Source organism: Dermacentor variabilis, chromosome 8 (genome assembly GCF_050947875.1).
Source record: "Dermacentor variabilis isolate Ectoservices chromosome 8, ASM5094787v1, whole genome shotgun sequence".
Lineage (NCBI taxonomy): Eukaryota > Metazoa > Arthropoda > Arachnida > Ixodida > Ixodidae > Dermacentor > Dermacentor variabilis.
Genome location: NC_134575.1, coordinates 166,209,255 through 166,281,343, shown reverse-complemented (window position 1 = coordinate 166,281,343; position 72,089 = coordinate 166,209,255). Strand labels below are relative to the sequence as shown.

The window sequence follows — 72,089 nt, the reverse complement described above, 5'->3', positions numbered from 1 at the left end:
TTGGGGGCAGCCATCTTTTATTCCTTTCGGAACAGGGCAGCGTGCGGCTATTCAGAAAAATATTCAGTTTTGTTCGGCATATTACTGACACTTTAATGCGCACACCTCACTTTGACGCGGTGAGTTTCGTGGTTTTGTGACGTCGCGCGACAGGCAGGTGAAGTGGGTGCAGCCGGAAAACTTTTGATCAAAGCCGGGGGCTAATGGCGAAATGCGTCGAAGCAGAAATAACTATTTTTCTTCTTTCGGTCAAATCATGCATAATCAGTGTGTACACGTCTTATCCGACGGGGAATTATGGCGGTTTTCATGAGGTCGCGTGACAGACAGGTAAAGTGGGGTTAGTCCAAAAATGTTTTTGTCCAATTGCGGAGGGCTGATATCAGAATTGGGATAGAAACGTTTGGAATGTTTTTACGTTATAGCGCCCCTGCTATTTCAGCGATTGTGACAATGTTATGAGAAGCAACAGAAAAGCCTTAGTTGAGAAAAGGAGTGAGAGCGTTCAGGCTACACTGTGACTTACTATCTGCATGATAACCCTGAATATCCGTCGGCAAGACCTGGAGGCAGGTAGTTTTGAGAAGAAAACATAGTGACCCTCTAACTGAGCACTTAATTTTATTAGGGACAGTGTTGCAATATGTTTAAAGGGATACAATCAGGATGAAAAACATAGGTTGAGCTGTATCAATGAGCTACATTTCTGCAATTCCACAAAGTCGCTCTCAACGTTACAGCAGATAATTAGGCACGAGCGGACGCCATCCGAATCTAAGGCGTATTAGTGCGAGGACGGCGTAGCTACCTTGCTTCTTGTGCTTTTAGAGCGCGCTTCTGAAAGGCCCGTTCCTGCGGCGAGCGTCGGGGGGGGGGGGATCTAACCTAGCGAACGAGCGCACCAGCGAAAGATGAAAGAGCGAAAGCGTAGCGGCAGATGGAAGACGCGAGCCTCGAACGGCGCAGACCGATGAAAGCGGCCCCTTCAGTGACGTGCGCGCGGGAAAATGGTTTCATGCGCACCCACCTCACCGCTCGATGCGCTCTCATATCTGCTCTCAGTCGGTCCGCTCCTTTCGTACTATCGTTTACTCGCGTCAGCTCTCGCTCGCGCTTGCTTGGCTTGGCCTCGTTCACGCTTGTTTCAATTGGCATGGTTTGCAATTGTTTTGTAACCTGATGATACGTACGACGCGAACGGTGTAGTAATTTGTGTAAGCTAAGCGGAACGAACGATTACAGTGGAGTCATGTATAAAAGCCATGAGCTTGACCCGCAGATTGATTTGGAGGATTGCCGACTGTGCTACATGTCCCTCGCTAATCTTTTGTCTCAAGATATCGCGGCATGAAAACACATATACAGCTGCGCTAAAATTTTGCCTTAAGGGTAAGCTTTTGGTCGGGCCCAACACCAACGCGGTCTAATCGAATACGTGCAAAACAAAAAATCGTTTATCGGAGATAACGCCTGGACCGATTTTAAAGAAATTTCTTTTGTTTGACAGAAAAAGTTAAATTCTAGTGACTGTTGGAAGAGGAATTTCGATTTACGGGCGCAATTTGGTTACAAGAATTTTCAAAAATTGGGAAGACTGAAACAAACAGAATCACGAAGTTTACAAATAAATAGGTCTCCATCAAGAAGAGATATCGCGGTTCAGCGAATTTATTTATTTATTTTTATCTATACAATACTGCAGGCCTCATTGAGGCCCAGGCAGGAGGGGCATACAAAATACAGAATAATTGCATTTGCAGACGTAAGAACAAAAGGACCAAATTAGTGTGCACAATAGCAATGGAGTCCACTAGCTGCGAGAACCAAATGGGTAAAAAGAACACTCGGTCTTGTAACCAAACAATTCCCAAAACAAAGTGAAGAGTAAATGTACAAATGAACCGTCAGTACAATTTTAAGCAATGAGAAGGGAAAAAAAATGAAATCAGTAGTTCAAACGGTCAATGTAATCAGTACTGTTTAGTAGCGACTGAGGTAAATTATTCCAATCGGTTATAGTGCGTGGGAAAAAAGAATATTTAAAAATGTTAGTTCTGGCATTATAGGCATCCAATAGATCATTGAGAGCGGACAAATTTGGTGTATCACTTTGTATCTTACAAGAATTTGTGACTTTGAGCACAAGGGTTCTGCGAAAGCTGTATTTTCATATTACAAGATTTCTTAGGATTCAATGTAACATCGAGTTTCTCCGCTTTAGAGGTACTATTAGATGCAATTCACAGAATTGTGGTATACTTTCTCGTTGTTGAGTTACAGAGTTCTTAATTTTACAGTTGTGTTTGCCAAATTTAAACAATAAATTTGTGAACTAAATCAAAAATTCGAAACCAACAGTCACTACATTTTAAGTTTTTCTTTTAAATGCAAGAAAACATGCCAAATTGGCTGCAGTGGTTGCCGAGGAAAACTAATAATCCTCTTACATGTATTTATGTAGGAGCACCCGAGGTCAAGCTCGGGTGTTCGGGCGTCAGCACTAGTGACAAAAAATCGGAGGACGCTTAAGCTTCGCCTTCAAGAGTGGAACGCGATAGCGTTATCGCTCCCCGTTCGCACCGCCCACTCATTCGCTCCCCATGCTCTTGAGTCACACAAAGACATAGTTTTCATATGCAACACTTCTAAGTCCACAGCACCACTTTCTTCTAATTATTTGTTCCAAGAGCACCACGCAGACGCATGACTACTCGCCAGCAGCATGGCGCACATCGCAAGGGACGCTTTCCCACCAGACGCGCTACGGCGCAGCGATCACGTCAGAGGCGTCCCGCATCGGACGATTCACCTAGGAATCGCGTTGTGACCGGAAAGAGGAGCCGCGTCACCTAAACACGAGCGTTCGAATGACGCACGCTGGAAGTTGGAAGGGGGGAGAGCGAGGAAAACTTATTAAACGCAAGGGTATTGGGGCATCCTGGCACCGGTACCCGCACGGCCCCAATGCCCTCAAACGAGACGAAGGGGAGATGGATGGATGTTATGGAAACCCTTTGGAACGGGGCGGTGGGTTGCACCACCAAGCTCTTGCTACTACACTGCCTAATGTCCTATCTAGGTTAAGCAATGAAAAAAGAAAAAAAAACACTATGAACTGCCGCGCCCAAATTGTATGATCCCATGTTGCGAACTGCGCTTTTGTACGTATCCGTCCTTTGTCGTTTCCCTACTTTTCTTCCACCAAACCTCCAATCGCCTCTTACTAATGTCTCTTGCGGACATGTTTACTTTACCACTGCTCCCGCTGAACCCAAGGGCTTCAAGGAGGCCAGTGGTGCCTAAATCGACAGCTGGGTAGACGTCTTCACATTGTATTAAAACATGCACCGTCGTTTCCCTAGCTTTACTGCAGCAAGCACATGCTTCTTCTTCCTTCTTATATCTCGCTTTATAGGAGCGCGTTCTAAGGCATCCCGATCTCGCTTCGAAAAGTATTGAGCTTCCCTTCGAGTTCTCATAAATGGTTGCTTTTCTCATTCGTTTTTTTCCTCTTAAGTAGTTACTCATGGCAGGTTTCTTTTCCATTGCCGCCACCCATGAAAAAATTTCTGCCTCTCTGACTTTCCGCTTGACCTTTTCTCTTGCTGTGTTTGCCCACCCTACAGGCTGCATACCTGCTGGTAAGCTTCTCCTCCACTGTGAATCAATGTTTTTCCTGTACAGATACCTGAACACTCTCCCAGCCCATTCACTTTCTTCCATATTCCTCAGCCGTTCTTCATACTCAATTTTACTGCTAGCTTCCCTCAGTTCAAAACTAGTCCAGCCCATATCACTCTGCACAGTTTCATTTGCAGACTTCGCTTGGGCGCCAGTGCGAGGCGTCCCACTGACCTTTGCTTCCCATCGAGTCCTGATTCTACCCCTGATTTCAAGCAAACAACCGCATTTCCAAAAGTAATTCCTGGAACCATTACACATTTCCACATACCTCGGAGGACCTCGTACCTATTGTATCCCCATAGCGCTCTGTGCTTCATTATGGCTGCATTTCTCTTTCCTATTACTATTATGGCTTTTTTCCTGTGTTTGCATATATCCATTGCCTTCGTTTATCCATATACCAAGGTATTTATAGTCTGTTACCCGAGGTATTTCTTGGCCCTGTATCTCCACTGTATGTTCCCTGTTTTCATTGAATACCATAACACCTGATTTCCTAACACTAAATTTCAAACCTTTAATTACTGCCTTCCGTCGACAGATATTAGCCAGACGTTGAAAATCACTTTGCTTGTTAGCTAGCAACACAATGTCATCCGCATAAAAGAAACCTGGGAGTTGCTGCTCTACTATTGTACCCGCCTGTTTGTATGAGAGATTAAACCCGATATTACATCCTTCAGCACCCTCTCCATCCTCATCATGTACATAATAAACAACAACGGGGATAAAGGGCACCCCTGCCTCAGTCCCTTAATGATATGAACTTTCTCCTCGCTCCTCATTCCTTCCCATTAAACACAACCGGTATTTTCTAGGTAAATCTCTCTCAAAAGCTGTAGACAATCGTTACCTAAGCCTTCCCCTTCCAGAATATCCCAGAAAATGTTGCGGTCTACGTTGTCGTAGGCTCCTGTAATGTCTAAAAAGGCCACATACAATGGTCTGCTTTCTGCTTTTGATATTTTAATACACTGAGTAAGAACAAACAAGTTATCATCTAATCGCCTACCTATTCTGAAGCCATTCTGAAGCTCTCCCAAAATGTCATTCTCTGCCCATGCATGAAACTTTAATTTGATTGCCTGCATTGCTAGCCTGTATATTACCGATGAAGCGGGCGAGTGGCGTGCCACCTGTCGGGGCAGCGCCGCACATTGGCACAGGGACACTGAGGGCCGGTCACACACTCTGCTTCTCCGTCTTCTCGCAGCTCTTTGTCCTTGAAATCGTCGTTGGATATGTCATAAAAACATGTATAAGCGCGCAATGTCTCCAAAAAGGCCATCATTGCGAAGCCACTTCTTTCTCGTCGTGTGGCCAGCGGTATGGGAAGGCTTGACGATAGCGCCCTTATTTGCCTCAGATATTTTACGGCTTGGCTGTCGCTGTTCTATCTCAGACGCCATACATTTAATTCTTTGCTTCTGGCGCGACAAGTGCGCGGCTCACTTTCGAGTGGTGATCGTTCGCCGGCTGCCGCTAAAAATGGGGCTGGCACCCATTCGTGCACTTGCCGCGCATTGTTGCCGCTTTTCGTGAATCTTGTCGGTGGTTACAGCATCGCTCGCAGCGCACGGCCTCTCACGCGCGTTTCTCTCTCTAGTGTAGAAGTACATGTAGGGAGCATCGTAATTGTCGGTGAATCTTTTGTGTGTTTATTCTGTAAAAGAATGATGTGCACTTTATAGCATCCCAAACGGAGCCAAAGACTCAACTTTACATTGGAATTATTATGTCTTTCCCGAATAGTAGCACAAATAGAGTTTTGAAAGTGCAACTTATGAGTGCAAACTCATTTGAGTGTTTTTCTTGAGTGTTCCTCTAGCGAAATGTGCAGCGTACCTTGTGATATTTGCAGGGATTCAATGCAAGTGCACTAGGCAGTGGCAAATCTTGGAGTCTTATGTGCTAAACTCTTTAAAATAAACCTTCGCATTGTTTGCTTTTGTAAAAGCTGGCTACCATTTGTGCTACTTTTGATTTTCTTATTGACCGCATAATTTCGACCATGAAAAGCAAGAGCAGCTGTGCAATTCAAATGCGAAATTTGTTTTGTTTCTAAAGAAGTGTCTCGAATTATGAAATTTTGGTAATCTTGGATGTGCTTTTCTTTCTGTTCGAGTATGTTAGTTGTCGGTGTATGTTAAGACTAATTCGCAATTGAAGACTTTCTTTATTGAGTAACTAGTTTCCTGCATTGCTACTTTTTGAAATTGAGTAATAAATAATCTACTAAGGTATTTTCTGGATTCTGCTCAGAACCGCGACTTAAATACATTAGCTGTGTAAGTCCCGAATGTCCGCCTAATGCTTAAATGATAAATATCTGCGGAGCTCGTGCTGTGCTCTTCCGTACAATCTTGCCCGTCTTTTTCACTGATGCCTTGCGTGCACGCAGACGCAGTCGTCGCAGATGATGAGTCCGTATCTGCCGGCTCTGACGAATGCAGAGCTGCACAGTGTCCTCACCAGCGGGTTTTCAAACATCAGTGGGAGTTCGCTCGCCGCCTTCGTCGGCTTCGGGGTGCGCGCTTTGTCGTTTTTCTAAATCATCAAGCGCTAGTACAGAGGTGATCGTGTGTCTGTGTATGAAGAAAATAACACTCAAGTGAAAATGTCAGCTAAGAAATAGCCCTCCACTAAGCTGACATTTAACAATAAAAAATAATAAACGTACAAGATGGCTCAAAAATAACGCCGAGGAATTTGTCTGCGCAGTCTATCTCTCAGAATCGCCATCGAGATGCAAAATTTAGCCCAGAATGCGTCGCGCGTAAAGCGGTGCTTTTTGTGTACGTGTTACTTGGACGAACGTTTGTAGGCTTTTGTCCTTTACACAACAATACCAATGCAATCCGCTTATATTTATAAATATATGTGATAATAGTATGTTATGTTTACTTTGCGAGCGATTTTGGCATGCAGCCCCCACACCGAACCGAAAGAATTTTCACGTGAAAACTATAACGCACATCCGCAGACAACATGTATTAATGCGTCCGAACTGAGCAAAACTAAACCACTACAAACAGCTCTGAAATGTACCACAAATTTGTCAGTAGAACTTTTTGAATACCCTCGTAAACAACGTAACAATTTCAAGTAAGATGCAACTTTAGATATTGAGTTTATTGCCTTGAGACGTTCTAGCAGATGCCGTTTATGGAACAATATGGGGAAAACAGGGGAAATACGGGAGATGGAAATTCAAGACGATGAGCAAAACAAGCACAAGGTGAAAGCAGGAGCCACCGTTTTGACAAGTTGGCTTGTCTTTTTCAAGGTGACGTATGCATTCCTCGTCACGGTATATATAGGTGGGGTTCTTCTAAAGGGGAGAGGGTGTAAATCGAGAGGATGCAGAAACGAGGGAATGTGTGTTAGCGTGTCAAATTGAGATTAAGGGAATGCTGTGCACAAGGCCAAGGCCAGAGTCACCCCCCCCCCCCACCTCCCTCGGTCTGTCAAGGCACGCGTGTTAGCCTGCGTGTCAACGGCGTCTGACACGCCGCCTGAAATAAAAAGGAAAGGATAGGAAAAAACTGAAAAAAAATGGGGGGAAACGCCAAGAAATCAAACTAAGTGTTCTTGCCTATAGCTTGAAATTTAACATAGCGAATAGATTCTAAAGCCCCTTTGAAACGCTTATGCTTATTGGTTGCAATGTCTTGAACTTATGGATAAGGTATGATTCTCTGTATTTTCTTTCTCGTTCAGAACGGAAATTTGGCTGTAAGATGTGCAGTTTACCTTCATCAAAGTTATGACCTGGTTGGTTGAAATGCTCGGCGACGGCTTTGGGAAGCTTTTTAGCTGCGTCCACGCGGTGTCCGTTTAATTTGAGTTTCAATGATTATCCTGTTTCACCGATATATTGTTTTTTACAGAAGGAACATTCGACCATATAAATCACATCAAAACTTCTACATGTGACGCTAGATTTGACTTCATGTGTATAACTATTTGCGGGGCTTTTAATTTTAATGTCACTTTGAAGGTGCCTGCATGTCTTGCACCTGGGGCGACAACATGCTTTTATTACCGGGGAATGCTGTTGGCTGACTTTTGCGTGCATTAACATGTATTTAAAGTTCCTGTTTCGGCGATAGGTAACATTAGGTACATCCGGGAACGCTTTTCTCAGACGCTCGTTACTTGATAATATTGGGCGGTATTTTCTCAGGATGCTGTTTATGTTTGGAAGTGCATTATAATATTTTGTTATAAAGGCCAGCGATCTGTCAGATTCTAGTGTGGGCTGTTTCTTCGCCACTTCCGACTGTCTCTCCAATTTTGACGCGGCATCATAAGCTTTATCGAGAGCAACTTGGGGATAGTTCCTTTCTGCTAGCGTTGTTTTAAGGTCATTTAGGTGGTGGATATAGTCGTGATCTTCGCTGCAGATTCTTCTTATTCGTTTCGCTTGTGCGACAAAAATTCCTTGCTTGCAATATCGCGGGTGATGACTTTTGTAGTCTAAATATTGCTGCTTATCTGTAGACTTCCGGTAAAGTGTCGTTCTCAGTTTTCCGTTATATATGTAGACCGTCGTGTCCAGGAGGTTGATCTGACTGGGAGAGTGGTGAGCAGTAAGTTTAATACTCGGGTGAAAGCGATTGAAATGGCTAAATAAGTCAGTTAAGGCGCTTGTGCTATGTTCCCGTATTATAAATATGTCGTCCATGTAAGGAAGATAGGTGCGGGGTTTTAGAGGGTAGGATTTCAACAGGTCCGCTTCAAGCTGTCCCACGAAAATGTTCGCATACGTGGGAGTGAATGGTGTACCCATGATAGTGCCGAAAGTTTGCAGGTAGTGCTACCTTGCTGCCTGCTACCCTGATACCTTGCAGGTAGTATTACCTGCAAACTAGATATATAACGGAAAACTGAGAACTACACTTTACCGGAAGCCTACAGATAGCCAGCAATATTTAGACTACAACAGTCATCACCCGCGACATTGCGAGCAAGGAATTTTTGTCGGAAAAGCGAAACGAACAGGAAGAATCTGCAGCGAAGTTCACGATTATATCCACCACCTAAATGACCTTAGAACAACGCTAGCAGAAACGTACTATCCCCAAGTTGCTCTCGATAGAGTTTATGATGCCGCGTAAAAATTGGACAGACAGTCGGAACTGGCGAAGAAACAGTCCACACTCGAATCTGACAGACCGCTGGCCTTTGTAACAAAATATTCTAATGCACTCCCAAACATAAACAACATCCTGAGAAAATACCACCCAATATTATCAAATAAAGAGCGTCTGAGAAAAGCGTTCCGGGATGTACCTAAGGTTACCTATCGCCGAAACAGGAACATTAAAGACAAGTTAGTGCACGCAAAAGTCAGCCAACAGCATTCCCCCGTAATAAAAGCATGTTGTCGCCCCAGGTGCAAGACCTGCAGGCAGCTTCAAAGTGACATTAAAATTAAAAACACCGCAAATAGTTGTACACATGAAGTCAAATCTAGCTTCACTTGTACAAGTTCTGATGTGATTTATATGGTCGAATGTTCCTTCTCTGAAAAACAATATATCGGTGAAACAGGACAATCAATGAACGTCAAATTAAACGGACACCGCGCGGACACAGCTAAACAGCTTCCCAAAGCCGTCGCCGAGCATTTCAACCAACCAGGTCATAACTTTGATGAACTTAAACTCTGCATCTTACAGTCAAATTTCCGTTCTGAACGAGAAAGAAAATACTGAGAATCATACCTTATCCATAAGTTCAAGACATTGCAACCAGTAAGCATAAGCGTTTCACAGGGGCTTTAGACTCTATTCGCTATGTTAAATTTCAAGCTATAGGCAAGAACACTTAGTTTGATTTCTTGGCGTTTCCCCCCCATTTTTTTTCAGTTTTTTCCTATCCTTTCCTTTTTATTTCAGGCGGTGTGTCAGACGCCGTTGACACGCAGGCTAACACGCGTGCCTTGACAGACCGGAATGGGGGGGGGGGGAGGGAGGGGGGGTGTTCCTGGCTTTGGCCTTGTGCACAGCATTCCCTTACTCTCAATTTGACACGCTAACACACCTTCCCTCGTTGCCGCACCCTCTCGCATTACACCCTCTCCCTTTGAGAAGAACCCCACATATATATACCGTGGCGAGGAATGCATACTTCGCCTTGAAGAAGATAATTCTACTTGTCGAAACGTTGGCTCCTGTGTTCCCCTTGTTCTCGTTTTGGAACAGCAATATGTGTTTTTGGTGGAGAGTTATGAATTTGGGAACTTCGAGCTCTCATTTTTGTCAAATTTCTCTATTTCGGACAATAAATAAAAATCCTTTTATGTCTTGCACTACTTCTCTGCTTGCTTCTCTGTTTTGCATGCTACAAACTTCATTCGAATCGGTCAACTGGTACTCCATCTCTTGAAATGCTTCACTGTGCAGCTGAGCGCCGACTTCCTGCTGACCGCATGCCTGATGAGTGTGCCTTCATCGCTACTGTGTTCCAAGCTGTTCTATCCGGAGAAAGAACAGCCGCTGCCTTACACCAGCCTTGACATGCTTGCCTGGTAGGTCACCGCTAAGCTCACCCGCGCATTCAGCCACTGAGGTGCACGCGTCTCCACGCGCACCTTTCAATTGCGCTGCTAAGTTTATTCATTATTTGAGGCGGTATAGTATGGTTAATGATTTCTGGGGAATTGTTGTACATTTTCTTTTGCATGAATGAATTCAGTAAACGGTAGTTTGTACAGGGTTTTGCTACGCAACTCCTATAGAACCTCTAAATTCTACGTCCGGGAACCGTTGCATCAAAATAGGACAGCGTACTGGGTATAAACCGCTTGTGTCGAAAACATTCCTCATGCCAAGCGTGTAGCCATTATACGTTTCCCCAGCGGGAGACGGTTTTCTATAGATGATGATAGGCACAGTAACTACACTGGAAGCGATGCTATTGGAAGGTTGAATTCTATTTAGAAAATGTGCGGATGAATAAGTGCAAAACAGATCATTTTACAAGTTTGAGCGACGACTAAAAGGAACAGCTTCTCATTCTTCCACAACGTCATCTTGTAGTAAGAGCGCAGCTTGCACTTAAAATTCGGTAATTCGCAACCTCACCTATACATAATGACCCCTGATTATTTATTTATTTATTAATTTATTTACAGAGCACGTACATCGCCATAAACGCATTACGTAGGGGGAACAACATATAACCAGTAATACAGAAAAGCTTTTGGACAGATACACTCACAAACAGAAGCATTACAATAGCTGTTAGGGAAAGGCATACAAGTAACGTGAAACACGCAGGTTCCAAGATATATAACGCATGCATTTGCTTTACAAGAGCGCCGTCACAGCATTGAATAGAATAGTTAGTTATTTGACACATTTACTATATCATTTGATAAACTGTTCCATTGTCTAATTGATTTGGGGAAAAAAGAGTAGTAAAAAGTGTTTGTTCTGCAGTTATAGGCTGAGATCTTTTTGTTGTTATCACATCGGGTCGATATATAATCTGGTTCCAGCAGATAGTTATAGCGATTAATACCTGTCTGATTATTATATATTCGGTGCAATAGTTTAAGCCTTAACTTCTGCCTACGCATATGTAGTAGATCCCATCCTAAAGTGGCCTTCATTTCGGAAACGCTAGAGTACGGGCTGTAATTATTGCAAACAAACCTTACTGCTTGGTTCTGTAGTTTTTCCAGTCTATTAATGAGGTAATCTTGATAGGGATCCCATATTACACAAGCATGATCAAGTATTGTTCTAACATGTAAAAAGTATGAAGTTTGTTTAACTTCGCGTGTTGCCTGTTTAAAATTTCTGCGAATAAATTTTACATCCTACTAGCTTTTTCTATGACAGTGTCAATCTGTTTATGCCAAGTGAGTGATTCGGTAAAATAGGGCCCTATAACGTAAAACTATTCCGATATGTTTCTATTCCAATCTCCTGACGTCAAATTTGCGTAACCACCAACGCAAGCACCGGGCGGTCACCCGCAGGGTTGTCTGAACAGACCAATGAAACGCTCTCCTCTTTCATAGGAGGTCACTTTTGTTTGTTTGAAAAACGAATAACATTGCCTACACTGAGCGGCTTGTCGTATCCATTTGGCTGACAAGAGGCGAGGAGAACGCTCAAGAGGAGAGGGATTCGATGGGGCCGAGCCACTGCACTGAAAGTCGATAACCGGATGAAGAAGGTGGTGCCGGCGTCTACGATTGGTCGGCTTTCTCTTACTTAGCTTGCGGTGGCTGGTCGAAAATCGCGGCGGCATGCAACGGAAAATCAAGAATTACGCTAAAACGGACCCTAAGCAAAGAAGAGTTGGCAGAATGAGGGGTAAACGTGCCGAAAGTGCTCGAAAATGTTACACGGCCACACGAGAACCTTTATTATACGCAAATACACCCATGCTCTCCGGCAGGTGCGAGAAGCCAGCGTGTGAGCGATCGGCGGCAGCCATCTTCTATTCCTTTCAGAACGGGGCCAGCCTGCGGCTATTCCGAAGAAAATTCAGTTTTGTCCGGCATATTAATGGATCTTTATCGTGTACACGTCACGTTGACGCGGTAAGTTCTTGCGGTTTTGTGACGTCGTGTGACAGGCAGGTTAAGTGGGTGCAGCCCAAAAACTTTTTACCAATAGCCGAGGGCTAATGGCGAAAATGGGTCGAATCAGAAATAACTGTTTTTCTTTTTTCTGTCAAATCATGCATAATCAGCGTGTACACGTCATATCAAATGGGGAGCTATAGCGGTTTTCGTGACGCCGCGTGACAGACAGGTGAAGTGAGGGTGGTCGAAAAAAGTTTTTGACCAATCGTGGAGGGGCTGATAGCAGAATTGGGATAGAAAAGTTTGGAATAGTTTTACGTTATAGCGGCCATAGACTCCTAAATACTGTATGTCGATAATCGTACCATTGATGTTATATCGGTGCTGAAATTTGGATAATTTTCTGGAAAAACTTACGCTACTGCACTTTCTTATGTTTAAATTCATGTTCCATTTTTTACACCAGATCGCTACCTTATCTAAATCTGTTTGCAATGTATCTATGTCATCTTCAGTGGTAATTTCTCTGTAAATCACACAGTCATCAGCAAATAGTTTTATGGGTGATGTAATTAGTTCGACAAAGTCACTTATGTAGATTAAACATAACAAGGGGCCCAGTAAGCTTCCGTGGGGAACGCCCGAAGAAACAGTTAGGAGACTGCCAAGAAATGCATTAAAAGGAAAGATAACAAAAAAGCAAGTCGCCCATCGCACGGTCCATTTTGGAGATGAAATCTCATCACAGCCCACAATCGTATGGAAAATATACTTAGTGATTTATTAACGGTGGTTTCACGTCCCCAAACACCATATGGGCTATGACAGGCAACATAGCGGAGAGGTCTGGATTATTGATACCGCATGGGGTTAGTTAACGTGGATCTCAATCTAAGTACACAATGGTGGAGGCGCTGGGCATTAGACAAGACGGAACTCCGCAGCGGCCTTGTCCTCGGCCGTCTTGCCGTTCTAACAGACGACCACGCCGCTGGGTGTAGCACGGCATCAGCACCCGGCTCACCCACGCCGTCAGCAAATGCGACCCCGCAACCGTCAGTCCTCTTGACCCATTCGCTCGATCTCGGCACCTTCTTTGGTAACGGCACCGACAAAGTCGACATCGAAGAATGGCTTGGCATATACGAACGCACACAACCGATGGGACCCGACATTGATGCTCGTAAATCTTCTTTTCTACCTCCAGTGACCAGCACGCACCTGGTATGACACATGAAGAAGAGTTGACCAGCTGGGACGTATGCAAGCAAAAGCTTCGCGACCTCAACGGCAAGCTCGCTGGTCGCAAGTGCGCCGCAGCGAGATATCTATCCTGTCGGGCTCAGACGGCTACCGAGTCTTACGTTGCGTACATCCTTGATGTCCTAGCTCTTTGCCGTCGCGTCGACGCCAGTATGCCCGAGGCTGACAAAGGGAGGGACATTCTGAAAGGCACCTGCGATGATGCGTTTACCTTGCTCGTCTTCAAGGAATTCTCAACGGTAGACGAAATTACCCGTGAGTGCAGACGTTTCGAAGATGCAAAGAGCCGTCGCATGACTGGACAGTTCGTGCGGCTTCTCAACACCGCCGCTAAGTCGTCGTGTGAAGACGCTCACTCGGCCCTTCAATCGTCCACCACAGATAGCGTTGTCCGATCTTCATTCGCGCACCCTTCTGACGATAGGCAATCGACGATCTCCCTCATCCACGCCGTTGTCCACGAAAAAGTGGCCAACCCAGGAATTCAACGCGTGTGCTCTATGACACGCCCTCCGGTTAGATCTGGCCCTCTTCATCAACCTCCACCGACGTTTTGAAGCTATCGAAATCCAGCGCAATGGTGAACCCTGGACGAGAAACCCATATGCTTCCATTATAACGTCGTGGGGCACAATTCTCGCTATTGCAGTTAGCGTCGGCCCTTCTTTTCCCGCTCCACGTTCTACTACCGCCACAATGACAACCAGCGCCAGCCAAATGACCCGACATACCATGAGCGCGGCCCTTCTGCGTCCATAAGACGCTCGATCCGTGGCCGTCGCCGCACAATCGTCGGTCCCACTGGACCCTGCCACGTCATTTTTCATCGCCTCACCCTTCTGAACGCTCATCCCCGGAAAGCTGATGGATGCAGCACCGGGAGGTGATGCTGCATTCAACTTTCGACCTTCAAATCCTCTCCTTACCTTGCCGACAGATCTGACTTACTTTGCCGAGATCTGATGGTGACTATGTCGTCACTCCCTGTGTCACCGCCTTGCTTTAGAAAGGCTTATCTTTTCCTCACACCATAGTGACCGTATCGGCTAACAAAACTTACCTTCCGCTCCTGAATTTCAGATTCTGCCCTCAAGTACTACCCAAAGGGATCTCTCTCGCCTCTCTGTTGCCACCGTACGAGTACGGCCTTTCTTTCCTCTCGCCTCTTTCGTCTTCCTCCATCTCTCCCGCCGCCTGCAATTCTCATTCCGCCACGATCGCCTCCAGCGCATGACAACATTACCAAGACGATAGCCCCGGACCTTACTCCCACTCAAATGAACTATCTTCGTGATGTGCTCACATCTTATTCTGACATTTTTTACCATGACGGTTGGCCTTTGGGACAAACCTCCCTAGTTCAGCATGGCATACAAACCGGCGATGCACCGCCAACTCACTGACGGCCCTATCGCGTGTAGCACGCTGAGCGCCGTGTAATACAAATGGAGGTTGATAAGGTGCTTAACAAGGGCATTATCGAACCATCGTCGATGCCGTGTGCTTCTCCTGTTGTCTTGGTAAAAAGAATGACAACACCTCGCCTTTCTGCGTAGGTTACCACCATCTAAACAGGATAACAAAGAAGGAGGTCTATCCACTGCCCCACATAGACGGTGCATTGGATTGCCTACACGGTGCGACGTATTTTTCAAGGATATACCTGCGCTCTCGTTACTAGCAGATTGCCGTATGGCATGGACCGGCAAACGAGCGCATTTGTTACGCCACATGGCCTTTAGTAGTTTTGCAACGCTTCGTCCAAAGTTTGTGCAATGGCTTGTGCAACGCTCCAGCCACCTTCGAGCACATGATAGAGACGCTCTTGCACAGCATTAAGTGGTCTATATGCCTTTGCTGCTATACGCAATGCCTCATGACCTCGAGCGTACTGGAATCTTTGAAGAACGTCAACATAATTCTAATCCATAAGAAAGGGGACGCAGAAGACTTGGAAAATTATAGACCGATCAGATGACTGTCCGTTGCCTACAAAGTATTTACTCAGGTAATCGCAAATAGAATCAGGAACATTTTAGACTTCTTTCAACGAAAGGACCAGGCACTATTTCGTAGACTGCTCAACAACAGACCATATTCACACTATCGATCAGGTGATAGAGAAATGTGCGGAATATAACCAACCCTTATATATAGCTTTCATTGATTACCAGACAGCGGTTGATTCAGTAGAAACCTCAGCAGTCATGCAGGCATTAAGGAATCAGGGCGTAAAGGAGCTATATGTAAAAATACTGAAAGATATCTATAGCGGCTCCACAGCCAATGTATTCCTCCATAAAGAGAGCAACAAAATCCCAATAAAGAAGGGCGTTAGGCAGGGAGATACGATCTCTCCAATGCTATTCACCGCGTGTTTACAGGAGGTATCCATAGACCTGGATTGGGAAAAATTGGGGATAAGAGTTAATGGAGAATGCCTTAGCAACTTGCGATTCGCTGATGATATTGCCTTGCTTAGTAACTCAGGGGACCGATTGCAATGCGTGCTCACTGGCCTGGAGAGGCAAAGCAGAAGGGTGGGTCTAAAAATTAACCTGCAGAAAACTACAATATGTTTACCAGAATCGGAAGAGAACAGCAGTTTACGATAGGTAGCGTGGCACTGGAAATGTTAACGGAATACACCTACTTAGGGCAGGTAGTGAGCGCGGATCCGGATCATGAGACTGAAATAATCAAAAGAATAAGAATGGGTTGGGGTGCGTTTGGCAGGCATTCTCAGATCATGAGCAGCAGGTTGCCATTATCCCGCAAGCGAAAAGTGTATAACAGCTGTGTCTTACCAGTACTCACCTACGACGCAGAAACCTCGAGGCTTACGAAAAAGATTCTACTTAAACTGAGGACGACGCAACGAGCTATGGAAAGTATGATGGGTGTAACGTTAAGGGATAGGAAAAGGGCAGATTGTCTGAGGGAACAAACGTGTGTTAATGACATCTTAGTTGAAATCAAGAAAAAGAAATGGGCATGGGCAGGCCATGTAATAAGAAGGAAGATAACCGATGGTTATTAAGGTGTACGGACTGGATTCCAAGAGAAGGGAAGCGTAGCAGGGGCGGCAGAAAGTTAGGTGGGCGGATGAGATGAAGAAGATTGCAGGTGACAACATGGCCACAATTAGCTCATGACCGGGGTAGTTAGAGAAGTATGGGAGGGGACTTTTCCCTGAAATGAGCGTAGCCAGGCTGATGATGATGACCTGGACGACGTCGACGTGTTCTCGCCGAACTTCGCAACACGCCTCGAACGCCTTTCCTCTATTTTTTTCCGGCTTTCATGCTGCTGGGCTTCCAAATAAATTCTTCGTAGTGCCACTTTCGTCGCCATCAAATTACTATCTTGGGTCATCTCGTCAACTTATCAGGCGTCCGCTCCGATCCGGTTAATGTTCGTGGGGTTTCAGATTTTCCTGTGCCGACCTGTGCCTAAGACGGGCGCAGTTCTTTAGTCTTGTGCTCTAATTTCCATCGATTTGTCAGAAATTTCGCGTACATTGCTCAGCCTGTGACTGAACATCTGAAGAAAGGCGCCCCCTTTTTCTGGGGTCGTGACCAACCAGCTGCCTTCCAAGGCCATATCACCCTGCTTACTACTCCACCAAATCTTGCCCACTTCGACCCATTTGCCCCAACTGAGGTACGTAAAAGTGGTAGTGGCTATGGAATTGGCGCGGCTATAGCTCAGTGTCAACGTGGGCGTGACAAAGTCATTGCGTACGCAAGTCGCCTGCTTTCACACGCTGAACGCCGTTACTCCATTATAGAGCGCGAGTGCCCCTCACTAGTCCAGGCAGTGAGCGAATTCCGGCTGTACTTCTACGGTCGACCTTTCAGTGTTACCACGGACCAATGACACCCTCTATTGCCTCTCGACGCTAAAGGTTGCAAGGGTCGTCTAAGTCGCTGGGCTTTACATAGTAGTGTAGAAGTGCAATAGGGTACGCCAGGAAGCCGATTCTTTGTCTCGGCACCCCGTTGATGCTCCAGACTCCAGTGATGCAACCGATGGAATATTCACGCTATCCACCTTCCGCCAGATCGGCGATGAGCAAGCACGCGACACATTCTTGCGCGACATCATCAGGCGCCTCCGTTCTTACCTGTCAGACCCCTCGTTTAGCTTGTTCCTCGTTTTGGACCGCATCTAATACCGCCGAAATATGCGCGCAGAAGGACGTGAACTGCTGATAGTCGTTCCTTCACATCTCCGCACAACTGTACTCCCGCAACTTCATAATGTCCCCACCGCTGGCCACCTGGGTGTTTCCAGGATCTACGACCGTGTCCGGCGTCTGGACTTTGCCATGCCGTGCGACCCTGCTTGCGAACCATGGCAACGTCGTAAGAAGCCTGCTTTGCTTCCAGCTGGAACCCTTCAGCCAATCGATATACCCGCCGAGCCGTTTTATTATGCTGGCCTCAACCTGTTGGGCCCTTTCCCTATATCCAGAGCTCGAAATAAGTACATCGCCGTTGCAACGGATTGTTCAGCCGGCTATGTCGTCAGACGAGCCATCTAGACCAGTTGTGCTACCGACGTCACGGAGTGCCTGCTCCAAGACGTTATCATAACCACGCCTCTCCAGCTTTTCACAGACCGGGGCCGCTACTTTTTATCTCGGGTTATTGTTAGATCTATGTCGCTTTTGTGCCACAAAACACAAGTTCACGACAGCATACGACCCTCAAACGAGCAGCCTCACTGAACGCCTGAACCGAACACTTTCAGATATGCTCTCTATGTATGGCTCCTCAGATCATGGCGACTGGGACACTGCGCTTCAATTTGTGTCGTTCGGCTGCAACTCGTGACGTCAGGACACCGCTATCTAATCTCACTTCTATCTCCTCTTTGGTCTCCACCCGACATTGCTTTTCGACATTGCCTTCGACACAGGGACGACAAGTCTCTTTATGACAGCAGTCTCCGTGGTGTCCAGTTCTCTGCCAGCGATCTCGTCCTCCTTTGGACTCCTTCACGGCGTGTGGGCCTATCAGAAAAAAATGTTCTCCCGGTATTCTGGCCCTTACTGGGTCATCCGAAAGCCCAGTGTTCTGACTTATGAAGAAGGTCCAGCCGATGCTTCCCATTCGTCCACGTCAACTGATATCGTCCATGTGGGACGTCTCAAGCCATATCACGAAGCCGCTCTTTAGAAGACGCCGGGTCGGCGCTTTCGCTGCCGGGGGTTATGTCATGGTGCCACGAGAGGGACAAAGACGACGATCACCAACCCGACGAAAGAGGTGACGTAGTGTGGCTAACCTAAGGTTCCGCCCTACTGGTTGTACCGGCCGTATCTTCTGCAGAGTAAACACGGTGCCACTTAGCCTTATATCTCCGCCCGTTTCAATATCTATCGTTCACGTGATTTTTACAGCTCCACCCTGTCAGCTGGTTATTTGATCTCCCATGGCCGAACGGTCTAAGTAATCTTGGCAACCTATTGCTGACGGGCACCGCTTTGGGCACTCAGCCGCATGTTGAGCCATGTGACAATTTTAAGAATCCAATCCCCTGCTCCGTCCTTCATACCCTAGTGAGCTGTATCGGTACATTTAACACTTGAAACTCGCAATGCCCCAGTGAATTCTGGGAATATTGGCGATGTAAGTCAGTTTCGCTTAGCCATTCAGGACAGCTACTGGTAGCTTCTGCTTTCTTCACCACATCACTCTGGCATTGCCAAAGACACTGAAAATTCCGTGGGAGCACGTAGCTGCTGCTATGACAAGTGACACCGTCGCCTCAGAAGAACGACGGTGGGCAAAGCCGAACATCTTGCAGGAGCCTTTGTTAAAAGCTGTCGTTAACATTTGACAGTTCCTTTTGGTAAGATTAAGGACGGTAGTTACAATGCAAGAATTTCATTATAGATACATTTTATTCCTTTTTATGTCACTTATTGTCACGCCTGGTCAATGTTGTCGATAATTTGGCGGGGGCACCGCTTTGACAATACAAGAAGAGCGAAAACAGAGTAACCAAAATGGTCTGATTATAGAATATTTCGGCCTAGGTGCTCATTGCGGCGAGGTAATAACGCTGCGACGATTTCCAAGTAAGTATAGTCTGAAACATATACGTGAATTCTCCGCAAGAATATAAGGTGCTCAAGAAAGAAAGACACGAGCAATGTGGGGACGAAATGAGAAAGCAACAACAATAACCATAATATAGGCATGTTGCAACGCCTAAAACTGACAGCCTACACTTGGTTACCTATGGATTAAAGAAGAAATAAACATACATTGGCTGAGTTTATTCGTGAGGCTTCACTATTCTGAGCAACATGGCAGTGTGTTTATAAATGACCTGTCGTGGACAGTTGGCAGTGGCTAAGCTGAATTTCTGTAAATCATCGTACAGCGCCGCAGGCGCTTTTACTTATCTACCAATAAATATAATATAAATAAATATCTATATAGATATTTATTTATATAATATATAAATGAATATCTGCCATTTTTCAATATTAACATTGTTTTTCATTTCTTTGTGAAAAATGGAAAAGGATTGTCGTACTCGGGGAAATCCCTCGCGTTCCCGCTCTAGTGATATGGGAAAATTTGGTGAGATGGCGATGTTTGGCACGTTGGCATACATTGGTGTCTTCATGCAACGTCCAACGACTATATCATGCCATCAAGCCATCAAGTCTCTGGTCCATCAGTCTCACGAAACATGTGCTCAAACTCAAGAGTGCCGATCTAATCAGCAAGCTCTCAGCCCTGCTTTACAAAATCGATCTGGTTACTGACAAATGCTGAAATCCACCTTTGGTAACAAGCAATTTTCACACAGAAAGTAGAGACAAAATGAAATATATGTTGCGTAATCCGGCTTCCTAACGCCGTTTTGATTGCGATGGCTTGATGAGTGGTAACGTCACCGTGCACGGAGAGGCATATTACTAAGGTGCCGAGAAAGCTTTACAGAAAGTTAGATCACACGCGGATTTATTTTGACACGGTTTTATGGAGGGTGAAGTAGACGCTATGGGCTTGCACAACATTGTAGCTGTCCCCTGTCTCGCGGGGTAGACTCTAACCTCCCGATTGGAGCAAAATTTGACGCCGCCCGTTCAACGAAGGGTTTCCTCGTTCAGCCAGGAAGCGTCGATGCTGGAAGCGTGCGTGGTGGGCTGCCGCCGAGCTGTGCGCGTGGTGGGCAACATTGTGGCCCTGTCCATCTCTTTCCTGGGCTGCATCAAGACATGCGAGAGTCTTCTTGCCTCGCTCAGCGAGAGCGCCGGTCTGGGTGACGTCACTCTCGAGGTACACCAGTATGTCTTTGCCTAAGTTGTCATCGACGAACTAGGCGATCTTGCATACATGTTGTTGAATGCTTTGACGTTCCTCCATTAAGTGCTATAATTGTACGATTAATATTGTCTGGCTTATTATCGTAACAGTTTACCTTCGCCATGTGATATCACATGGTGAAGGTGATATCACATCTGTGATATCACAGGGGGTATTGCCACAGTACTGCGGCACCATGTCCGCAGCATATTTGCCCATTCTCTAATCACGACCCGGGTGGCCGTTTCTCGCAAAAGACTGCTATGATTGATCGCTAAGACAAGTAGTTTGATGAGTAGACCTACAGTATTCTCATCTCCACAAATGCTTCAAAATCTCACAATGAACCAATGGCAATATCTCGTATTCACTAAGACTGTATTTTTATCATGTTGTTTGCCTCGTTAGCAGGAAGTGAGTGCTGCTGTGTTTTTCTGTTCGTCATCCAAATAATAATAATAATAATAATAATAATAATAATAATAATAATAATAATAATAATAATAATAATAATAATAATAATAATAATAATAATAATAATAATAATAATAATAATAATAATAATAATAATAATAATAAGAATAATAATAATAATAATAATAATAATAATATAATAATAATAATAATCTTTATTCAGTATAGTTAAAACAGTATACAAAACGGAAGCGCCGAAGCCACAAGAGGGCTTGTACGGCGACAACCGGCAGCCGCGGCTATCTACGCGCCACACCAGAACTCCATCAGAAGCTGGTTGTGCATTTGGCACAACCATCACACATTATCAAAGATGCACTGATAACATCAGTACATATTAAAGGTTCTCTAACGTTTGAACAGCAACTCTGAGTGTTTTGCGGGTGGACACAGAAAATACATCGTCCGGTAGTTCATTGAATATAGCAGGAACATAATAGCGTCTTGTTGCTTTACCGTAGTGAGTGCGCACTCTCGGTTTAAGATAACGAGGAACATGTCTCAACGGCACCGGTTTCGTATTTATGTGCCTGTATACACTGCTCGAAAAATATTTAAGTACTACGATTTGTTTAAAAAAGATTCTCAAAAAAAAGGCAAACCGGCTGTTCTAAAGACACTGCTGGGCAAATTCTCCTTTCGCATAACACTCCTCTACTTAATTTTCATATTTAATTTTCGTCGGTGCACTGACTCTGCATTGTTGCTTCTCTACTAGAGAGGAATCGGTCATGAATTTCTGAAAATTTCATGGCCGAACATTTATTATTATTATTATTATTATTATTATTACTATTATTATTATTATTACTATTATTATTATATCGCATTGCGCGTGTGCGCCACACCAGACCCTATTAATATAAACAAATGCTGCACGTTTGTAAAACGTTAACGGAAAAGCCTGATTGGTACACATTTGGAAAGCACTTGGTACACATTTTGTGACGCTTACGATACGAATATGAAGAATTCTGGCAACTGTTCATCGGAGAGCTAGACAGAAGTCACGGAAATCGCCGCACCTACTGGTGGAGGGGCTAGTGCAGTCAGTGCCTTCGCAGAGAGTGGGGCAGTATGGGAACGCTGGCATAATGAGCGACGTCGGAGCTATATGTGGAAGAAGACGATGAACACGTGAGCAGGGATACGAGCGCGTCTCTGTGACCACGTGATGTGTGCAATCAGGCACGCACTAGGCCCACCCATAGTTATCCAGAACCGTGGAGCATCCGTGGCTTCAGGGAAGCCGCAGTGGCGTTGTTCGCACGCGCCGTAGTTGACATAGGCCGTTTCAAACAAGCGTTTGTTGCCATGATGTCACGCATGGACGATGTGACGATAGAAGCTTTGGAGCAGCCTATCACAACTGAAGAGGTGAGGAGCGTGATAGAAAGCATGAGCTTAGAAAAATCGCCTGGTCCAAATGGCCCTGGTGCGACGTTATATAAAACGTTCACGGACAGTCTCTCCAAATCTGACGCATATTTACAACGAAGCTTGCGAGCTTAAGTCGCTAACCCCATCTTTTGCTATGGCGCATACGGTTCTTATCTCTACATTTGATGATACAGCAAAATTACGAAATGCAACTGCCTGCTGGCTCATAAGCTTGACCAACAGTTATTATAAAATATCTATGAAAGTGTTAGATAAAAGACAACAACCTGTAATCTCGGAAATTGTAGGGTCGCATAAGAAATGCGTAATTAAAGGGCACTTCATTAACAGGAACACTCATTTAGCGCGTTATATCCTAGAGTGTTGTGATGTTACGGGCACTGGAGTAACTATGCTACAACTGGATTTCTAGAAGGCATTTGACAGGGTTCCCCGTGACGCTCGTTTGCGTGTATTAGGCCACGTAAATGTAGGCCGCGCTATTAGAGAGGGCACCGCGGTGGCGCACAGATCCAGCACGACGCAGTTAATAGCTAATAAAGTGGTTGGCGAGCGCGTTCCAATGCAACAATCTCTGTGTCAGGGGTGCCCAATATCAGCGTTACTGTTTTGTTTGTATGTTGAATCTTTTTGTCTACGTGTTATTGCAAGCGAGCATATACGTGGTTTTAAATTGCAATAGGTAGAAGAGCGGTTGCTGGCCTAAGCCGATGGCATTGCCACTATCTGTACGGATTATGAGTGTTCTGCATGTTGTTAAAATTGTGAAAAGACTTTCAAGTGGAAGCTTCGTCAACTGAAGGCAGTCTGTCGTGTTTGGCACGGCATCTGGCAGTCCACTCTAGACACTCTTGTGAATTTAAGTTTCGTGAGCACTCCGGTTATGTATTTGGGACTGCCCTTAGAAAATTATCAGGGTAGCGAACCTTATTGGCACAGCGAAATGGGCCACTTACGCGAGAAATCGAGTAAGTGGAATGCTTGGATTGTCCCAGTCTTTGCAAGAACGACAGTACAACCTATTAGCAGTGTGTTCAACAGACCTGATTCGTTCATCATTGGTTCATCATTCATGTTTTATTACAACTAATACTCTAAAATCAAGTTGTAGTACGTGATGTAAGTGATACACTTTTCAAGAATCAATGTGCAAAACCTCCAACGAATAATTCCTGTGTTTGCTTGGGCCTCCTCATAGGAACGAACAAGCAAAACCGAATTGTTTAGGCAAGTTGGCGATGGCAGGTTGTCGTTAGGCCATTTGTATCTACGCCAAATAGTTAATTGGTTTATGTTCTTGAGAGACGTAAAGATTGTATCTTCGAAAAGTGTGCCAGACGCAGTTGGGTAAGGCCGTATTAAATATTGTGGTCCCAACATATCATGTGCATGGTTACATTCGTAGTTATTGAGAAGAGGTTATGTCTACTCGATTTTCGCGCGTGTGTTTTTCTCTAATCTCTTTAGGCGATGTCAGTCGAAAAATGCTATATAGAGATCTGTGTGATGTGGTGTAACCTATGCCGCTATACAGATAATCGTACAGTGCCACAAGAGAAAAGGAGGTGCTTAAGCTTGTTAGAAAGGTGATGGTACCACCAGTTTCTTTTGCTACGTCCACACCGAAAACTGACGACCTTCAGGATATGGATGGCGGAAAGGGGACTTTTTGTGCCTTGGGGCGTATAGTGCCAAATATGTAAACCTGAAAAAATAATTGACCATGTGTTTTTAGAATTTTCCAACGCTGTGTTCCGGTGGGATATTCTACAGGGGACCCCTGAGAAGGATTTCCCGCTGCACCATCAAGGTAGCCGGTTTCGGGCTATCAACATGGAAGATGGAGTATCTTATGATGTGACCATGCTCATTGTTGTAGTGCACAGTGTGGCGAAATGTCGTATGGCACTCCGAAATGAATACTTTCGAGCGAAGCAGTGCGCCAATATTTCAAAGAAAGAATTCACAAATATGTTGAAGAACAGATATCACAACTTCCTGAGCCATACTGGTTGCCTCATGTAGAGTTGCTCTTGAATATGAAATTTATTGAGACTAACATTCTCCAAAACAGGCAAGCATATTTAGCATCGCTAATTTCATGTATTTCTGTTCTGTGATACTCGTGACAGGAAATAAAAGAAATACCAGCCGTGGCTTCCGGGTAGCGTGCTCGTCTCGCACTTCGGAGGCCTTGGTTCGATTTGCACCCGGACCGAAAAGCACGAAATTCTCTTTTCAAAGCCACCAATTTACATTGCTTACCAGAACCTACCTGAGCGCTGTGACGTCAATCCCAGCATTTGTTCCCGTGATTTTACTTCTTGCGGAGTCGACCATATCTGTCACGGTGCAATTTGGCTAATGTCACCGCCGAGGGCACGGCCAACATAGAGGCCTAAGGCTATCGCCTTAAAGAAGTGCTCGAGCATGCTCGAGCAGTGCTCGAGCACGCATGGAAAATTCATTCTTAAACAGATTTTCTTTCGAGTTCACCGAAGAGAGCGTACAGTGCTAGAATAGAGGAAGCATTTCTACATCATCGCTAATCTGTAATAGAAAAAGTCGGAGTTTTGCCCAAACAGCGAAGCATAGATTACGCTACAAAAAAAAATAGATAGCTGTACGAAGTCAGGATACAAGTTTCATCGCTCCTATGAAGTCACAAACATTCGCTTGTTAACTGAATTAACAAGCATGAGAAACACGCGCGCCGAAGCAGACATGAACACACTTAACTCAATGAGTGAAGACATCCGCTTTCAAAACGTTGGCGTGAGGAAGAGGGGCTGCAGCAGCGAGCCTCCCACCCCCCTCGAACTGGCCTTCGTGCAGCCTCTCGCTGCAACTTGAACTGAGCGGTGGTAACACAGCGAACACGACACTATCAGCCCTCGGCGCACGTAGACTCTCTACTGATCGCACATCCCTATCGAGAGAGGGTCCGCGCGGCTACTCTCACTGACATCATACGCAGCCACAGCCAAAGTACCACTCCTCCCACCCCGGTGCCTTGCGCGAGGTGCAAGATACCGCACATCCTCCCCGCCTTCCTGCCTGGCGCGCGCAAGAGGAAGCCACCACCGTCGGCTCACCACCGCGTGCTTTCGATTGCACCTAAAGCATACGGCGCGCAGCCTTGCTGTTATCGCGCTAAGAATTTACAGAGAAAATCACCGCGACGCCATCGCCGATTGCAACAACGATGGCAGAAATGCGTCTGGAGTGTCCATATTGTTACGCGAAGGAGGGATGAAACGAGGTGAGTATTAGGTTCGAGGCGTGCTGCATGTACAACGTCAGTGGAATGTGGGGCGGATGCACTAACGTTGACTGAGGCAATTTCATATTTAACTGGAATCACAGCAATTAGCACTCTGTATGGGTCTATGTATCGAGACAGGAGTTTTATTTGGGACACTTCAGGCACGTTTATTTTTGCCATTGACCAAGCCTTCGCCATAGGGTTCCGGATAAAGTCCAACGGTGATAGCACCGTCGCCGTGCATCGTATGCTGTATGTGTTAGTGAAAGCACGCGAGGGAAGCCAACAATCGCCACTGAAGCTGGCGCGTACGAAGGAGAAAGCGAAGAGCAAACTCGCCGTCTTCCGTTGCGCGAAAGGCCGGGGCGGCATGGCAGGGAGAGAGGGAGGGGAGCGGCGTTTTGCTCGCGCAACAACGGCGCATTTTACGACGGGGCGGAAGGGGGACTGGCTATGATGACTCAATCTCGCGCGCCATGTGCGAAGGAAAGGGGGAGGTAGCGTAGAGTAAGAGGGAGGCGGCTTCGACTCCGCCAACAAGTGCGCACTTTGCAGCGCCGCGCGCGGTACCGCCCGCTGTGTTCTGAAGGGACCCGCAAATGACTCGTACTTTTCTGCACGCTGTCTTCTGCGCGCTCTTACGTAGAAGCGAAAGACCGCACGAAGGTGACTTCGCTCACTGCTGCTGCCGCGTTTCTTCATACCAGCGTACAGCGCTTTGTAGCCAATGTTCACGCTCATCGAGTGTAATGTGCTCATGTTTGGTTGTGTGCGCTGACACCATGCTTATTATTTCAGTTTGTGCAGCTGTGACATGGAGAAGAAACGGAGCGAACATCTAATGAAAAAGTCATGATGTAGACATCTGGTACAGCGCGACTTGATATAATGCCATCGAAATAATAAGCAGAACACATGCGAAATGTCATAGTTAAGAAAAAGTTGTTTCACTCGAAAGGTGAAGCATCGATTGCAATAGCGAATAAGTAGGTGGCTATACGAAGTAAGGAAAGTAGCTGCATTGGCCGTATAAATTCGAGAACATCCGCTTACTAAATAAATTAACTTGCATGGTGTCACGTGCGCACAGGTAAACATCAACACATCTCACGCGATGAGCGCGGGTGCTGGCTGTGAAAACGCTGGCGAGAGGAAGAGCGACATGAGCAGCCGCACCATGCACAGCCACCGTGGAACCCTCCCCCGAATCCCGTTGCCATGCGTGTGGTGGCAGACGGCGCGCGAGATCACGCCATCATCCATGGCTTACCCTCGCACACTTTCACTCGCCCCTATAGCATACAGCACGTAGCCACGGTGTTACCGCACTTGGGCTTTATAGGGAACCTGATGGCGATGGCGAGAATGTGCCTGGAGTGTCCAAATTATTGCTGTAGAAATAAAAGATCAGATGTATGTTAGAGGTAAGGGACATGTTCGTTACAGCGCACAGCTTTCTCTATAAACACGTGCATTTTTTTAGCTGCGTAACGCCAGTTGTGCACAGCAAAATACTAACGTACTTTACACCTGACGAGACAAATTAATTGTCAAGCAAAACTCTTACTTCGAGCGCAAGTGTGTGCCTCTTGTTATAATGCCGACAACGGGAAGAATTTTATAATTTTTTTTATAATATATAATTGATATTACTCAGTACGCTCATCGCTGGTGAAACTTTCTGAAAAATAACTGGGATACCTTTTACAGAGCTGACGAAATATGCAGCGTCATTGCCGGAGGGAATGTTATTCGGTCGCTATCACATTTTTCCTCTTAGGTCGGTATAAAATTGACTGCGTCTTTTCCGGGTTTATGGTTAGGCGATGCATATCGGCCGAAGTCTAAACTTTTGAGAACCTCATTTATTCTTCACTCCAGTTTACCATCTGCCATTCCTGAAAAGAATGTTGTGGTAGCATCGGCGTACGCGACCAACTGTGGATAGTCGGTGAGGTGTACTATGTTATTCACCTATACACAAAAAAAGAATGGCCTTAATGTGCTCTCATGGGGGCCTACCTTATCTGGCTGCATCATTTCGCAGTGCCAATATTATTGTACTATATTTTGTGTATTAGATATTACTCGAGGAGGGCATGTATTTCTGGACCTTTGGAAGAATACTGGCGTGATTATTAAGGCCCAGTTATGTCGAAAATATTATAAGCACACGTATTACAATTTCTTTGTTATCGAACGTTTCTATAATGATTTCGTCTTGTTTAGATAGTGCGCTTTCCGTAGTACGATGTTTTCCGAAGCCGTGCTGGAAATATTGTAGAAGGTGTACCCAAGGCACTGGGCACGGTGCTGTTGAAAGAAGACGACCACGAGAAGTGGTCGCTTGCCCGCTTTGCCACAGCACTGACTGACTTGTTTTGGCCTACCGCTGCAAACCTACGACTGGTACTGCCAGGCGGACATCCCCGTTGTGTTTGGTGGAGTTGCTGGGTATCAGACCCTGTACCCTCACACAATATAGCAGGCGTGTTTGCCTAGCAGCACTAGTCGTGTTATGTTTATTAGGGTAGGATCGAATCCAAAAATATTTTGATAATATAAGAAGGTGGTTATTTAAAATGTTCTTGCCGCCATTCTTATGTATTGGCACAGTTTTGGTTCTTGCTTTTGCAAGAAGAATGTCACGTGCTGCCCAGTCTCCAAACTAGACCATTACCGGCACATTTGCATTAGCCAAATGTTGAACGTAGCGGTAAGCTTGTATTTCGCTTTCGTACAGAGACACACTTAGTGCCAGTTCAAACTTCTTTAATATTTCCTAAGTAGCCTCAGCCGATACCTTCGGGACACCTTTACATTTAATACGCTCGTATTTAATACTCCACTGTAGTGCTCAATTAGCATACGTCTGACTTAGTGCTTTTTCACTTCAATCCTGAGGGAACCACGCTCCTCTCGCTAAGCTTTAATTGCTGTCTTGAAGAAGAAGAACAAAACTTTATTAGTAGAAAGAACTTCGTTGCCCCTAAAACGGGGTAACGCCGTGTGGTCAGGCCCCTATTCCAAGGCACCGCTGGCCCTCACCATCCTTTCTGCCCTCCGGACGAGCCTGAGCTGATCCCCGAGGGCGGAGCTGGATAGCAATGCCTCCCACCTTGCTCTCGTGTTATTATCTTCTTGTTCTTCTGTGTGAGCTGTGCCCTCCCATGTGATGTGGTAGAGCGTTGGTGTGCTCCCACACCACGGGCATATGTCCTTGTATGCTGTTGGGTAGTATATGTGCAATTTATGTAGGTTTATGTATGTGTCCGTTTGGAGCCTGCGTAACGTCGCTGAGTCCACGGCTGAAAGGTTCCTATGCGGGGCTGGGTAGAGCCTTCTGAATTCCCTGTCGTGTTGCAAGATCGCTTTATAATTTGGATCGATGGGTGTCGGGTCCTCTACGATGTTGCCATGGGCAGCTCGGCAATTAGTGAAACCTCGAGCCGCCTCATCTGCATGGAGGTTCCCAGTAACACCCTCGTGTCCCGGGGCCCATGTTATCGTTAGGGTATACCTGATGTCAAGGTCTCTGTTGATTTCGGTAAGTATCCGGCGTGCCTTCGCGCCGATTTGTCCCCTCTGATAGTTCCTACATGCGGCCTGAGAATCCGTGACTATTGTTAGTGGAGCATTGCGCTCTATGCCTTCTCTTATAGCTAAGGCGATGGCTATCTGTTCGGCTTCTAAAATGGTTGCTCGGGAAACCGAAGCACAGGCCGCGATTTTCCCTTTACGGTTTACGACAACTGCCACCATGTTCTTTGCGTTGGCCTGATATGGTGAAGCATCCGTGAATCGTGCAGTGTCTAAGTATTTTGTAGTTTTGTCTATGTATTCTGCTCTAGCTTTTCTCCTTCCTGCGTGTAATGTCGGATCCATGTTTTGTGGTATTGGTGATACCCCATATAAAGCTCTAATCTGGCAGGTTAGACCTTTGGCGTGTTGATATATTTGTATGAATTCTCCAAGGCCGATTCTTTGAAGAAGAGCTCTGCCGACTGTCGTTTGCGCCAATCGACTCCTCTGCGCTATGAGTTGGGCTTCAGCCAGCTCATCAAATGTATTGTGGAGGCCGAGGGCTAGAAGTTTCTCATTTGAAGTGTTGCGTGGCAACCTCAGGTCTGTCTTATATGCCATCCTTATTATTTTATCAGCCTTTTCTTCTTCCTCCCTGTTCATGGTATAGTAAGGTAGGGAGTACATTAGTCTGCTAATGACCAGGCTTTTCACAAGTCTGAGGGTGTCTTGTTCCCCCATTTCTGTCCGATTATGAGCCACACGGGCTATAATCCGGTTAATTTGTTGCGTTGTTTTTCTGATCGTGTTTAAAGTGTGTAAACATCTGACATTAGACTGCAGCCACATCCCCAACACTCTTACTATTGACCTCTCAGGAATAATTTTCCCTTCCAGCCTGATCTCGAGTTTGAGTCTCGGGTCAGTTCGTTGTTTTTTGGTTTTTGTGAGGCGAATGAGTTCTGACTTCTCCGCAGAGCACTGCAGTCCTCTTTGTTGCGTATAGTTTTCTATTATATTGGCTGCCCGTTGGAGCTTTTCCTCCTTCTCTCCCAAGTTGCCCTTGGTTATCCATATCGTTATATCATCCGCGTACAGGGAATGACGGACGTCGGGGATTTCTTGGAGTTTTTTAGCTAGTCCAATCGTGGCTATGTTGAAGAGTGTAGGCGAAATCACCGCACCCTGTGGCGTTCCTTTGTTAGGAGGATGGATGACTTCAGATTGATCGTTTCCTACTTTGATAACAGCTGTTCTCTGGTTGAGGAAGCTTCGGATGTATTGGTACGTCCTTTAACCGCAGCTGGTCTCTGCAAGTCCATCCAGTATCCCTTTGTGACTTACGTTGTCGAAGGCCCCTTTTATGTCGACAGCCATGTCAATGTGTTCTCCTGCCTTGGGGACGTTCGTCAATACTTCCTCTTTTAAAAGCAGGAGTATGTCCTGTGTTGACAGATGTGGTCTGAAGCCAAACATGGTGTCAGGCATTAAGTTGTTTTCTTCAAGATGACGTTGGAGTGTAGTGTTTACTAATCTTTCGAACACCTTTCCTAGACATGATGTAAGAGAGATGGGCCTAAGGTTGTCTAAAGTAAATTTCTTCCCTGGTTTCGGAATCATGATTATCACAGCGTGTTTCCATTGCTGTGGTATCGTTCCTTTGACCCAATGGTCATTTATAAAGTTCGTAAGGGCTGTTATGGCTTCATCATTCATGTTTCTAATCATGGTATTTGATATTTGGTCCGCCCCTGCCGCTGTGTTCCGTTTTGTACTGGCGATCGCTGCTCTAACTTCTGCCACCGTGAAGAGTTCATCCATTTCTGGGTTTGGGTGTCCGGTGTAATCAGCTTGGTATGGGCGTATCGGGGCTTTGTTACCGAAGCATTTTCTATGGACTGCCTGAAGGAGTTCTTCTTTTGTGCCTGGGTACGAGTGTAGCAATCTCTCCAAGTTCTTTTGTCCTTCGCGTCTGGTTTTGAGCGGGTCAGTCATTCCTCTGAGGATGTTCCACGTTTTTGCCGTCCCTAGGGTTCCATTAAGTGATCCGCAGAAGCGTTCCCAGTTGGCCGTTGTGAGTTGATTAGCGTATTCCTCGGCGTTCTGGGTTATTTGTTTGATTTTCATTCTGTGTTTGCGGTTGCATTTCTGTCGCTTCCATCTTTTGCTATCTTGAGTTCGTCATTTTTTTTGCTCTCTGAAACACAGACGTTCACACGTCCTCATAATTGTGAATAATATAGCTCACGTTTCAGGCTTTCGCGCATGTCTTGCTCGAATTCTCGGTCTAGTTTGTCAAGAAGCTGAACAAGCTCCTCAGGCATTATGTACCCAAGGAAAAAAGGAAATATAAAGTATAAGAAGACGTAGTAGTCGCAGCAGCTCAGCAGCGGTTTAAAAGTTCAAGGAAAAGAAGATTCCATTGCTATCGCCAACTGGCACAATGTGCAAGGTGAAAGTTGCAGCAAGGGGCGTTTGCGCCACCTCATCTGCCAAAATGAGGACGTGGTGCTAGTTGCTGAATTTATAGCTGTGAGTACTTGTTACGTTAAATAGAGTGGCCAATGGGATACGTCTTCCTGTTACGTTGTTTTGACACGATGCACACGTACATACGTAGATGCGTAGGTGAATTCAACTCAGTAAGATATAGCACGATCTTTGCTGTCAAGTAAAAATTGTTGATATTTGCTAGATCGTTCAGCAGAGATCAGTTGATCTTGATGTAGCAGGTCCGGATAAGGGACTTCTGCCAAACGTGCGAGGTGAAAGTTGTACCGACCGTCGCTCCTGCTACCACAGCTAGCAAAACTATGTTGCTGTCAAACCATGGGGAGATTTATCATTTTGTTTGCATCGCATTGCTCAGCCCTCAAAATCATTTTCCTCTTCTGAGCAGACAGCCATCGGCTACATGATGACACCTTTGTCGCTGGCCATTGGTGTCTCCTCAGTGGACAGCGTCATCTTCGGCAGAATCGTCGGCGTCAAGATCGTCTCGAACGAGGTCGTCGCCTACATCACTCTCATTAAGCACATCGAAACGCTGCAGGTTGGTGCGACAAATGGTGCGCTTAACGTAGCGCAGGCTCTCGTGCGGGCCAGCAGGTATTGCGTCTGCCATACATGAATGTATTTTTAAATATCCTATGGTAACTAGAAAGTGAGCGAAGCTACCGCTTTTCGAAACCGGATTATGCTTGTTTTCTTTTTTTATTTCACAATACTGCGGGCCCTCGTCGGTCTCATGCAGGAGTGGTTACAAAATGGAATACAGTACAAAAGAGAGAAAAAAGTGAAACTACTGTATCCAAAGCAAAAGCCTTAGCACGCACAGAAATGAACATACCCAATAAACACATACACTCTGCTTAAATGATCGGTTCGTGAAGCAGGAAAAACAACGTTTACCATAGGTATGCATCGATAGGAGGCTGCATCTGAGGCACAGGTCACTGCAGTTACTTATAGCCATTCAAATTCCAAATTCTCAATACCGTCAATAAATGCGTTAGCAGATGGACAGTTTACAGCACTAGAGGGTAGTATGGTTCCAATGAGAAATTGCGTGTGCGAATAAAGAGTACTTGTGAGTGTTATTATGGCTCGGATGGTGCCGTATCAATTTATTATGATTCGTTCATGCAGCAAGTCTGATTGGAGCTTCAATATATGTTGCTTGTGGCATTAGATAGGAGCCGTGATAAAACAAGTGTAGAAATTTTAATCTCGAAATCATTCTACGTTGGGGGGGGGGGAGCCAGTGGTTGAACGTTAGCCTTCACGCGCAGGTTGGTAATGCTCGTTTGACGCAAATAATGTGTATATATCAATCTCAATGCTAAGTTCTATATGCATTCTAGTTTGTCGGTTAAATACGTCTGGGGCGGAGCTCAAATAATGTCAGCATACTCTAAAGCGGGTGCAATGAGGGTTCTGTATGCATTTAATTTAACACTAGTATGCATTTATTTAACACTTTTTTCTTCATTAGGTGAAGCGCATGCTTCACTGTCACTGTTGTGTGCCTACTAAAGCTGTGGGGAGTCCATTTAGTATCAGTTGTGAATGTTTCTAATTTAAACGGCACAGTAAAAGCTTCCATGCAGTTTTGGAAAATGCCAAACCCCCCTTTTCGTTGCTTAAAGGTAATGCCACGTAGGGCCACAGCATGTTCACTGCGGTCTTCATTCCCAAACAATCAAAGCGATTAGCACCACCCTAAGTGTTATGTGCCTTCTGTCTTACATTTGCTGTCAAAAATTGCCAGTGTGGGATGCTGCGGCCGGCTGAGAAACTGTTTTTCGAGCAATATAGAGTATTAAGTACTGTGATCTTTGTTCTTTCACTGCAGTTTAAGTATTATCGGTTCTTGTAAAAAAAAGAGGAATAAACACAACATGTATATTTCTAGTCGCAACCTTCTTGAGGTATTTAGTAGTCTCAGTTATAAAGAATTCCACATTTCGATCGAAAGACAGATTCTATTCCACTGAAAGAATGGCATGATGTCAATGATTCTTGCAATTCCTTTTTGAATTGAAGTTTAATTTATTTCCATCAGTAGTACAAACAATAGTACAAACAGGTGAAGTATAACTGCGCAATAGGAGGTCCCGAAGTAAGAACTCTTGGGGGGACCTCCTAAACACGAAACAAAGGGGGGTTAGAACAATTGTGGCAACAGTAGCAGGCTACATCATACAAAGGTTTTGTTTGTCAGCAAAAAAAAAAAGACTGGCTAAAAAGAAGAAGAAAAAACAGAGCTTTGAATACAAAAGTGTGGTAATAGTGTGTGGAACATGCAACGCGGAAAAGTCTTCATCGGGAAGAAGAAAAACAATGTTTTAATACAGAATTAGGTGGTGGCAACATGGGGAACAAGCAATGCTGTAAAGTATTGACAGGGACAGAAAAAAATATATACAAAAATTAGGGCAGTAAAATACACATATATTTATTAATGTTTACTTCGCAGAAATTATACTAGGAGTTCGGTAAAGAGTTAACATAATACGCCTTAGCTTTTGCATGAAGGCTTGAAATGCACATGATTTGATATCGAATGGAATCCAATTCCGCAATGATATGCCTGAAAACATGACAGTAAATGTCCCATAGTTCGAATTTTAGGAAGGAGCAAATTGTGACGTGCCGAAAACCTTGTGTTATTGTTATTAGTGAGGTCAGTACGGGTAAAACTTTCAATACCTAGCTCCGTATTTATGAGGCGGAACATTATTAGCAACACCTTATGATTGAATAACATGCGCAAAGTTAGGAGATTTAGGGAACGAGAAATGGGAACAGAGTCAGACGTAAAAGGTTGGAATGTCAGCAATCGTACCGCTTGCTTTTGTGAAGCTTCTAATTGGTGGGGATGAGTGAAGTATGTATTACCCCATGAGAGGCAGTATGAAATATGGCCGTGAATATAGGCGTAATACAAAGACAAAATAATACTTGGTTCAAAAAAGGAGCGCGCTTTGATAATGACGCGAATGCCAAAATAATTTTTTTCAACAAGAGATTGGGCATGGCGGTTGAATTTTAAGTGCTGATCTAAAATAATGCCTAGAAATTTGGTTGACCCAGATCTTGTAATCAAGTGATTGGTAAGTGATACAACTAAGGAATCTACGAATAATGTTTGAGGGGAATGAAATACCATAAATAATGTCTTCGATGGATTGATACATAACGTGTTTTTCAGGGACCTTGCATGAACATTAGCTAGATCATTGTTTAATTTCTTTAGTAGTGTGGCGCAATTTTTGTCGGATACTAAAATGGTTGTGTCATCAGCATAGAGAAGGCAGAGGGCATGTGTTGATATTTGCGGCAAATCATTAATGAACAATAGAAATAACAATGGCCCAAGTATCGATCCCTGAGTGACGCCTCTATTAATAATTTAAGGTGAAGAGAAGGAACTATTCACTTGGATTATTTGTGGTCGGTCTGTTAGCCAGTCAGGAATTAACTGCAAAGGCGGGCAGACATGTCATAAGATTCTAGTTGGTGTAGGAGGATGAGGTGATTAATTGTATCGAACGCTTTAGTGAAATCAATAAAGAGAGCGCTGACTATATTGTTTATTATTGTTGTTTTATTATATATGTTATTGTTATATATTGTTTATATAGATAATGTGCTATATCCATCTTTATTTATTTTAGTCGAAATGTACATGCATTGTGAGTGATATCGCTTGACATGTTCAGATTGACTGCTTCCCAATTTAGGCAAATTCGTATTCGCAAATAACCTTGTGGATGATATCAAGAGCTTGCTTAGAAGGAGTATATCGCCAAAATTTACAAGATACGAGGCTCTTGAATGCATATGTAAGCCTGGGGTACATGCCGCCCTCTAATCTCATCAGCAAGTTTCTAGAAATCATCTAGAAGGTTTCGTATAATGAATGTAAATGTGCTTGTACGGGAGAAACAGGGAATTTAAACAGGTGAATTTTACAGTATAAGAATAATGTCAGCAAGAAACAAGCATCAAGGAGCACTGAATTAGGAAGCACTGTTTCGCGACAGGCGTAAACTATCAAACACCAGAATTATTGTAATGATTTAAAATTCTGGCGGAGGAATGAAATCTGCCGTCTAATCTACATCTTAACTCTTTGATTATTCAGTCTACTACCACTACCTTCAGCAGGACCATTCATAATCATTATCCTATCTACGCCAAATCATCCTGTCTGATATTCAGGCTTTCATAAGCTGCCTTTTTCACTGCTTATTTTCTGCGGAAAATAGGTGTTCATATGAAGACTATACCACATACTTATTTCCCGTTTTTGATAAATTATAAGGCAAGAATTTTCCAATTAACCTTCATTGAGCTTGAGCAAGTTGTATGTTTGAAGCTGTTGATTCTTTTTCCATTTGCCAGCTTTGACCTGCCTGGTTAGCTAAATAGGTAGAAAATCTGTAGGATAAATGTGGTGGTGCCAAATTAGACTTGTGCCCAAGGGGACCTTTTCCCTGTCACGGGAGGAACTGCTTATGGTCCTCGCTTCTGCAGGCAACTGCTGTGGTCTCAGCATATATCTTAAGGGCCATGGTCATGTATAAGAAAGCTTGTCTCCACAGGCAGCATAAAAAGGACTAGTTTCTGAGCTAAGTCTTTTTCGTAAATGCACCATATTCTTTAAATTCCTAAATTCTAAAAAAAACATTAAGTTACATTCTGAGCTTTGCAACACAATATTGTTGTGTGACTGGTCACTCAAGGCATTTTACGTGTATTCTCGGGCTTCCCTCTTGGAAAAACATTTTTATGTAGCACACAATGAGCAAGAGAAAACCGTATCAGGAGGCTTTCAACGTTGCTCTAGAATTTTTTCACTGACACTTCTCATGTAACTATTTGTGAAGTTTCTTAACTAATTAAGAGTAATTATGTACACAATGCAAAAAATAATGTGAGTATCCCCAAGCAACGGCAAAGAACATTACCTTGGTTCCGTCTAGTTACGTGTCATTTACATATTTCTAAATTTTGACGCATGATAGCTGGGACACCTTGTAGATCAGAAAAGGACATTACAATTTTCATACTCATGTCGTGCGTGTTATCGGTACCTATGGCTGCTCCAAAATAATTATTTCAGAAAGGTGCAAGCAGTTTTGAAGGTAAATTGTTTTGTAGGAAGGATATGCAATCTAGAAAATCAAGCAAAAAGGTGAAGTTGTGTTTATTTTTCGGTTCTTTAACAAACAAGCTATACAAAAAGAAAACAGGACACAACATCTAATAAACAATGCGAAATTTGAAAATCGCAACTGAACCAGAAATGACTTCTTGAAAATTTAGAAAACCAACAGCCTATGTGGAGTATACCCTTGGTGTGTGCTTCAAGTAAAAAAGTTGTTACCTCAATACTTGGCCACCATTGAATGTAACAATCAACTTTCAGCAATATATTAACAGCACTAAACGTATTGCGCTTTGATGATTCTCGGTCTGAAGTCCTTAACAACTTTTTCCGACCTTTAGTGTGTTGAGTTCATTCTGTCTTCTCAAATGCCGGCTCTCAGAAAGCAAGCCTAAGTCTCAAGATAGGGTTGACCTACAGATAGAGTGGATAATGCATGGCAGGCACCATGAACACTCTTACATGGTAACCAGTGGGGTCACTCACGCAGCCATGAATTGTGATGCCGACACATGATATATTGAAGCTGGTTTCGTGAAACGTTTTATGCTTCCAAGGCTTCTTCTCTAGTTGTGAAAGTTGTGTCCATTACACAAATAAGCGATGCAAATGAACTAGGAACTTCAACATGCTAATAATACGTTGGCCATTCGGAAAAAACCAGCAATTTTTTTGGCTGCTAGCTTGCCTCGTGCAAGTCATCTATGCCACAGTACTTGCTTTGCCCACTACCAGCTACTTTAAAATGAAACGTGTTCAAAGCCCTTGCCGTCTGTTTTTCTGCTTTGAAGGCAGTTTATTATGACTTCATTTGGCATCGAGAAAGCGGACACAAAACACTGCGCTACTGACTTCTAATCTTTTGCTGGATGCCGCTCTGCGCGCCAGATGCAAGTGGTGCCTGTAGAAGTGTGGTTTCGTGCAGCGGCTTGTCCTGCAAGCAGGGCGTACGGTGTGCATACAATTGCGTGTGATCAGATATTGCTGCCGTAAACATTTTTCTTCGTGGTTTTCCTCATTTTATAATATGTTGTCTCTACATGTCTGGTAAGTGCTTTTATGAAAATTTGAACCCGCACACGAGAGTGTTTACTCTCATAAAGTGTGTTCTCATTTACCAATGTTTACAAGGCGCGCAACTTATGTTTGCGACGCTGTGGGCTCTGCAATGGTAAATTTCTGGACGCCTTCTCGAAATATTCATCTGACCTGCTTGGGTAGTTTACGGTACAACAGGCAGGTATTTTACACGAAGAAATGCTACAGACCCGTGCAGACGAAGTGCGGCTGCAAGGTCGTGAAGCGCCAACTTCCGGGACAAGGTTGGCGTTCAGGGCGCTCGATGTGCTATCCGCCCCCTGTAGTAGCGATCAGTGGTGTGGACCCTCTTATACTGGCTTTCCTTTCTGGTCGGAACCTTGGCAACGTCTCACACCTTACATTTTTGAACCTGCAACCTGTGTAGAGGGAGTCACATCACTGTGCATTGATTCTATGGCTTTACTTTTCTAAGCGAGCCGCCTACTCATTTTATCAAGTTATTCCAAGATACAAGTGCCACATCTCTCCTACTGCATATAGACAGGCTAGCTGCTAGACATGTGAAACATGTTACCAGCCCTCTGCCAGAATGCAACAGTAGAAGCATACTGTAGAAAATTACACTACAATTTAAATTTACGTGACACTGTATGAGCACACAGTATGGTTACTGTTCGCTTTAGCCCTGTGTTAAGTAAAATGTAATTGTCATTTGTTTATGGTGTATTACTACTTATTCTGAGCCATCAAACTGCATAATCAATGTTCGAAGTTTAGACATTGTTGGCTTTTGATTGCCTATGTGCTTCGTTTCCTACTTACACATGCAGTAATCCCACTGCAACAAGAAAAACTAGTTAGAAAAAGAAATACGGTAATAATCTTACACATTTGATGAGGGCCGGAACAATGGCCAATAGCACGTGGTTGAAGCCACATAAATACTAAGTTTTCACACAGCTTAATTGTTCAATATGTAATGAAGAGGTACGCTGTGCACTTCTGCATGACCAATTCAATCGGTCTACTTCAAATTGCACTGAGGCTGCTGCTTGGTACTCTTCGGCTGCTCAGCTTTTGTTTTCTGCTACAGAGAATTGTTTTGGTACTAGTAGCTTTATTTGCGATAAAATGTAACTTGAAGCACTCGTAATGTGGGCAATATAACGCGACTACAAATATAGCACTAGAGGAGGACTATAGGTCTAATGGAAAAAGAACATGTGCATTATGATAATAATGTGATGTGATGCCACAATGAAGCAGAAAGCAACGCATATAAGCGGAATGCGCTTCCATGCCACCAAGGTTATTGGACAGGCAGTACATCAGAAGTGCCCGCGGAACAGTCAAACAAGGCAAAGCCGTGTTTCCTCGTGTTTGTTTGAACCCAGCTCCATATGCGCTAGCGATTCCAGTATTTGCTGCGCAGTGGTTTTGAACGCCGCAGTTTGAAGTGACAGAAAATATATAGAGAGAAAACTACAGTATAGTCTTGTCACAAACAAAAATGTAACGTGAAGTGCATTCTGAGGTCAGAAACTGGCCAAAAGAAAAATCTTGCATTGTATTCATGCAAATTAGTAAGCTGCATTACAAGTTTGACATCATAACTTTTCATGATGCACGAGTGTACAGGGTTTTATAGACAAAGTCAAATACGTTTAGTGCAAATATCACACTATGATGGTATGCAATAATGGTAATCTCTAACATTGTAAAATGTGTTGCGCTAATGATTCAACAAAAGGTCACATTACTTAATCACAGGCCTCTAAATTTTAGCTGGCAGGGGCACCACTTGGTTAGACAATAGTGATGTAATATGTATGCATAGAAGTTTGACGTAGTAGTTCTGCGGAAACCCGCAAGGTGGAGAGAAGTAATGAATAAAGGGAAAATGAAATGGCGGTGGTCCCGGGTTCGAGTTCCGGACCAGGACGAATTTTTCTTCAACGTTGAGGCTTTTCTTTCGAGGAACCCGTATGGGTTTCCTTTGTAGCAATTGCTACGAACGGGTGGATGTCTCATTTTCCCTTTATTCATTACTTCTCTACACCTTGCGGGTTTCCGCAGAACTACTACGTCAAACTCTTGCCTTTGCTTCGTGTTGTCGGCAAATTCGACTTCGCTCTGCCATCTGCTAGCCGCCTGGTTAGCTCAGATGGTAGAGCGGCTGCCCCGGAATGGCGGTGGTCCCGGGTTCGAGTCCCGGACCAGGACGAATTTTTCTTCAACTTTGAGGCTTTTCTTTCGAGGAACCCGTATGGGTTTCCTTTGTAGCAATTGCTACGAACGGGTGGATGTCTCATTTTCCCTTTATTCATGCGTAGAAGTATTACCCATGCATTTCTGCCGTTGTTCAAAAGAAATCAATGTTCTCATTAGGTATGCCTCATACAAGATTTGAACTAAAGCATAAATTTTTTACAGTCACCCTAACAGGAACAAACCTCATTTAAACTTGACAATAAACAAAAGCTCCGTTGATGCCAGTCTGTTATAACGCTGAACCTTGCTGCATGTTTTACAGAGAAATAGCGGTAGGACCTAAGTATAAAGCTATTGGGAACTGCAGACGTACACACCTACAACTGTCCCACTTGATGTGTAACAGACTAATTGATTTGCTTGTACTAGTTATCTAGTGAAAATTAAAATGATTTTAGACTGTTTAGCATTTTCGCCTGCAACACCACAATCTAATGACATCCAATATATTAACATATTAACTCAGAGAATCTAATTTGGCTTATATATTAACAGCTTCGCATACTGCCACAGCTGCACTCTGTCAAATGTGTTGCAATAATGAAGGGGTGCTTCTCCACTAGCACGCCAATGTCACTAACAGTGATCATCTACGCAGCTCAATAGATGATCATAATTCATGTAGCAAAAACTGAGAGAAAAAAAATCCACTCATTTTCAGAGCAACAGTACTGCAATAACTTGAGACAGAGGTACGTATTGCAGGCAGCAGACCTTTTCTCTGCTCAAGCAGTAGAACAGCAACTAGACTTTCACTAAAAGAAAATGATTAATTAATTATGATGAGCTATCTAGTTCCTAAGTATCAATACAATATGATTTGCATGCATGTCTTCCCTCTGCTTAGTAGCAGAACAGAAATTTTCCTAAAATACAGCCTATGACGATTGCCTTCGCTTCCCTTGTATGTGCACATTTCTCGCAACTGATAAACATGTACAGCTAACTTGCTGACACGAATGCCTTGACTGCCCAGGCATCATTCAAAGCAAAACGTCTCGCTGCACCGCAAGCAGGTGTACCAAAGAAATGTACAGCAAAGCAGCCAGAATGAAAAACATTTTTCTTGTAACTACAATAAAAATGTGCATTCAAGCAAAAAGGTAACGATCACACGTAGTGGGCCACTGATATTATCTCGAACGTTCAGTTCCGTATTCTAACAGAAGCTCGTGCTGTATCGGATACAGTATGCTCTCAAGCCTGTACAAGCATCAATAGAAGTGCACAACTGAATGTAGTTTTATTGTACTCTTTTAACGCAATTGAGCAAGACTTTATAATTGTCGCACGGAAAATTGCTATCGCCATCGAGCCGATCGCGGTACCGTTGAAGTTGATGCAAAAAGATGGGGGATACTTTTTCCCGTTCGTGCGACATTTTCGCCCTATGAGACTACTTACTGGCCTTTTGAAGCACTATTTCTGTTTGCGACGCCAGCTTAACGCACATAATTTTAACACCTACGTTATGCAAACCAAATAAAAGTAAAATGGGCTTACCCCATGAGCAAGTTACGAGCGCGCGTAGACTCTAGAACATCTTTGAGAGCAGGCAATCGCGCGTCCAAGCGCATACATGCACTCGAACACAGCACGTCTTAGATGCTGCAGTGATGAAGAGAAACACATTTAGCGCAAATATCCCTGCCTTATGACGGCTCATGACGAGCAAACTAGCCTACATCACAGAGCGACAAATTTGGAACTTTGCCAATTGGAACATGCCGAGACTCAAGCAGCGTAACCATCCATCGCGTTCGTTCTTCGCTCCCGATGCGTCAATCTCTCTTCCTTGGGGCCTTGCTCCAATCTTGAGTACAAATCAAGGCATATTTGCGGTAAAGTAACCATTTCTGCTGCATGAAATGATAAAAGCCGCCTGACCAGGCTGACTACACATGTGCAGCTTCCTATACCACTCCCTAATTAGATGAGAACATGGAGGAAGGAAAAATATAGGAGGGAGCATTACGTCACGGGGCCAGCCTTGGCAAGCGAACGCTCTGTGAAGCCACAATGGCGGCCCAACACGTCACCTTTCGCGTCGACATCACAGAGGAAATTCGAGATTTGCCGAAAGGTTTGGTTACCGGTAGTTTTTATTCAGTGCGCGCTCGGCTGGCAGCTGCTAACTGCTCAGATGGAGGCCTCCATGGCTCTTCAGTTGCTCTGCCTGTATCTTTGGCCGCATTTTTCTCTGGATGCTTGTTTCGCTTCGGTAGTTTCCTGCAAGGCATATGTTCCACACTTTGGGCGAGTTGTGAGAGGTTCACAAACCAACGTCAGCGCATTTAGGTTACAGGTTATACACGCCAGCCTAAGTAAACAGACCGTTGTGAGCGACAATAAGCGATATGCATTTGTCGTATTTTTGACCAAGGCCTTGCCTGTGTGTACTTTGCTCTGTTATGCAAGCATTATTGATCTGCATTGTAGCTGTATCAGTGACATCTTAGGCATGAGGGTTTGCGTGCATGCGATTGATCGCTTTGCGAGAGCAGAGTCATCCTTGCAGGCCAAACGAGGTGGAGCTTATTACCTCAAATGGCGCTCACTCCCACAAGAAACGGTGAGTTGCATTTACTGCGTACGGGCTATGCTGTTCTCTCATAAAACACGGTGCATTGTCAATTTATCTGCTCCCAAGAAAAGCAGCAGCAGCTGCAAACAGCGTTTGTTCCACCTTTTGGCGTCTGATACCGATATACGGCCGGCTCATGCGGTCTCCGCTATGTTCCCAAGCACTGGCCCAGCTTCGAACACAGCGTACTGCGGACACAAACAAGCGGAAGGTCATCGGACGCCTACAATCCTATTACCCAAAAAAATGGGGTTTTACGTGCCTAAAGAAAGATCTCATTATAAGACGCGCTGCAGTGGAGGACTCCGGAATAATTTGCCCCCCCCCCCCCCCCGTAGTTTTTTAACCTGCACCTAAATCTGAGTGCACGGGTGCTTTTACATTTCGCCCCCGCCGAAATGCGGCCGCTGTGGTCGGCATTGCATTCCGCTATATCGTGCTCAGCAGCCCAGCACCATAGCCACGTAGCAACCACGGCGGGTACAGCACAACATGTATCGGTGAACTAAAGAGAAAGGTGTACTCCAACTTCAGCTAAACTTTGCTTTATCCCTCACACGAGAACAGACCGGCTTACAAAACAGTTTTTAGCGTCCCTTTATAAGTGAACGATATGCGTGCTTAGCTTCTGAAACGACAACAGACATTACTATGCAATATACTGCAACATGAACCTCAGCGCACATTTGCCGCAAAAGCGGTCAGCAGTGTAGCAACGCCATGAACCTTTCGGAAAGGCCTGCAACATTTGCCTTCAATTTCCGACAAGCTTGAGAGGCAATCTCTTTGATACGGCTCGCCGAACGGATACCCATAACGCAACACCGCGATTCGATGCCATCATGGATGCCACAATCCAGAAACTTTAGAGTGCCATTAAGCGAAAGTGGCGCGGCGGTAGCAATCTTCTTGTTTATTTGAACAGCTCCAAATGATTTCACACGTCTATCGAAAAAAGAAAAATCAACCTGGAGTACTAAAACTTACCGCGCGCTTCGATGTTTTTATCACGTGTTGGGCCGCCACAAAGGATTCAGTCGAATTGAGGCGTGCTCCCTGCCCTTATTGCCTTCCTCCATGGGTAAGAAGCGCAGCGCGCGCTGACCCCTGGTGCCGTACTCTGTGAGCACGTAGAACCAAACAGAATCAGTCTCGTTTACGCATTTGTGCTCCAGTTGCTGGAACAGTAAAATAATTGCTTGACAAGTAATTAAATTTTGAAAAAGAAGAGTGATTTCTCTCTCACAAGGTATGCACTTTATACACAGAGATAGAGAATGCAAGAAGAAGAACGTCAGGGAGGCCAACCAGACGGCTTGCTACTGGGGATAGCAAACCCCAGTGATGCAATGCAGTGCACTGCGACGCGTCAATAAGCTCCAGTGTAGTGATAATTTGGGCTGGTTTGTGCATGTAATGAATGGGTAAATAATGACTTGTGTCATAAGATTTACCCATAGATAAAACACATGGAACAAATGGCGTTGCACGCTGGGTCAAAAAGAAATTAAGCTTGAATCATCACGCGAACTCGGCCATGGGCGTTCTTTCTTTCCTTTTCTTCTTTTTGACAGCGCGCACACCATCGTAATAGGCCGTTCATCGTCAGTCACCATACCGTAGTTTGCACACATGTCGGTGCGTGCATGTTCGCGATTTTTGTTCCGCCGTAGAAGAGCGTGCGTGCTCACCGGTCTCGCTCCCAGCGCCAAATCATTGCATTTACAACGTACCGCAAGAATTGACAATGCATGAACAGTGAAGATTATGCGTAATGGTTGAGTGTCAGTGAATGGACAGTTTAGAATAAAAAACAGGAACAGCGCGACAAAGGACGAGCGAGTAAAGAACACAGGAAGGAGCATTGACTAGCAACCAAGTGCTTTATTTGCAGCATCAGCGCATAAAGACATCATTGAAGCTGACATAAAGAGCATAAATATGCTGCTTCTGCAAATAAAGCACTTGATTGCCAGTCAGCGCTCTGTCCTGTTTTCTTCACTCGCTCGTGCTGTGTCGCGCTGTTTTTGTTTTTTATTCTAAAGCTGAACTAACAAGCCCCTCTGAACACACTGCTAACGAACAGGCAGTAATGGACAGATACGAGATATTTCGGAAATATGACGGGGATTAGTTAAGCCAACTACATTATAGTTCAGTAAAGCGCTTTCACTATTGGGTAAATTGCTTCCCGCATTCGAAAATTTTATCTGGCCGTTGTAGTTGGATCTATAGACCACCACTTCCCTTCCAGACGATTTGTTGCAAAATGTATACGCACTTACGGTCATTGTATCACTCCCTGCGTTCCAGTACTGATTTATAGTGCGCACAATTTTTGGCGTAGAGTACAAATGTTATTCCCAGTGCACCAGCACCTGGGTGTGGCAAGCTTGTTTACATTGGCACGTATGCCCACGGCTTTTCGTTTACTTAAAGATATATACTGTATTATTAACTGCAAAGCGTTTAATTTGAGAAGTTTGCAAACACACGCATATATTTGCGCATTGATCATCGTTATACAAGTCCCGTATGCGCAGCAAACTGTGACCGGTATAGAGGATGCGTATATATATTTATACGATCTGTTATTGCAGCTTTTGGTAAAAGGATAGCTCTCACATATTATACGTATCTTCATAACGCGTACAGTTTGCGTATTCAAAAAATATTGTTAGATAAAACTTTGTGAGTACAAGCGCTCATTCAGACAGAGTGTATAGTTTTCCTCACAAAAATACATATGTTCGCATAAAATACGGAATTCTGTCTGTTTCGCGCAAAACGGTGTAGCCATTTTATTAGTACAGTGAAATGTTCGTATAACCTTAAACAGAGAGCAGCTTGCTTATATTAACAGAAGCTTTTGCTGTATTTTTGACATGCGGCATACTTTCCCTATTTCTACCTGCTATTCCTCTCTATAATGAATAAAATCCTCCCTGTAGCGACGGAATTTTTTTGCAGTGTGAATGAGGACGGTTAAGTTTTACGAGGTGAGGATGAGGTTTAGGTGGGGATCAAGCTCCTGTGTTGAGCGCGAAGGAAGAAATCAAGAAAAAAACTAGGCCATTTGCCTGGCCTTTGGTCGGAAGGGAGCGCTGCTTAAACGCAAAGTGCTTCAAGGATTGATTTAGGTATGGCGCGACAAGCGATACGTAAGGCCTAGGACCGTTGCCAACCACGTGTTACTCACACGCCTCTTACTGATTATTATGACTTGTACTGTACTGCTCGCGGCTCTCAGCATCTGTAGACGCCTATTCTGGCTCAGAAATCAGATAGCTCTAATTTTTTAATAGAGTCCATGGACGAATATCTCAGAATACAGGCTACATGCATGCCATAAGTAAGAAGTGTTCACTACTGGTGGGCTTCAATTTCGCAATTTGATCATGTGTCTCCGTGTGAATATCTAAATAGGGTGGCGCTTGGCCAGAACAATTGCCGGCAAGTCTTGGAACGCTAGATCTGACTTCAGCACTCTCCTCCATCATCATCATCATCAGCCTGATTACGCCCACTGCAGGGCAAAGGCCTCTCCCATACTTCTCCAACTACCCCGGTCATGTACTAATTGTGGCCATGTCGTCCCTGCAAACTTCTTAATCTCATCCGGCCACCTAACTCTCTGCCTCACCCTGCTACGCTTTCCTTCCCTTGGAATCCAGTCCGTAACCCTTAATGACCATCGGTTATCTTCCGTCCTCATGTCCTGCCCATGCCCATTTCTTTTTCTTGATTTCAACTAAGATGTCACAACCTCGCGTTTGTTCTCTCACCCAATCTGCTCTTTTCTTATCCCTTAACGTTACACCCATCATTCCTCTTTCCATAGCTCGTTGCGTCGTCCTCATTTTAAGTAGAACCCTTTTTGTAAGCCTCCAGGTTTCTGCCTCCAACTCTCCTCCAACTTCTTCCTAAAGTAAATGATGGCTGTTATTATATCCTGAAAAATATAGCTATTTACTTGTACATTGCGATTCCTTATGCAATGAAGTTGCAGGAATTAACTCAAAAGGCGAAACAGTGCATCAGCCTCAGTCGATATTTGACATATCTCGTAGCATTTAAAAAAAGAAAACGGCACATGCTTCTGACATTTATGCGTATCGTGAAAGCGATGTTACGGAAAGGAAGAAAAAAATTCGCAGTCGCGCCCGAAAGGCGAAGCACCGATTTCTATAACAAATGAGTAGACAGCTCTACGGACTGACGATAGTAGCTTTATCATCCGCATAAGCTTGTAAACTTTCGCTTACGAACTAAATTAGCAATAATAGAATGTGTAAGCGTCAGTCAGCGAGGACGCAGAAATAGACGCACAGAGATAGCGCTGTCCTTGTTTGTCTGGTTCTTTCTGAGTCCTTGTTCAGTCGCGCTTACACATTCTGTAATGGATTCAAACCGACTAGTCCGCCAACGTGTTTTAACGAAATTAACCATCACAATGTCACGCGTGCACAAACAGACCTGAACACATCTCGGTTGACGAGTGCGGAGACTTGCTGTCAAAATTCTGGAGGGATGAATCGCGGCAGCCGCAAGCGAATTGACCTTCATGCATCTCTCGCTTCAACGCGAACGAAACGACGAAAGCACAGCGCATACAAAGCTACATACAGCAGTCGCTGATCGCTTTGCAGATGAGGCCCGCGCGGGCGCGCACTGTGGCTACGTCGCAGATTGCTTTCAAGACACACGAGCGCTGGAAACGCGTCCCTGCAGCGTCCGCCAAAGGCACCTACTACGGTGTCTGCGATTCGCGTGGGCAAGGCCGTAGTAGATGTTGCGGTTGTCTCCACTGTGTACGGAGCGGAGGGAGGGGAGAACATCGAGACACAAAAGCAGTCGCCGGGGAACACCCTCCTCCGTCACCTGACCGTCCATGCCTCGCGTGCAACATGAGGGGGCACGCATGCGGCCTGTGTTCGCTCGCGCACACGAGATGTAACAGCATTCGTCGGCTCACCCTCTACGTTTTTACTCATACGGAACCTCACGGCGACGGCGACCGGCGGCAGAAATGTGCCCTGAGTGTCCATATAATTGCTATCGTAATAAAAGCAACAAATTTCTCCGGCGGGGGCACTTACTATAACAACACGCACGAGGACTAGAGAGCGTCTACCACAAATTTATCTCTATGCAGCAGTGCGAAAAAGGTCTGTGCTATTAATAACTCTATGCGGACGCAGTTTTGTTATTTAGAAGCGTTTTGTTTATGATGAGCTTCTGTTAGTGGAGCACCACACAGGAATGACTCAGAAGCACTGCTTGTCAGACATTCGCTTGCAAATCTTCGGCGAGCAATAGCCGCCCTACACTTATTTTTTTCACCGTTGCAATTCTCCCACTTAACGGACTACAACTGACGCGAAACCGCAGTTAGCGCAATGTACATATCGCGTGAGCTGGTTATCACTCTCGGCGCATCGCACGACAATACACTTGTTTATAAAGCGTGTTTCAGCTAACGCGTGCCAAGATTTCACAAAATGCACGTGTGCGTAACGAGAATGTAGCGAAAGAAGTATTTATTCTTCACGGTGATCTTCAGTAACTCAGATTATTGTTTTACAGTGGGCTTAGCTTATTAACAAGAATTTATGAAGTTATAAAGTATTGTTTAACTGCAATATCTTCAATTGAGAACTTGTAGCCTATTAGGAAATATTGAAATAGATTTTTCATATATATAGCTGCTGACGTTTTCAGTTTCGGGAACTGCAATAAAGCGTGTGTGAGATTCGAAAACTTGCCGCATGGCTAGGCACCTGCGCAAAGCGACATTAGTGCACTCAAACACTCCACGAATGAATGCTGTTAGACTGTCTGAATGACCAATATTTTAGGGCTGTTTTTTTTTTCATTCTTTTTCGAATATAGCGGCAAAATGCTCTACCGTTCATTGCGTACCCTGAGAATTGTGTACCCTAAGTATAAGAATTGGACGTAGTCATGCTTATATGCGTATGGAGCACGCGCCTCCTAAGTGAAATGTCTATCGTTATCTTCGTCAGAGGAGGACAGTGATGCTGGCCACCTTTGCGCTCTGTGGCTTCGGCAACCTGTGCTCCGTGGGCATCGCTCTGGGCACCCTTGGGGCGCTCTGCCCAGAGCGGTTGTCCACCGTCGCTGGGCTCGGATTCCGTGCCATGTGGGCCGGCTGCATATCTTCGATTCTCAACGCTTGCGTCGTTGGTGAGTGTGATTGCTCTTACTATAGCTACACTACCTGGATATCTCTGTATCTCTAGCTTGCGTTAGTTCACTGGGTCTCACGCCACAATGAATGTTTGCTTCTTCATACATTGAAACCATTGCTCTCGCTTTACGGATCGTTTCAGTTGGTAATCAACGCTTAATAACTGGCTTCAACGCTGCAGCTAAAATATTAGTACTGCAAGAAGGCAACCCAGGAAGGAAGAACAGTTTACGTGATTTTAAAAGCGCTGTCAGTTGTTCAAAAATTTGTGATCAAAAGTACAGCTCCTGCCGCTTTGATTGAGAAACTGGCTGCACCAGGATCACCAGGGGCACTGCCCTTGATTCCTGCCCTCATTTGGTCTAGAACATAATGGGCTTCACCACCAGTGTACGCCATTTGTCATGTTATCTCGCATAATTCATATGTCAGTGACTGATTGTCGTTAGCTGTCCTTAGGCGCGATCACAGATTCTATGCCCCAAGAGGGATGGTATTCTTGTGAAATTCCGCCATATTGTCAATTTTGAAGCGGTGGCGCTTTCAGCCAATGAGAGAAGCCATATCAGCCATATTGGCCAATCAGAACTGAATAGATCACGAAATATATAGTATGACGAAATTTAACATTGTCCTATGTACTAGAAGAGAAACTTCGGTGAATTGGTGGTGATTCATGTTTTAGAAATTAAGCGCGCAAAACAGTCAAAGACGAGTGAAACGAAGAACACGACAGTGGCGCTGGCTCGCAACTGAAGTTTATTTTAACGAAAGTCACATTTATATACACAGGCCAAGACATGCCAACATGTCAACAGCTAAGCCATTGTGCATGCTCATTAGGGGCCATCTTGGTGACTTGTCGAAACACTAGTGCAAAATATCAGTGCGTCACTACGTGGATAAAACCAGTGCGTCAAAACGTAAAAAACCATAAACCCAAAAGAAGACTTCCCTATCAGACTGAACAACAATCTACCGCGAAACGCTTTCTTCAAAATATCTCAATTCTTTTTTACTAAACGTGACAGATGATCTACTAACGCACCTTCCCCTTTCTTGTCAATATGAAGAGATTCCATTATCTCCATTGTTGTTCGATCTTTTTCCAGACCAAACAAGCGGTTTTTTCCGCTAACGGTTGGCGCGCACGCTCTCTGTAATACAAAGGCAAGCGCAAAACCCCTGTACTTTTAAAAGTGACAAGTGCTCCTTTAATCTTTAGTTCACGCAGCGGCCTGTCTGGCACATTATTTTATCATTTTAGCATTTTATCACTCACTACTTCATCAGACCGACATCACGCCTGCGCATCGCACTTCATCCCGTCATGGCCATTCAAAGGCTGTTTATCCCCCTCCAGCTCGCACCTCCGCTCATCTTAACTCTTTCTTCATTCAAACAGCGAAAGACTGGAATCATCTACCTTCTGAAGCGGTGCACCACTCCAGTCATCCATCGTTCAAGGCATTTATTGAAAATATTATGTAAATATGCCCACCCCTCATGTAAAACCCCAAATGGGGTATTTGAGGTACCAATAAATAAATAAATATATATAAACCTTCCCGCTTGACAGGGGCAAGCTGTACACAACGGAAGGGCTATATATATATAGACCACACGTATTTTTTAACTTCTCGGAACAAAACTGCATTCCTTGCCATGGCCCAAATATTTTTTGTGCAAATGAGAACAAATCATACCAAGTTTGTTGGGCGGAGATATAACCACACGCGCCCCATACCTACTAGCGACGTTCTTCAAGCAATGAGGAAACTTGTGCAAACATTGCACCACCACCGGTCTTTTCACAGCGGAGCTGTATACCCCTACCGTCCAAGAAAATGTTCGTGTCGTTGGCGTGGTAAGCAAAAAACTCCCCATATGAGGGCCGATCCCGGAGGCCACGCAATGCCGGGCCGACCCACGGCGGAGGTGAAGCACGCGTTAAACTGTCTCCATACGTGGGCCGATTCCGAAGATAGAGCAATGCCGGGCCGACCCGCGGCGGAGGGGCTGTTAGCCATTACGGGGCCAAAGTACAGAGCTTCGCTGGTCATCTTTCTTCACAGAGTGGAAGGGCACTGAGATTTTTTTCACCGCAGCTAGAAACCCTTGATTTTCTTTTTCATTATTAGTACTCTAAATAGTAAACACCTAAATAGTAAAGTGGCTGGTATTTTGAAGATCTTCTGGGGAGAGTAAAGGTTCAAAATTTACTTTTGAGTTGCCTGCCGAAGATGACATTCGATTCCTGGATATTACAATATGTTTTGCGAGGACCATTTGCGCTGGGTATATGAGCCTCGTTCGCAAAGGTGCTTTTACATTTTTGCTCAGGACACTCAAAAATAGTAGAAACGAGTATTATTTACGCCACGCTGCGCATGGTGTTACAGAAGACGTGCGAGCATTCGTTGAGGGAGGTTTTGTTCTCCCAGATTCAGAGAGTACAGAACCCTGGTTACACGGAAAGGGAAATCTTGAGGGCTTGGGGATAATCTTATTAAGTGGATAAAGGATACTAATAAGGTAAAGAGAAAATGAAGGCATTCCAAGTGCAAAGAAAAAGGACAGGTGGTGTTGCCATATTTGCATAACTTTTCGCATTGCTTGAAGAACGTGGCTAGTATGTATGAGCTACATGTGGTCATGTCCAAGCACAACGAACTTGGTACAATTTGTTCTCGTTCGCACAAAAAAATATTGGGCCATGGCAAGTTCTGCAGTTTCTGTTCCGAGAAGTTACAAATAGACACGCTATATATAGATCTTGTGTTTTATACAAGTTACCCTCTCATGCGGGAATGTTTATGTGGGCCAGACCGGCCGCTGCATGAACATTAGATTAAAGGAGCACTTGTCATCATTAAAAAGTACAGGGATTTTGCACTTGTTTTCGCATTGTAGACAGTGTGGGTGCCAACTGTTAGCGAAAAAAACTGCTTCTTTTTCTGGCATAAAGATCAAGCCACAAGGGTGATTATCCAAGCTTTTCATACTGATAGGGAAGGGTGCCGTCAGTAGACCGTCCGTAACTCTCAGTAAAAATGAATTAAGGTATTTGGAACGAAGTGTTTCACGGTAGATTTTGGGTAAGTTGGATAGCGGTCTTCTTTTAGGTGTATGGTTTTTATGTTTTGATGCACTGGTCTTATGCACGTAATGACGCACTGATGTTTTCAACGTGTGTTTAGACAAGTCACCAGGATGGCTCCTAATACGCATGCAAAATCGCTCAGGTGTTGACATGTTGCATGTGCTGTTCTGTGTCTATAATTGTGTCTTCCCACAAGATAAACTTCACTTGCAAGTCAGCGCCAGTGCCATGTTCTTCGTTTCCTTCGTCATTGTCTGTACTGCGATGTTAACTTCCAAAACATGGTTCTCTCATGTATATGCTTGTATATATATATATATATATATATATATATACATACATACATATATTGTCACGTGGTAGTGACGGTTGAGAAGGCAGCAAAGCTGTGATTAACGGAACGAGAGTTTTATTGGGCGAACTTGTGCCCTCAAAAACAGGCTACACTCAAAGAATGATGGTAGCGGCGAACAGGATCGGCGGTTGTCGAAAATCTGATGAGCGGGTCAAGCGCATCGGCTTTTATACATCTTTCGTCGAATGTTCCAGAGCAATCGCTGGGACCCGCGTGCCTTCCCCAAAGTTCCACAAGTTGAGGGGTGAAAGACAGTGAACGGAACCATCAATAACATTCCAGAAACTTCTTTTACATGCAGGCGCGTCATGCGCTGTGCGATAACATTTGTTAGGCGGCGAGAAGTGGTCGCCCGATAAAGATAAGTACACGTGTCATTACCCCCCTCTTAAAAAAGCATTGTCCCGATGCTACAAATATAAGAGAGCGAAACACAAAAGGACACTTATTAAAGAAATGTAACAAAACAACGGAGAGAAACAAATTCCAAAGGTCGGTTACGCGAAGTGCCAAAGTTCATTACGCTGGTAATACGGCTTGAGTCGCACAACGCGGACTATTTCAGGTCGTGAGCGGCGCCGCTGTGATAGCGAAATGCCGTCTGGCACAACCTCATAGTCCAGTGCGCCTATACGTCAGATGATCTTGTACGGTCCGAAATAGTGACGCAAAAGCTTCTCGCTCAGTTCTCGTCGGTGTATACGAGTCCAAATCCAAACACGGTCACCGGGCTGGTACTCGACGAAGCGTCGTCGGAGGTTGTAGTGTCGGCTGTCGGTACGCTGCTGGCTGTTGATCCGTAGGTGGGCGAGTTGTCCGGCTTCTTGGGCACGCTGGACAAAGGTCCCGGCGTCAAGATTCTCTTCATCGGTGACGTGCGGCAGCATGGCGTCGAGCGTCGTCGTTGGGTTCCTGCCGTAGACCAGCTTGAACGGCGTGATCTGTGTTGTTTCTTGCACCGCCGTGTTGTAAGCAAAGGTTACCTACGGCAGGACGGCGTCCCACGTCTTGTGCTCGACGTCGACGTACATTGCTAGCATATCGACGAGGGTCTTGCTGAGGCGCTCCGTGAGACCATTCGTCTGCGGGTGGTAGGCAGTTGTCATCCTGTGGCTTGGATGGCTGTACTGCAGAATGGCTTGGGCGAGCTCTGCTGTAAACTCTGTTCCTCTGTCGGTGATGAGGATTTCTGGGGCACCATGTCGCAGGAGAATGTTCTCGACGAAAAATTTCGCCACTTCGGCTGCGCTGCCTTTCGGTAGAGCTTTAGTTTCAGCGAAGCGGGTGAGATAGTCCGTCGCCACGACGATCCACTTATTTCCGGATGTTGACGTCGGAAACGGTCCCTACAAGTCCATCCCGATCTGCTGAAAAGGTCAACAAGGAGGCTTGATTGGCTGTAGCAATCCTGCTGGCCTTGTCGGTGGTGTCTTGCGTCGCTGACAATCTCGGCATGTCTTGACGTAACGGGCGACGTCGGTGGACAGACGCGGCCAATAATACCTTTCCTGTATCCTCGACAGCGTTCGGGAGAATGCGAGGTGCCCAGCGGTTGCATCGTCATGTAGGGCGTACAGTATTTCTGGACGCAGCACTGACGGAACAGCAAGAAGGTAGCTGGCGCGGAATGGTGAGAAGTTGTTCTTTACGAGCAGGTTGTTTTGTAAAGTGAACGACGACAATCCGCTTTTAAAAGCCCTAGGTACTACGTCGGTGTTCTCTTCGAAATCCTCGACGAGGCCTTTTAGCTCTGGGTCTGCTCGTTGCTGTTTAGTAAAGTCTTCTGCGCTTATTATTCCGAGGAAGGCGTCGTCATCCTCGTCGTCTTCCGGCGGGGGATCGATGGGGGCGCGTGATAGGCAGTCGGCGTCAGAGTGTTTTCGACCGGGACTTGTAGATTACCGTGACGTCATATTCTTGCAGTCTGAGGCTCCACCAGATGCCACGTGTAGTGACGGTTGAGAAGGCAGCAAAACTGTGATTACCGAAACTAGAGTTTTATCGGGCGAACTTGTGCCCTTAAAAACATGCTACACTCAAGGAATGATGGTAGCGACGAACACGATCGGCGGTCGTCGAAAATCTGATGAGAGGGTCAAGCGCGTCGGTTTTTTTACATGTGTCGTTGAATGTTCCAGAGCAAGCGCTGGGACCCGCGTGCCTTCTACAAAGTTCCACATTATTCGCGTGGCGCACACACGCAATCAGATAACACAAGTTGAGGGGTGAAAGATAGTGGACGGAACCATCGATAAAATTCCAGAAACTTCTTTTACATGCAGGCGTGTGCTGCGCTGTGCGATAACATTTGTTAGGCTGCGAGAAGTGGTCGCCCGATAAAGATAAGTACACGTGACTATATATATATATATATATATATATATATATATATATATATATATATATATATATATATATATATATATATATATATATATATATATATATATATATATATATATATATATTAATATATATATTATCAAGTTGTAGTGACAGTGAAATAAGTAACTTTTACACGGTGTCTGACAAAACTAACTTTTTTTTCCATTCGGCGAACATGTGCCCACAAAGGCAGGTTACACTCAAAGCACAGCAATAGCGGGGAACATGGTCGGCGATTGTCGAAATTTAATCTACTGGTCAAGAGCGTCGGCTTTTATACACGAGCTATCGAACCTACCGGAGAAGTCGCTGACGCCCACGTGTCCTCCACAAAGTTCTACTCCATTCGGGTAGCGCATACCTGCCATCAGATTACAAAAGATTCGGTGACAGCAGATAGCGGATAGAACCATCGATAACATTCCAGAAACTTCCGATACATGCAGGTGCGTCCACCGCTGAGCGAGAACATTTGTTAGACGGTGGAAAGTGCTCCCCCGAAAAAGATAAACTAGTCTACGCGTCTATGCCCCCCTCTCAAAAATCATCGTCCCTTTGCTATAAACGTAAGTGGAGAGCGAAACACAAAAGTACATTTATCAAAGAAACAATGTCCAAGGTAAGACAGTAAAGAAGAAACCAAGTAAAAATGTCAGCTAAGTAAAGTATCAAAGTTCATTAGCACTGGTAGAATGGCTTAAGTTGCACAACGTGGACTATTTCAAGTCGTGAGCGGCGCCGCTGTGACAGCTAAATGCCCTTTAGTACGACCTCACATTCAAGTGTGCCAATGCGTTGGAATATCTTGTAGGGTTCGAAATGGCGCAGGAGGTTTTCGATGAATCCTCGTCGGCGTATTAGGGTCGAAACCCAAACACGGTCGCCGGGCTGGTACTTAGCGACGTCAAAGGTTGAGTCGGCTATCGGTCCTCTGCTGGTTCTTGATCCGCAGGTGGGCTAGCTGTCGGGATTCTTCGGGGCGCAGGAGATAGGTGGCAACGTGAAGATTCTCTTCATCGGTAACGAGCCGCAGCATGACGTCGAATGTCGTCGTCAGGTGCCTGCCGTAAACCAGCTTGAACGGCGGGATCTGTATTGGTTCTTGCACCGCCATGTTGTACGCAAAGGTTACATACGGCATGACGGCATCCCAAATCTTGCGTTCGACGTCGACATACATTGCTAGCTTGTCGGCGAGTGCCATATTCAGGCGCTCCGTAAGAGCATTCGTCTGAGGGTGTTAGGCAGTTTTCCTCCTGTGCATTGTCTTACTGTATTGCAGAATGGCTTGGGTGAGCTCCGCTTTAAAGGCCGTTCCTGTGTCAGTGAAGAGGACTTCCGGGGAGCCATGTCGGAGCAAGATCTTGACGACGAAGAATTTCGCCACTTCGGTTGCGTTACCTTTTGGCAGAGCTTTCGTTTTAGCGAACCGGGTGAGGTAGTCCGTCACCACGAAGATCCACTTATTTCCGGTTGTTGATGTCGGGAAAGGTCCTAACAAGTACATCCCGATCCGCTGATAGTGAGCAAGGAGGCTCAATCGGATGGAGTAATCCCGCTGGCCTAGTCCGTGGTGTCTTGCCTCGCTGACAGTCTCGGCATGTCTTGACTTAAGGGGCGACATCGACGGTCAGGTGAGACCAGTAATACTTTTCCTGTATCCTCGATAGCGTCCGGGTGAATGCGAGGTGTGCAACGGTCGGATCATCATGAAGGGCGTGCAGTACATCTGGACGCAGCGCTCAGGGGACAACAAAAACCTTAAATAATGCAACTGTAGAACTGTGCATGGCAAAACAAACTTTTTATTGGGCGAACTTATGGCCACAAAAGCTAGTTACACTCAAAGCACAGCAATAGGGGGAACACGGTCGGCGGTCGTCAAAAGCTAATCTACCAGTAAAATACGTCGGCTTTTATGAAGGAGCCACCGAACGTTCCAGACAAATCGCTGATGCCCGCGTGTCCCCCAGAAAGCTCTACACCATTCGCGTGTCGCATACATAGCTTAAAATTACACAAGGTTCGGTGACCACCGACCGGGGATAGAACCATCGATAACCTTCCAGAAAGTACGGCTACATGCCGGCGCGTCCCCCGCTGAGTATAACTTTTGTTAGACGGTGAAACGCGCTCACCCGAAAGTAGTCCACGTGTCAGTACGTATATATATTGCCACATCCTATATGGTCGCCGCGGGTATGTACCAGGCGATGAGAACGACGCTGGAGTGGCGCGCGAGTGGAAAAACAGGGACGACAACGACGTCGTGTTGACTGCTCTCATAAAAGTGCTTTTACACGTCCTCTACGCCGGCTATCCGTCTGCTAATAAGCTGCGACACTGGTGGAGGTGCTGGGTAGGATTGTCTCATGCTCGGCACCCCTTCGCGGAGCCATACCTCGAAAGCGGAATCACCTTCGTTCATCGAAACTCCTGTGCACCGGTACAGTCGCCGCCTGCTAGGCCAGACGCCCGAGTTCAGCCCTTTGCAGGACCCTGCTGGAATGCGTCAACCTACTTCGGCCATGGCTACTGCAACTCCATCGCAGGTGACGCTGCAGAATCCTAAGATACCAGAAAGTTTCCACGGCGACGCTTTTGAGGATGTCCAAGATTGGCTTGGCCAATTTGAGCGTGTCGCCAGTTATAATGACTGGGGCTCACAGCAAAAGCTGTCTAATGTCTATTTTGCGCTTCAAGACAGTGCGCGGACGTGGTTTGTGAACCGGGAGAGAAATTTGACCACGTGGGATGCCTTCCGCACCCAGCTGCTAGACACGTTCACTAGTAGCGACAGAAGAGACAACGCGCAGCGCCTACTTGAATCCCGTATTCAAAAACCAAACGAGAGCGTTGCCATGTTTGCAGAAGATATGGCCCGCCTTTTCCGCAGAGCAGCCTTGAGATGGCCGAAGAAAGGAAGTTGCGCTATCTCTTGCGCGGAGTGAAGGAGGACCTCTTTGCCGGGCTCGTGAGGAACCCACCAACGACAGTGGCCGAATTTACCAAGGAGGCTACCGCTATAGAACGGGCACTACAGCAACGGTACCGCCAATATGATCGCAAGAGCTCGCCGGTGAACGCTTCCATTCTACCTGGGAGCTTCAGCACGTCTCTACGTGAAGTCATCAGAGAGATTGTGCGAGAGGAGATCCGGCAGCTCGGGATCTGTCCCATGGCACCAGCGGTGGCTTCTGTCGCTGATATCGTTCGGGAGGAAGTTCGAGAGGCCTTTTCGTCGCCCGAATGACAGGCGGTGCCGCGACGATTGACCTACGCGGAAGCTGTCTGCCGTCCACCTCCTGCCACTTCGATGCTGCTGACACCGTCGACCACTACGACGCAGCCATCACCGCCACCCCCGACGCCCTATTTTCGACAGTCACAGCCGCCGCCAACTATGCCGTATCGCCGCCAGTCGATCGCTGCGCCTCGTTTCTACAGTGAATCCTCTGCCGGCTACCCGCTTCGAAAGACCGAGTTGTGGCGCACCGCTGACCGCCGGCCGCTATGCTTTCATTGCGGCGAAGCAGGACATGTTTCCCGCGCGTGCCACTACCGCGCGGCTGGGTATCCAAAATTTTCCAGCTGCAGTTACCCTGTGTCTGATGCTGCACGTAGCCGCGACGGAAATTCTACAAACTTTCGGCCTGAAGGTTCAACGACGCCTCGATCGCGTTCCCCCTCTCCGGCTCGTTACACCCCACCGACCCGTCGCGAATTTTCTGACGCCTCTAGGGGCAGGTCCCCTAGCCCGCGCCGGGGAAACTAGACGCAGCGACCTCCGGGGGTGAGGTTGCAAACCGGCTAGCTACCCAAGAGCCCCCATCTCCGACGATCGACGACTCTACAACTCCGACGACTCCAACCACACCTCCTGTAACCGACGCCGTCAGCGCCGATCTTGTCGTTTGCATTGACGGTCACCAAGTGGCCGCTCTCGTCGATACTGGTTCGCATTTTTCGATAATCAGTCAAAAGCTGACCGACAGGCTGCGAAAAGTGAAGACGCCGTGGACCGGGCCCAACATCCGACCTGCCGGTGGCCAGTTGATGACGCCGATTGGAAAATGCACAGCCAGAATAGTAATCGCCGGCGCAACCTTCGTCGCCACCCTCGTCATTCTCTTTGAGTGTTGTAAAGAACTTATATTGGGGATGGATTTTTTGAGAGAGTATGGTGCAGTGTTTAATGTCCGTGACCTCGTCGTCACATTTTCTACGAGTTCTGACGACGTCGACCCCGCGGAGCACCAGCGACCCCGCTTACGTATCGCCGACGACGACGTCACGCTTCCGCCGCGAAGCTGTTCCCTCGTGCCTGTACTTTGCGACAACTTCAACACTGGCACTGGCGTCGCTGAACACATCGACGCACTGGTACTGAGTCAAGGCGTTTCCATCGCCAGGGCCGTAATTAACGTACACGACGGACGTGCTGAACTCCTGCTGACGAATTTTACCGGGGAACGTCGACACATTGTTAAAGGCACGGCTGTTGCTTACTTCGACGAATTTACATCAATACAGGACTGCCTCTCAGTGGAGCACGCGACGTTCATTGGGGCTATGCCTGCCCCTGTGGTCGAGATCAGTCCCACCTTATCGCCCGTCGAACGCAGCAGCCTTCTTGAGCTCATCAATGAGCTCAAGAAGGCTGCTTGACGACGATGCTTGACGACGGCGTTATTCGGCCATCTGAGAGTCCTTGGGCATCGCCTGTCGTATTGGTGAAAAAAGAAGGATGGTAGCCTGCGCTTCTGCGTCGACTACCGAAAACTCAACCTGATCACAAAGAAAGACGTTAATCCGCTACCGCGTATCGACGATTCACTGGACAGGCTACGAAACGCACGTTACTTTTCGTCGATGGATTTGAAAAGCGGCTACTGGCAAATAGCAGTTGATGAGAGAGACCGTGAGAAGACCGCTTTTGTTACGCCCGATGGACTTTATGAATTTCAGGTGCTCCTCTTCGGTTTGTGTTCTGCGCCGGCAAGGTTCCAACGACTAATGGACACTGTACTCTCAGGCCTCAAATGGCCAACCTGTCTGGTCTACCTCGACGACGTGATTGTTTTCTCCGTAACGTTCGAGGAACACTTACGGAGACTAAAGATGGTCTTCGCAGCAATACGCTCAGCTGGTCTAACTTTCAAACCTGAAAAGTGCCATTTTGGCTTTGAAGAACTTCAATTTCTCGGTCACGTTGTTAGTCGTGAAGGTGTCCGCCCTGACCCTGATACAATATCTGCCGTTGCTAATTTCCCAACGCCATCAGATAAAAAGGCCGTGCGACGTTTTCTGGGCCTTTGCGCCTACTACCGACGGTTTATTGCGGAATTTTCGCGCATCGCATGGCCATTGACCCATCTTACCAGAGAAGATGTCCCCTTTGTGTGGGGTGAAGACCAGCAACGGGCTTTTGATGACCTACGGCAACGGCTGCAGGCGCCTCCGGTCCTCGCACACTTAGATGAAGACGCTCCTACGATTCTTCATACCGACGCTAGTAATGTCGGCCTCGGCGCAGTGCTTGTACAGCGGCAGGACGGCACCGAAAGAGTGATTGCTTACGCCAGCAGGACGCTATCCAGGACGGAGGCTAACTACTCCACTACAGGAAAAGAATGTCTCGCTCTGGTGTGGGCCGTCCTGAAATTTCGGCCATATTTGTATGGTCGGAGTTTCACCGTTGTCAGTGATCATCATGCACTTTGCTGGCTGACCAATTTAAAAGATCCAGCTGGTCGGCTTGCGCGCTGGAGTCTTCGGCTCCAAGAGTTCGACTTCACGGTTGTGTACAAATCGGGGAAGCGACACACCGACGCCGACTGCCTCTCTCGGTCTCCTGTTGAGACTGCAGACCACGACGATGATGACGCGGGTTTTCTAGGCGTGCTAGATACTGTCGACGTTTCACGCCACCAACGCGAGGACGCAGAACTGGTTCCTCTTTTCAATTACTTAGAGGGAAAAACAAGCAGCGTGCCGAGGTTATTCGTGAGAGGGCTGCCTTCGTTTTGCTTACGCCACGACGTTCTCTATAAAAAGAACTTTTCACCTAAAGGCAGCAGCTACCTACTCGTCATTCCCGCATCTCTTCGCGACGAAGTCCTACATGCCTGTCACAACGAGCCGACCGCTGGTCACTTGGGATACACCCGCACATTGGCAAGAATTAGGCTAAAATACTATTGGCCAAGACTTGCGTCGATCGTGAAATCGTGAAACGTTACACACAGACATGCCTAGATTGCCAGCGCCACAAAGCCCTACCCGGCAAGCCAGCTGGACTGCTGCATCCTGTTCAGATACCGCAAGCGCCGTTCGAACAAATTGGCGTGGACCTTTTAGGTCCATTTCCAAAGTCTACTGCCGGAAATAGATGGATAATCGTCGTCACTGATTATCTTACACGATACGCCGAAACAGGTGCTATCCAACGTGGAACAGCAGCCGAAGCAGCGCGATTTTTCGTCGAAGCCGTCGTCCTAAGGCATGGCGCTCCCGCAGTGGTCATAACAGACAGAGGATCTGCGTTCACGGCTGCGCTTCTGGATACCGTGTTGCGACTAAGTGGTACCACTCACCGAAAGACCACGGCTTATCATCCCCAAACCAATTGGCTGACAGAACGTATGAATAAGACACTGGCAGACATGATGAGTATGTACATCGACGTCGACCACAAGAACTGGGACGAGATTTTACCATACGTTACATTTGCGTATAACACGGCTCGCCAAGAGACAACACGCGTGACGCCTTTCAACCTCGTTTACGGACGCGAAGTGACAACAATGTTGGACGGAATGCTGCCACACGAGTGCGGTGACGACGAGACTGGTGCGGAGGAGTTTACGCAACGCGCCGAGGAAGCCAGGCAGCTTGCGCGTTTGCGAATCCAAGAACGACAGGAATACGATGCCCGACACTACAATCTTCGGCACAGACCCGTCACATACAACGTCGGTGATCTGGTGTGGATCTGGACTCCGATTCGTCGGCGGGGGCTGTCTGAGAAGCTCCTGCGAAGATACTTCGCCCCGTACACAGTTCTGCGCCGCATCAGCGATGTGAATTATGAAGTTGTCCCCGACAGCCATAACTGCTCCAAACGCCGGCGGCATCTGCCCGAGGTTGTGCACGTGCTTCTTATGAAGCCCTACATTTCCTCGTGACCTCAACTTTGCACCGTCTGTGCACAGCCTTCGGCGGTTGGTGCATCGGGGCGATGCTTTTTTTTTTCAAAGGGGGGGGGGGCAAATGCCACATCCTATATGGTCGCCGCGGGTATGTGCCAGGCGATGAGAACGACGCTGAAGTGGCGCGCGAGTGGAAAAACAGGGACGCCAACGACGTCGTGTTGACTGCTCTCATAAAAGTGCTTTTACACGTCCTCTACGCCGGCTATCCGTCTCCTAATAGGCTGCGACAATATATATATGTACCTTTTTGTAGAGGCACTTATTAGTCACAGGCATTCGGGACCGTCCATTAGAGCAGGGCACCGACTCCCGGCACGAGCGACGTTTGTGTTCCCCGATCAAAAGCGCTGGAGAGATTGACCAGAGCCTCCTCTAGAGGCGTTCGATTGACCCGCCTGATCCACAAGAAAGCGCATTGAGAGAATGGCCCACTATAGCGTTTCTCTTCTTCGCTACTATTACCTCGGTGAAGGAAAAGGGCGACCTAACTGCTCTTCACTATGAGTGGATCATAGTATGGCTTGAGGCGCTCGAGGTTGACAGTGTCTCATTCACAACGGTGCATGTCCGAAGACTGCTCAACAGGTTCGATCACGTAGTTGGCGATGGATGCGCGTTGGACAACATGTTAGGAACCTCCATACTTGTGCAGTAGTTTTGAACAGAAACCAGGTGCAGCGGAAGGAACTGAGATTCACACAAGGGCTCCATAGTGTATAGTGGGAGCCGAAGTAGTGTAACCGTGAGTGCGCTTCTGCCGCACTTCGTCATTGGAGGTAGAAGCCCTAGTGAGCTCGCGCCACTCTTCAGCATCTCTTGCCGTGGCAGAAATGGGCACGCATCCACGTGTACCCGGCCCGTGTGGTAGAATTGTGTTGATCGTGTGCAACGGCTGCCGACCGTAGTGTAGGAAAAAGGATGAAAAGTCGATGGTGCTATGAGTAGCGGCGCTGCACGCGTAGCTCAACAAAGGCATCCCAATTTTTGTGATCGGAGGCGAGCGTAGAGATGAAGAGTTCCGTAAGGCCATTGGCTTGATGATGGTATGCCGTATTTGTACGATGAACTACGTGGCACTCTTTAAGAGTGACTTCAACTACTTCGGACAGGAAGACACGTCCGCAATCACTGAGCAGTTTGTGAGGTTGCCCATAACGCTGGATTATTCGACGAAGCTGGAAGATGTAAAGAACGCGTGCTGTAGTTGCCGGGAGGGCTGTAGTTTCGGTGTATCGCATGAGGTGGTCGACTGCCACAATGACCCTGCGGTTTCCAGCCGATGTCAGGGGAAGACGCCCATACATATCGGTGCGGAAGTGCCCAAACGGTCGGCTCGTCAAGGTAAGGGTAGAAAAATGGCTGATGAGAGCCGGTGTGAAGATTTCCGGCGCTGACAACAGGGACAAGAGTGAACGAACTTCTGAACATAGCTGTACACCCCTCGCCAGTAGTACCGCTCTGAAGGGGCTGGTGCGTTTTGAAAACTCCCGAGTGCGCACATCTTGGATTGGCATAGAAAGCTGTGCATATCTCAGAACGCAGACTACAAGGTACTACAAACAACCAATGACGGCCGTTAAAGTGGCTTCGCGGCAACCAGGTGGCCGCCAATGGAAAAATGGTGATCTTCACGACGCAACGTGGGGGTTGCTGGTGGTGCTTATGAAACAGAAAGCAACTCTATAAGGGAGGTAATCCAATCCCCCTTGCGCTGCACCAAAGGGATGGCGATAAGGTTGTGCGAAGGAAAGGTAAACTGGGATCGTGAGCCGCAGGCATTATCGTCAAGTAAGGGAGAGCGCGAGATGGCGTCAGCGTCAGATTGCTGGCGGCCGCTGCGGTAGAGCCTGCGGATATTGTAACCCTGCAGTCGAAGTATCCATCGGGCAAGACGGCCTCAGGGATCTTTCGAGGACGACAGCCAACATAGAGGATGTTGGTGCGCGACATCATCAACTTGATACAAATAAAGGCGGACCTTTGTAAGAGCTCAGATGATGACCAGGCATTCTTTTTTATGTCACAGTGTAATTGGTTTGCAAGTACTGACTGTTTGGCGCGTCGGTATTACACACTAAAGGGGGAATGGCACAAACAAACAGTGAAGACATAGAAAACACAGACAAGTGCAGACTGAAACAATGGTTTATATATTTAAAAAAAAACACACCAAATATATACCCGGCATAAACACGTGTAGCAGCTTGTAGCACCTGTTTATGCCAATGTATATATTTAGGGTGTTTTTCAAAATAAATTGTTGTTCAAAATGAGCCCATCTCGTCTCTGTTCGTTTGCGCCATTCCTCCTTGAGTGCCTAATTAGTCTCAGCTTTCGTAAGCGCACGACTTCCATAAGCCATCACATCGTCAGGAAACCCTTGTTTCTGCTGGGCAAGCAACGCACCGAGGCCAACACCGCTGGCACCTGTGTGCCCCTCGGTTTCTGGTTTCTCTGGTTTCGTAATGGAGAAAAATTGGCGGAGACAGTCGCTATGTGAGCGCCTCGTCGCACTCGGACGACCCCGAAGTGAGGGGCCCCTTGCTTCTAAGTAGCTTCTTCATGGGCGATATAATGGCGGCGAAATCGTGAATGAAGCAAGAGCGGAGACCGATGAAACTACCGTTTCTTTTGGGGTACGTTGGCTTAGGCAATTCGGTGTCGGTCCGAAATTTGGCTGGATAGGGGTTATTCTATGCTGGACACGACGCCACCTAGAATTGTCAGTAACCGAGCCAAGGTTTAAGTAAACTGGTAGCGAAGCTCCCATAGAAGCCCACAGGTCAAAAAAGTTGTGGCTCGTTGCAACTGTTGCCAACTACGTATTGTGCGGGACAACTAACTGCAAGCAAAAAATAAAAATAAAAATGTGACCTCACAACCGGAAATGGCAGTGATGTCACGACGTTATGCTGCTTGGCGCGAGTGTTTGAATTTCATTAGCGTCCGGCATTTCGACCGCTACGCTAGGATTTATTTTACTTTTTAGGCTTAGGAGAGCTTTCGACTTGCCTCAGCTGAAACATCAGCGTGTCATTTAACTATAGGAGCGGCGTATGTTTCATTGTGAACATAATTGGGCTGCTATTAGCTACATATTAGGCTGTGTTAGAAGCTTCCTTAGGAAAATGACTGAATAGAGTGGAAATGAACGACACTGCCACAGACGTTTCAAAAGCAACTTCACCTTTATTCGTCTAGAATAATGCAACCACCATAATTGACCAAACAAAACTTGTTTGAATGCATGAAAAGTACTATGGCCAGCAGACAGTCGTAATGTATAGCAAGTTATGCGGACCATTTTCACAGAATCATTCGTAATTCCTTGCGACACCATCTATTGGTATGCAGCAGTTATCAGACAAGACAAAATAACCCCACATTATAATTTAGGAAACATTGGACTTACTTATACTGCTGCCCATAGGACACTCGGAGCCTGTGTTGTACGACGGGTAAACGAACATAGCGCGACGCTTCTTCGTGGAGCGTTCCGCATTTATTTGTCACGACGAGGCAAGCACGTCGGATACCGCAGCGTGAACTTGCACGAGAATGAAAATCCTGCGCTCACACGTTTCGCCAATGAATGCCGTGCGCTAGGTCACCCAAAATTTGAAGTGAAGCGCATGTGACGCTTTCAACAAACACGCAAGAAAATAAAAAAAACTCAGATGAAACAGCCGCGTTCAAGTGAGCAACGCCATTCCGCACGATATAGTGGCTGGTTTGCACAGCCGTGCCAAGTCTTGCGCCAGATTCACTAGTTGGTAGGGGTCACCAAGTACGAACTAATAAATGGAGAAATAGAAAAACATTGCCAGTTGTTAGCACAACAAAAATACTTGAAACGGAATATTTACTTGTATAATATTATTCTGGTTAAAAATTTTCGAACGTTTTTTTCGCATGGGTTTTCTAGTTTCAATGTTTGTTCCAACCTCATCTAATCGCGCTTCAATTGTCTGCCACTAACTGACATCTTTAGCAGTGGGTTTTAGCGCGCCTTCCGTTCCACGCTTTGCGACCTCTTTAGATAGACCTTGACCAAGCTGCGAATGTGCACTTTTCTAGGTTTCGTTGTAGGCCAGCGTTTGTAAACACGTCAAAACACACCGGAGCCATTGAAGGCGGCTGGCAAAACCAGGAACAAAAACTACGACGTCGTCAAGATAGCACAGGCACATGCGCCACTACAAGCCGCGTAGAACTGTGTCCCCCGTGTGCTCGAAAGTGGCCGGCGGATTACAAAGTTCAAGAGGCATTACGTACATTCGTATAAGCCATCGAGTCTCACAAAAGCTGTCTTGCGCTTATCGGCGTTCGCCGTGGGTACTTGCCGACACCCTGCGCGCACACCTAGACATGGAAAGAAATCTGCCCCTTGTAGGTGCCAATCGGGCAGGAAACGGTGAGGCGTCTTTGCGAGTGCACTCTAAGAACAGTTAACACCCTTTGGCTTGCCCCTTCTGCCACACAAAAATAATCGTCATCTGCCTTGATGCGTTTCCTTTCTTTATCGCTGCAAGCCCGGAACTTTCCAGTGACGAACGGCACGCGCGTTATCAGAAGGGGCACTCCAAAGGGTGTAAACTGTTCTATGCAGATTGAATAGTTGTGAATAGCATATATATATATATATATATATATATATATATATATATATATGCTATTCACAACTACTAGACAGACCAATTCTGTGCATCTGAGTGCTTGTTCATTCGACCCATACTGCAAGTATTTATATCTCGGGCATACGTCATGTATAGCACACGTAAGCCTATGTTGAGACTTTACAAAGAAGTTGTACCTAATTGTTCTCTTACATTTCGTTCATTAACGATTTCGTAACTCCCATACAAATCCATCTTTGGGAAATAGTTTCGAGAGACAGTTGACCCTCAGGTTGGCCTGAGTAGTTGGGTCGCCTCTTTCGCAGTGAAATATCCATGCCCTCACTTTTCTCTTGTACTTTAAGGCTAGCCAAATTCCTTTAGCGACGGATGAATTTTTCATTAGCCGAATATGTCATGCCTAACTTAGTTTAGACAGAAACGCTTTCCTTGTTCAAGGGGTGCTACGGTGAAGAATGGGACATAGCTATGCTGCAGCTAGGCATGTGTTTTTCTTCTTTGGGATGGGTTATTAGCCTTGGAGTGTTCTTGAACGTCCATCATTGCATTGGGAAGAGAGCGAGCAATCTTCTGAACGAGCATTCGTATGCGCCGTTCAGTCGTATATCACAGCCCTATAGACTGCGTGCTTATAATTACGATACTTCAAAGTTGGCCAAAGTGCCACACTAATTCACTTCATATTACGGCCTTGTTAACAGCACTTATTGGGACAGTTAACCTGCTACACAGATGCTTTCTCCGCAGATTGGAAACTCACTCACCAGCTCTAACCACTCTCGTTACGGACGTTAGTTAGTATGAGCGCGCAGTCGCCCTGTTGGGCAGGCGAGATGAGTGAAGTGAGCCTCCTATGCCTCTACTCTTTGGGAAGGCCGATGTAGCGGCATAGCAGAAAACCAAATTCGGTAGAGCGAGTACCGAAACCTCGCCCATGTCCTGCTTCCACGTAGGCCATTTGTGAAATGACATCGAATCTGGTTAAAAAAAGGTATTACCGTTAATAGTCTAGGACACTCTCAGTCTTCCCGGTGTTTCTTGTCAAATATCGAGGTCCTGAAAAGTTATTACACTAAAGAACTTACAAGTAAGGAAGATCATGGCACTACGACTGCTGTGTCAGTACGCCGTCCGCTATGCCAATCGGCCATCATGAGTAACTGCACAGCAGACGACGGAACGAGCAGGAGCGATTCTCGAAACGTCGCAATGTCTTGCTCTCAAGTGACTGCATATGTCGTGGGTTCAGGACACAGTATCTTTTTTGGGAAGGAAAACGAAAACTGGCTGCAGGAAAGCGATTATAGAAAATAATTGCAGTGGTCTGAGACTTGTCACACTTTTTTTCTAGAGACACTGTTAGGTGTGAATGAAATCAAGTATGAACGCGGATAAATGTTAGAGAGTATGCGCGGGTGCGACTATAGGAACGTGATTTCCGATGAGAGGGGCTAGACGCGAGTGGGCATACGGCTCGGAAAATAGTTGGTGAGTATGAGTGATTATCGACATAATGTGCTCACCTATGGCACAGGGTATGTAAAGATGGTATTTTCGTGCCGAAAGATCGATGCAACAATATTGGTACCTAAGCGCACAATATCCGCCACCTGAAGCACGAGCAGCATGAAGAAGCGCATGGTGTCTCTCACAACATGGCCGTAAACGGCAATAAAATAAACCTTCAGAAACACGAGAAGAGCCAGATGTACACAAAAGCATCTGCTGCCTTTCACAACATGGTGGCATCATATTCAGGTGACAATCGTCTTCCCGTAGCCAGAACAAGAAACTGCTGACAGTTTCACCTTCAGCGGTTTCGTGAGCTCTCTGGATGATAGCCGCAGCTTCGGAGCTGCCCGAGAAAATCGAATGTGGGACAGCAGCCACAAACAGTGCGGACGCGCTAGTCTGGATAATGTGGCATTACTCGGCATGGTTGAATTTCGACATGTATACGTTTTGAGCCAGCCAGGTATGTGGTGGCAGCCTTGTGGGCTAATCAGAGCTGATGGACAATGTGACATCTTGGCGAAAATGGATGGTATTCAGGGTAGCGCCCAGGACGTGTCGCTCGGTGAAGACTGTCAAAAGGCAATATTTGCGATAAGACCGAATACTCTACCTTGGAGGTAAAGCGCCGCAGTCCTCAAGCCGCTTTGCTATCATCACCACTGAAACAAATATAGGCAGTTTGTTACTTGAAACATGTGCTGTGATCTTAAATTGTCCTAATTTTCACGTAGTGATGTTTCATTTTCAGGCAGCCTTATCGACTGAGTTGCCAGCGCTGTATGAAAAAAACAGGACGTCGTGCAGCGAGTGCAACCAGGAGGGAGCAGCTGAATGACTCTAATGTTTTTTTTTACGTCTTTACGCCCATTTGTGCAGGCGTAATTCAACCTACAATTTAGCAGCATTGAATAAATAGTTCGGCTTTAGCATCTGAGCCGAAACTTGGTCTCGTCTTGCGGAAGTCTTGTGTGATTATCTTTCTCTATCTGAGCTCGGAAAACACCGTCACGTGCGGATATTGTGTTCTCGAAATAAATTTCAGGCGCACACAACCACTTAAGTTATATGCAATTTGAAGTTATCTCAAGTGTGCTTTTGTTCTCTTTCTTATGTTCCGTCCTCCTTGTGTAAACAACATGTGGTTGATCTGCGGTGTTCTCTTACCGTTCAACTATAACGCGCCAAATTTACCCGCCCTTGTGTCTTTACATTGCCTGCTCCGAATTCGTTTTTGCTTTTTTCACGCTCTACAAGACCGTGCAGTTATTGATGCAGGGATGTCTTTCGAGGGGGGGGGGGTCGCACCAGCTTGACCAGGCACGGGAGGTAGGGGGAAGAGGGAGGGGGCTGAGTCAACACCCTCTAGAGAACTTAAGGCCTTCTGGCTGACCCTCTCCCCTTGAGCTACGTCACGCAGAAGAGGCCAACATAGAAGTTCCGTGCAGTGCGCTGCGAAGATACTAGTGGCGCACACGTGTTGAAAATGAAGCGCGGAAGATATACAATAGTTAACCCCGGCTATTCGGGGAAGACCGAGGCGACGACGGCGGCGACAACGGCGGCGACAACAATTCGATTAGTTCCAGGAGCCCTGCCACTCCTTGAATAGCTTCAGGGTTAAACAAGTCCCGACATGCTCAGCCATGCTGCCGCATGCTTCCGAGCGCACATTTTTTCTAGATGTGACCAGTGCATGCAGTCTCAACACTTGTGCTGTGCTTGCGATTGTGTGTACCGCGAGTCTTCATTGCCCCGGAATGTGGAGTGCCATGCCAAGATATACCTAATAAGTGATGCGTGCCCAATTGCCAAAGCAATTACAAATCGGGGCAGAAAAATCACGTCTTCAAGTTTCCGCAAGATGAAGAAGCCCAGAGTGCTTGGATTAGGGCGATACCGCGTGCATACTTCATTGCATCACCGCACTCCAGGGTAAGATGTTCAGAACTTCTTTAAATAGTTAGTTTTGAAAAAATACGGGAAGATTAATTGCTCAATTACTGAAGGTGTCTTTAAATCAGGAATGTTACAATAAAATTCAGAACAACTTTTAACTTCCTTCTAGATTTGCGAACTTCACTTCATTGAGGCCGACATCGTGCGGGAGATCTCTCACCACGACGACCTTACGGGGCACACCATCACTGCACCACTCTCACGCCTGCGTCTTCGCCCAGGCGCAGTCCCATCAAAGTTTCCTGTGTCCACCTTTCGAAGCCAAGCACCTCGAGGAAGGATCCTCATTCCAAGCGCATGCGTTTTGAGGCAGCTTCTTTGAAGAAAGCGTGTGAAGCGTCTGCTGAAGCATTCCGCAAGGAGGAGGAAGCGGATAAGATTCTAAACCTAGAAGACCTGATGCAATATATAACAAGCAAAAAGTCTACGTTCTGAAAGAGGAATTTATTATTCTGCCAAACCAACTTCGTTTAGTTACTGACCTCACGCTTGAACTGCTCATCAGTGATGATTCCTCAGAGTTCGACGCTTGCGAGGATGGACACAAATGTGAATTTTGTACACCACAAAAGGCACCTTTTGTGGTGTAGCACGAATATTTTATTGAAGAACTACTGCTGCAAGGTGAACGACAACATATTGGATGCCAATGCTAAGGCAAGGAAGAGAAAAGCTGAAACTCTGCGCAGTAAGGCAGCTGTTTCCTTGTAAATAGCTGTAGGAATGTTTTATATCCCGTTTCTATACTTACTTCACTTGTAAATTAGTGCACTGCGGTAATTAGTGCGTCGAAAGCGAAATTATTCGTTTAAGCCTAATCTAGATGGCAATAAGTACATGTGTCCCCAATAAAATTGTTCATACGCAATTGTGAAGCTAATAGAGTACATTACATTCATCATCGCCGCGCCATAAAAACCATGAGTACAAAAATACGGAAGGAATAGTTTTTATGGATTCAATTTATTTGAAGTAATAGGTGTGAAGTGTGGGGTATAGTAAATATTATTTATTATAATGCACAGAAAACGTACATTACAAAGACGACAAAGCGCGACGCTATAAAAAGCTGCAGGAATCAATACCTGCACATGTTTTACAAAGCTGTTTTTTATCTGTGCCTCTAAATAAATGCTATGTAAGGTGCCTGTTGCTCATTCCGCAGTTTCGACTGAAGAAAAAGTGCGGAGTGGTCAATAAAAGCATACGGCTGTTAGGCGAACCAAGCCCAGATCCCTTCATTCAACCCGTATCCCTGAACGTGCCGCTGGCCTCTTCTCCGTGACGTCTCTCGGCGAGCACTCAGGCCTTCTTGTCTAGGAGGTGTTGGCTGAGTAGGCAGCATGTTAACAAAAAATTACGCGGGGGGGGGGGGGGGGGGCGCGGGCACATACCCGGTGTGCCACCTCTTGGCTACGCCATGACGCTGATGTATTGACCGATATTGAATTTACAAACTATAAATTGCTTCAAATGACAACAGGAGCCCCGCAAAATTATGGGGGAAGTAAAAAAAAAAGCGAAACTGAGAGAACAGAATAAAATTCAGTGCCAGTCAAGCGGTAAATGTCAAAGAAATCGTTATGATTAAGCCTCACCTCTTCGAGGTTCCAGATCTATAACTTAAAAGGCGCTCAGCATATTGCACAGCATT

At 45.9% G+C, this 72,089-nt stretch overlaps 1 protein-coding gene across 1 annotated transcript; it reads left to right on the top strand.

The window, feature by feature from the left end:
• Positions 1 to 20,643: 20,643 nt before the first annotated feature.
• LOC142591622 (putative transporter YutK) lies at positions 20,644 to 55,974 on the top strand. The gene is made up of 4 exons (XM_075703921.1): positions 20,644 to 20,799; positions 32,388 to 32,540; positions 49,086 to 49,266; positions 55,925 to 55,974. Exons 1-4 carry the CDS (start codon positions 20,644 to 20,646, stop codon positions 55,972 to 55,974), a joined length of 540 nt encoding a protein of 179 aa, XP_075560036.1.
• The last annotated feature ends 16,115 nt before the right edge of the window (positions 55,975 to 72,089 follow it).

Coding starts and splice junctions, on each gene's coding strand:
- LOC142591622 (XM_075703921.1), top strand. CDS start 20,644: ATGCTGGAAGCGTGCGTGGTGGGCTGCCGCCGAGCTGTGCGCGTGGTG. Junction 32,541..49,085: donor AGCACATCGAAACGCTGCAG/GTTGGTGCGACA, acceptor TATCTTCGTCAG/AGGAGGACAGTGATGCTGGC. Junction 49,267..55,924: donor TCTCAACGCTTGCGTCGTTG/GTGAGTGTGATT, acceptor AATATCTTGTAG/GGTTCGAAATGGCGCAGGAG.